The 72089-nt window shown below is 35.3% G+C and overlaps 1 protein-coding gene and 1 long non-coding RNA gene across 2 annotated transcripts; one reads left to right on the top strand and one right to left on the bottom strand.

The window, feature by feature from the left end:
* Positions 1 to 43110: 43110 nt before the first annotated feature.
* On the top strand, positions 43111 to 44266 carry LOC108468052 (uncharacterized). Its single transcript, XR_001868960.2, has 2 exons — positions 43111 to 43553; positions 43834 to 44266. It is a non-coding gene; the product is annotated as an uncharacterized LOC108468052 (long non-coding RNA).
* Positions 44267 to 47200: 2934 nt separating this feature from the next.
* On the bottom strand, positions 47201 to 49443 carry LOC108468998 (probable N-acetyltransferase HLS1). The gene is made up of 3 exons (XM_017769873.2): positions 48784 to 49443; positions 48476 to 48651; positions 47201 to 48372 (listed from the first exon to the last, which is right to left on the bottom strand). The coding sequence occupies exons 1-3, from the start codon at positions 48964 to 48966 to the stop codon at positions 47505 to 47507; spliced, it is 1227 nt and encodes a 408-aa protein (XP_017625362.1). The 5' UTR covers positions 48967 to 49443; the 3' UTR covers positions 47201 to 47504.
* Between the last annotated feature and the right edge of the window lie 22646 nt (positions 49444 to 72089).

Genomic DNA, 72089 nt, shown 5'->3' with positions numbered 1-72089 from the left:
GACAAAATTTGTAACACCCTTTACCCGTATCCGACGCCGGGACACGGTACGAGGCATTACCAAACTTGTACTCATACATTCATGCAAAAAGTCAGACCATAAAATTTTTTTCTTTAAAACAACTTCATTCACACATACACAAATTGTACTTAATACATGCCTACGAAACCCAAAACAGCCATCAAAAAAGAATCGGGACTAAATTGGGAACTTTTAGAAAAGCTTGAGAAATTTTCCCTCGTACAAAGCCACACGCCCGTGTAAGACAGGGGACACGCCGTATCCTCTCGACACGCCCATGCCCTCCAGCCGTGTAACTCTCTGACTATGACGTCAGCAACAATTTAGGGTCACACGGCCGCATCACACTCCCGTGTGGCCAGACCGTAAGGACAATTAAAATTAAATGAATTTTCTATCAAAAGGTGTAGACTTCACACAGCCAAAGTACACGCCAATGTGGGTAGGTCGTGTCTCTTACACGACCAAGACACACACCTGTGTCTTAGCTCGTGTGTTTACTATTGAGCATACTGGTTTGCAAAAATAGGGTACAGGGGACACACGACCATTCCACACGTCCGTGGGATAGACCGCGTGTCATACATGGCCTAGAAACATGCCTGTGTGTCTACCCATGTGGACAATCCACCACTTGTAAGCCGAATCCCGTAGGAGTGACACCGCACACTTCACGCACTCTCCAGGTGTGCACGGCAATTCATCAAATACCTTGATGGTATTCTCTAACCAAAACTCTGGTTTCTCTGGGTCGTCATCTAAGTTAGCCCAGAATTCCTCGGCCCCTTACTTCTTAATCTTATCTACCGGAGGCTTCTCCCTCCTGATCAAGTCTGCCTCTTACGAAACTATCGGGGTATACCGAGGAATCGGAGGAGATGGGGGAGGTGGAGTGTTCAGATTCGCACGAACAAACTCTGTATACCAAGCATCCATCATTCAGAGATAGGCTTCTCTAGCCCCTCCACCTTGGCCCATAGTTACGGGCTCGCTCTCTACTGGCGCGATCACTTCAGCGGGAGCTGGCGTGCTACCCTCCACGTCATCCGCGTAGCTCTATCAGAATCCATTTACTATATGAAAATACAATTCATAATTGTTAGAAGTCGTCACACTATTGATATACAATTATGACATGTATAGCTAGACTCGTACTCTAGCTAGGTTAGTCCAAGAACCGACTAAACCATAGCTCTGATACCACTAAATGTAACACCCTATACACGTAACCCAAGCCGGAGCGGAATACGAAGCACTACCTAACTCGATCTCATGGACACAAACATTTTCCAAGTCACCAAGACTTGGTCCAATTTAGAACTGTTTTAATTTCTACTCTAAACTTCTCATTATGGGCCTACGAGCCCCAAATTGACCATTAAAAACTATTCGAGATCAATTCAGGTCCTTAAACCATCGATAAAAGATTTAACTTTGAAATAGGGCACATGCCTGCATTGAAGGGTAACATGCTCGTGTGGCCATTTCAACATGATCATGTTGATGGCCCGTGTGGCTCGCACAGCCTAAGCAATATAGGGACACGCCCGTGTCCTCCACCCGTGTGGAATTAATTCTAAATGCAAACCTATAGGGATTTTCACACGTCTGGCACACGTCCATGTCCTTAGCCCGTGTCCTACACACGGCCATGACACGCTAGAGTCCTACCCCGTATGCAAAAACCTAGGCATTCTATTTCTGACATCAACATAACCAAAATGTCATACAGCCAAGGAACATGCCCGTTTGCTAGGTCGTGTCCATCACACGGTTGAGACACACGGCCATGTCCCTGCCTGTCTGTTTACTATCATGCATACTGACTTGAAATTTTTAAGTACAGGGGACACACGGCCAAACAACACTCCCATAGGGTAGACTGTGTATCACACATGGCCTAGACACACGCCCCTGTGTCTACCTGTGTGGACAATATAAGGCTATTTACCAAGCAACCACAATCAAGATAAGACTATCTCATGCAACCAAATCAGCCACAATAGACAATGTTCCATTTGTGCATTTCACTCACCTATGAAAATAACGTATTTGCAAATAAATTAGAATGAATATTTACCACCATTCAAGGCTAAATACAAAATGAAGGGTTTCCAACCCAAGCCAACACATTTGGCCAGTTCTCAATGACACAAAAATAGTAAAGTCTAAGCCTTATACATGCCATATTCAAAAATATAAATCAAACTATACCGAATACTTCGATTGATAGTGTGATCAATATCTCTGACTTCTGTTGATCCTTGAGCTAGATAGGCGCCACTATAAGAAAATGAAAAAGGAGAGGGTGTAAGCAGTAATTTGCACATAAATAAATATACAACATAGCTTTACCATTCATCAACAAGTATCATAATACACAAGCGGCATAAGCAAAACTTACACAGCAATATTCAATACACCTCATATAGCATATATCGAGCTCACATTTCATACATACCATATAGGTACCTATACCACTCACAAGACGGTTATACTTTCCTTATTAACTTGAAATCATACTTTCACCGTTGAACTATTTGGAACATCATCGGATATTCATTTAGCCTCAAATATGGGTTCAGGTGCCGATGCCATGTCCCAGACATGGTCTTACACAAGTTAGATATCTATGTCGTTGCCATATCCTAGACATGGTCTTACACTAACACATATCGTAGCCGATGCATGTCCCAGACATGTCTTACACTGGATTACGTCTCCCGAAGCATGTCCCAGACATGTCTTACACTAGTACTCGTCTCAATACTGATGCCATGTCCCAGACATAGTCTTACACTGGCTCTCAAAATGTGAACGATGCATGTCCCAGACATGTCTTACACTAGCTCACACAAGTAACCCAATCGCCATGGCATGAATATCCGATTTATTTCCTAAGGTTCAATCAGGAATTCTACTATCTCTATTCTCGTCACATTTTCTCATTTCCACAATCAAGCAATTTATGCTATAATAATTTTAATACAATTCAAAAACATATATTATTTATGTAGTTGTACTATTTACATACAACTTACCTAGGATTATAAATGTGGCGATTAGTCGATTTAGTCGATTTGCTTGGCTTTCCCCCAGTCTAGGTTCGGATTCAGTATTTCTTGCTCTATAATAACAAAATGCACTTATTTAATCACTTTAACAACATAGGCACTCAATATTTCATAGTTGGGCAAAATGACCAATTTGCCCCTAGACTTTTACAAAATGACCATTTTACCTCTAAGCCCGAAAATCAATTTTTATCAAATTTCTTCACATCTTAAGCCTAGCCGAAACCTTTCTACTCTTATAGCAACTCCAAATTCCCACTATTTCATACACTTATCATCTATTTTACAATTTATGTAAAATAGTCCTTTTAGGTGTTTTCATGCTAACACCTTTCACAAAAGTTGTTTATAAGAAACCTAAAACTCATTTTCTTCCATAAAAACTCAACAAACTTTACAAATCCTTTCATGGAAAAATCCTACACTCTTGATCATTTTGCAAAATAGTACCCTCATTTGAAAACTAATGCTTCAAGGGTCTCAAAAATGTAAAAATCATCAACAAAAACTATCAAATTCACTTACTTGTGAGGATTACAAGTTGCTGAAATTTTTAAGCTTTCAAACCTCCTTCAATGGCTGATTTTTGGTGTAGAAAGAAGATTAAAAAGGATGATATCATCTTCCTTCTATTTACTCCTATTTTAGTCAAAATAAGCCACCTAACTTACCAAACTTTGAAAATTTGACCACCCTTGTCTCCTATGGCCGGCCATGCCTCCCTAAAGGGTCAATTGCCCTTTAAAGACCGCCAATTTAGGTTCTCTAGCTATTTGACATCTTTCGCTATCAATTTAAGACTTTTGCATTTTATGAGATTTAGTCATTTTTCTCAATTAAGCTCATAAACGCTAAAATTACTTCACCAAAATTTTCATGCACTCTTAAAAACATGCTATAATATCAAAATAATAATAAAATAATTTCTCTGACTTTGGATATGCGATCTTGAGACCACTATTTTGACTAGGCCCACATTTCTCTCCCTTAGAGATTTTTGTCCCCAAAAATCTTACTGGCGAATAAATTCGGGTACTAATCTCTCATAGTCTCCTCGGGTTCCCATGTAGCTTCCTCGACTCCATGTCTCTACCACAAAAATTTCACGAGTGCTATGCTCTAATTCCTCAACCGTTTGACTTCACGAGCTAAAATCTTTACCGGCTCTTTGCCATAAATCATGTCTGGATAAATCTCGCCCTCTGTTGGCGTCATCACATACGAATGGTCTGATCTATATCGACGTAGCATGGATACATGAAACACATTGTGAATCTCTTCCAACTTAGGTGGCAAATCCAATCGATAGGCAACCGGTCCTACTCTCTCGATAACCTCATAAGGTCCTATGACACGAGGGCTCAACTTGCCTCTTCTACCAAATCTGAGGACTTTCCTCCACGGGGATACTTTCAAAAATACCTTATCGCTGACTTGAAACTCAATTTCCTTTCGTTTCAAATCCGTGCAGGATGTCTGTCTATCCGAGGCAGTCTTCAAGCAGTCATGTATCACTTTAACTTTCTCTTTAGTCTCTGTGATTAAATTGACCCCGTGAATCTGACTCTCTCTAAGTTCAGTCCAATACAAGGGCGTTCGACATTTTCGCCCATACAAAGATTCGTAAGGTGCCATTTTCAGAATTGTCTGATAACTGTTGTTGTAGGCGAATTCAACCAATGCCAATAACCTTTCCCAACTGCCTTGAAACTCGAGAACACAACACTGCAACATGTCTTTTAAAATCTGAATCACTCTTTCCGACTGGCCGTCTTTTTACGGGTGAAATGTCATGCTAAAACTCAACTTTGTTCCCAGTGCCTCCTGTAACTTTTTCCAAAACCTCGAGGTAAATCTAGGGTCTTTATCTGAAATAATCGACAAGGACACCCCGTGTAGTCTTACAATATTGAAAATGTACAATTCAGCCAATCTCTTAAGGGAGTAGTCGATATGCACTGGTATAAAATGTGCTGACTTTGTTAGCCAATCCACAAAAACCCAAACAGCATCATTTTTCTTTAAGGTTACCGGCAAACCCGTCACAAAATCCATAGTGATCCGATCCCACTTCCACTCAGGGACCATGATAGACTGAAGTAGACCCGAAGGTACTTGGAGTTCAGTCTTCACTTACTGACACATAAGACACTTGGAAACGAACGCTGAAATATCTCTTTTCATACCCGACCACCAATACATTTTCTTCAGGTCGTTGTACATTTTTACACTACCCGGGTGGACGGATAAACAACCACTATGTGCCTCTCGCAGAATCTTCTGAATAAGCTCATTGCCCTTAGGTACACAAACTCTATTTTTGAACATTAAACATCCATCAACACCAATACAAAACTCGGATTCATTTTTCGTCTCACAGTAAGCCATCTTAGCTTTCAACTCCTTATCACCTTCCTGGCTTCATGGATCTCTTGTAGAAATGTCGGTCTAGCTCTCAACTCTACTAGGACTGAATCATTGCTAGACATAGACAACTGAGTATTCATGGCTCTTAAAGTGAACAATGACTTTCTACTCAAAGCATCAGCGACTACATTCACCTTTCCTGGATGGTAGTCGATAATCAACCCATAATCCTTTATTAGCTCTAACCATTATCGTTGCCGCAAATTTAACTCCTTTTGAGTCATCAAGTACTTAAGACTCTTATGATCGGTGAATACTCGACATTTCTCTCCATACAAATGGTGACTCCAAATCTTAAATACAAACACGATGGCGGCTAACTCTAGATCATGCGTCGGGTAATTTTTCTCATGTGGCTTTAGTTGTCTTGAGGCATACGCTATAACTTTGTCTTCTTACATAAGCACACACCCCAAACCATTCAAGGAGGCATCGCTATATATCAAAAATTCCTTACCCAACTCCGGTTGCACTAACACCAGGGCTTCGGTCAACAAAGCCTTTAATTGCTCGAAACTCTGTTGACACTTTTTTTTCTATTCGAACTTGACATCTTTTTGCAGCAGTCTTATCATCGGGGTAGCTATCATTGAGAATATATTTACAAACCGTCTAGTATTTATCCAAACCCAAAAAGCTTCAGACCTCTGTCACATTCTTCGGTTGTTTCTATTCAACAATAGCCGAGACTTTGCTTGGGTCAACTCTAATCCCGTCACCTGACACAATGTGTCCTAGAAATCCAACCTCCTTAAGCCAAAATTTGCTCTTACTAAACTTGGCATATAATTGTTTGTCTCTCAAGGTCTGTAATACAGTCCTCAAATGCCTCACGTGCTCACTCTCATCACGCGAGTAACTAGTATGTCGTCGATAAAGACCACTATGAACTTATCCAAATACGACCAAAAAAAGCATTTCATTAAATCCATAAACACCATGGGGCATTAGTTAAACCAAAAGGCATAACGAGGAACTCATAATGCCCGTATCTTGTCTGAAACGCAGTCTTCGGTACATCTTGCTCTTTTACTCTTAACTGGTAGTATCCTGACCTCAGGTTAATCTTGGAAAATACAGTGGCTCCCTTTAACTAATCAAACAGGCCATCGATCCTTGGAAAAGGATACTTGTTCTTTACAGTTACCTTATTGAGTTCTCTAAAGTCAATACATAACCTAATCGACCCATATTTCTTTTTCACAAAGAGCACCAAAGCACCCCATGAGGAAAAGCTTGTTCTCGTAAAGCCCTTGTCAATTAACTCTTGTAGTTGAGCTTTCAACTCCTTTAACTCCGTAGGAGCCATCCTATACAGAGCAACTGAGATGGGTGTCGTACCAGGGACCGACTCAAATCAAACTCAACTTCCCTCACTAGAGGTAATCCGGGTAATTCCTCCGGAAACACGTCTATAAACTCACAAACCACTGGTACTAATTTTATCTTCAATTCAGACACTTGAGTATTAAGCACAAAAGTGAGACAAGCCTCATATCCTTTCCTCAAATATTTCTCAGTAGTCAAAGATGATATCATCAAGGATAAATTATCCAACTCATCTGGTCCAACCCGAAGAATATTCCCGTCTTCACATTTCAACTCAATAACTTTTCTCCTACAGTCCACTACAACACTATGATAATCAACCAATCCATCCCAAGGATTACATCAAATTCATTAAATGGCAATAACATCAAGTTAGCTGGAAAACAATAATCTCTAATTGTCAAAGGACAATTTCTACATACTTAGTCCACTAGCACATGTCTACCTAAAGGGTTGGATACTTTTACCACAAACTCAGTGGACTTTTCTATCATGTTCATACGAGGTATCAATTCCATACAAATATAAGAGTGGGTAGACTCCGGATCAATTAAAGCAACAATAGATATATCATGGATAGAAAAGGTACCTGTGGTCACATCGGGAGACTCTACCTCTCCACGGGCACGAATAGCGTAAGTCCTTGCAGGCGCTCTGCCCTCAGACCGTACTGTAGCATCCCTTGGTGCACCTCCACTGGTAGCCCCGCTTCTAGGGTTCCTTTATGGTTTACCCCTCAAAGCAGCACTACTTACCTTCACTTCTTACGTTTTCTCTCTCTTCCATTTCAGGACAATCTTGGATGAAATGTTTTAATGATCCACACTTAAAACAACCCCATTTATTCCTCCGACACTCGTCGAAGTGATGCCTACCACATTACGAACATTCTAGCCTATTCGACCGAGCACTACCGACGCTCGCGACAGAAGGGGTCTGGGCTCTAAAAGTTGTGTTCTACCGGTTCTTGTTTCCATTCGAAAACCCCACCGAAGCATTCGATCGGGTAGCAGATTCCTTTGATCTCTTAGATGAGGACTGATGTGATTTCTCCATTTGTCTCCTCTTTGAATCTCGCAACTCAATAGCCACTTTCTTCCCCTCTTTTACCAGCTCTTCTGCCTTGCATGCTCTCTCAACAAGCACTACAAATTCTCTTAGTTATAAGATGCCAACAAATACTCAGATATCTTTATTAAGACCATCCTCGAACCTCTTACACATAGTGGTTTCTGTAGACATACACTCCTGCGCATACTTACTAAGCCTCACAAATTCACGCTCATATTCTGTCACCGACATTTGGCCATGTTTTAACTCTAGAAATTCCTTCCTCTTTTGGTCTATAAACCTCTGGCTAATATATTTCTTTCAGAACAATTCCTGGAAGAATTCTCAAGTTATTCTCTCTCTTGATACAACAGACACGAGAGTGTTCCACCACTGGTAAGCCGAATCCAATAGGAGTGACGCTGCACAGTTCATGCACTCTTAAGGTGTGCACGATAATTCATCAAATACCTTGATGGTATTCTCTAACCAAAACTCTGCTTTCTCCGGGTCGTCATCTAAGTTAGCCTAGAATTCCTCAACCCCTTGTTTCTTAATCTTGTTTACCAGAGGCTTCTCCCTCCTGATCAAGTCTGCGTCTTACGGAGCTATCGAGGTATACCAAGGAATCGGAGGAGATGGGGAAGGTGGAGTGTTTGGATTTGCACGAACAAACTCTGTATACCAAGCATCCATCATTCAGAGATAGGCTTCTCTAGCCCCTCCACCTTGGCCCATAGTCACGAACTCACTCTCAACTAGCGCGGTCACTTCAGCTGGAGCTGGCGCGTTACTCTCCGCGTCAACCGCCGTAGCTCTATCAGAATCCATTTACTATATGAAAATACAATTCATAATTGTTAGAAGTCGTCACACTATTGATATACAGTTATGGCATGTATAGCTAGACTCGTACTCTAGCTAGGTTAATCCTAGAACTGACTAAACCATAGCTCTGATACCACTAAATGTAACACCCTATACCCGTAACCCAAGCCAGAGCAAAATACGAGGCATTACCTAACTCGATCTCATGCACACAAATGTTTCCCAAGTCACCAAGACTTGGTCCAATTTAGAAATTTTTCAATATTCAATACACCTCATATAGCATATATCGAGCTCACATTTCATACATACCATATAGGTACCTGTACCACTCACAACACGGTTATACTTTCCTTATTAATTTGAAACCATACTTTCACCGTTGAACCATTTGAAATATTATCGGATATTCATTTAGCCTCAAACATTGGGTCAGGTGCCGATGGCATGTCCCAGACATGGTCTTACCCAAGTTCTAGCATATCTATGTCATTGTCGTGTCTCAGACATGGTCTTACACTGACACATCTCGTAGCCGATGCATGTCCCAGACATGTTTTACACTAGCACTAGTCTCAATGCTGATGCCATATCCCAGACATGGTCTTACACTGGCTCTCAAAATATGGCCGATGCATGTCCCAGACATGTCTTACACTAGCTCACAGAAGTGACCCAATTGTCATGGCATGAATATCCGATTTATTTCCTAAGGATCAATCGGGAATTCTACTATCTCTATTCTTATCACATTTTCTCATTTCCACAATCAAGCAATTTATGCTATAATAATTTCAATACAATTCAAATACATATATTATTTATGTAGTTGTACTATTTACATATAACTTACCTCGGATTACAAAATGTGGCGACTAGTCGATTTAGTTGATTTGCTTGGCTTTCCCCCGGTCTAGGTTCGGATTCGATATTTCTTGATCTATAATAACAAAATGCACTTATTTAATCACTTTATCAACATAGGCACTCAACAACTCAGAGTTGGGAAAAATGACCAATTTGCCCCTAGACTTTTGCAAAATGACCATTTTACTCCTAAGCCCGAAAATCAATTTTTATCGAATTTCTTCACATCTTAAGCCTAGCTGAATCCTTTCTACTCTTATAGCAACTCCAAATTCCCATTATTTCACACACTTATCATCTATTTTACAATTTATGTAAAATAGTCCTTTTAGGTGTTTTCATGCTAACACTTTTCACAAAAGTTGTTTATAAGACACCCAAAACTCATTTTCTTCCATAAAAACTCAGCAAACTTTATGAGTCCTTTCATGGCAAAATCATCAAGAAAAACTATCAAAATCACTTACTTGTGAGGATTACAAGTTGCTGAAATTTTCAAGCTTTCAAATCCCCTTCAATGGCTGATTTTCGGTGGAGAAAGAAGATAAATAAAGATGATATCATCTTTCCTCCATTTACTCCTATTTTAGTCAAAATAAGCCACCTAACTTATCGAACTTTGAAAATTTGACCACCTTTGAAATCTCATGCTTCAAGGGTCTCAAAAATGTAAAAATCATCAAGAAAAACTATCAAAATCACTTACTTGTGAGGATTACAAGTTGCTGAAATTTTTAAGCTTTCAAACCCCCCTCAATGGCTGATTTTCGGTGGAGAAAGAAGATAAAAAAGGATGATATCATCTTTCCTCTATTTACTCCTATTTTAGTCAAAATAAGCCACTAACTTACCAAACTTTGAAAATTTGACCACCTTTGTCTCCTATAGTCGACCATGCCTCCCTAAAGGGTCTAATTTCCCTTTAAAGACCCCCAATTTAGGTTCTCTAGCTATTTGACATCTTTAGCTATCAATTTAGGACTTTTTCATTTTATGCGATTTACTCCTTTTTCTCAATTAAGCTCACAAACGCTAAAATTACTTCACCAAATTTTTCATGCACTCTTAAAAATATGCTATAATATCAACATAATAATAAAATAATTTCTCTGACTTCGAATTTGTGGTCCTGAGACCACTATTCTGACTAGGCCCAAAATCGGGTTGTTACAGCTCTGACAACTTCTGATCCCCGAGCTAGCTTGGCGGAACTACAAAGGATGGAAAAGAGAGGGGAGTAAGCATTTAAGCTTTGTAAGTCCACATGAAAATAATATGCAATATTAATAAACCATAATCGTGGAAGACATAATAGCATAACCACAAAGATTATTCATCATTCAAGCATTCTAACTTATTTATCAAGTATTCATATATTTATATATGAATATACTTTCTCGTCACATGCCATCACTTAACATGGCATCCCTTATGAGTATAACGTACGTACTTGTACATATCTGTACCATATCAAATAACTTTATCTTCATTACGATGCCATCTTGGGACTTTCATCACATCATTTATTATAATACCCGTTGAACACTCGGAATACTATTGGATACACGGAGACTTGCACATAAGTGCCACATAAACATACATAGCTGAAGCTACCTCATATCATGCAACGGTCACCATGGAGCTACTCACGGGCTTGCTCATATAAGCTATTGATCATGGTGTATGTACACAGGCTGCTCACAAAAGCTGTCAAGTATCCGACAACTCAGGGCTTACCTAGCCACTGGTAGGACACTCAAGACTATTGCCCAGAGCTCAATCACATGTATCGCATCCATTATGAACTCAGACCACTCAACGAGCTCGGATGCTCGCATCCATAATGAACTCAGACCATTTAATGAGCTCGGATGCCACATATATCACAAACTCGGATGACTTAACAAGCTTGGACTTCTTAATTCCTAGTGACATGTCACCTATATCCTAAACTATTCCTAAGGTTCAAACAGGGTTTTTCTCACTTGCACATTGCACCTCTATTGCACTCGCTCGTGACATCGTGGCTAAGGACCATAATATCATTCATGCTTACAATAGCACCATTAAACATAGCATACATAATAGCAATAAAACAATTATCATATAATGTTAACACAACAAAACATACCACATTGTCACATTATTTACACATGTACTTACCTCGGTAGAAAAATGATGGTAATCAAGCCTAATCGTCGTATACTTTATTCTTCCCTCAATCAAGACCACGTTCACGTTTTTCTTGATCTATAATGTCAAATTTAACTTGTTTATTAATCAATTACGCAAATCGATACATAATTCATGCTTTGGTAAAATTACCTTTTTACCCCTATCTTTCCATTTATTTATAATCTAGTCCCTAGGCTCGTAAAATGAAATGCATGCATTTTCTTGGTTACCCAAGCCTAGCCAGACCTTTTCTATGCTCATATCAGCCCATATTTTCCTTTATTTCACATTGTTACTACTCACTTTTACACTTTTACAAACAAGTCCCTTTTTTAGGTGTTTTCACTAAAAATCACCTAGTAAAAGATGTTTATCATGCATCAAACATTCATATTCCTCCATTAATCAACAAAATACATGCGTGGTACACATGGGTCAAATTTCATACAACCCTAGCTCGAAATATAGCTAGAAATGGGTAGATCATGCTTCAAAGACTTCAAAAATACAAAGAATATTAAAAACAAAGCTAGGGAGCAGTTACAATCAAGCTTGAAAATGTTGAACAAAACCCTAGCTATGGCTATTGAGAAATTCAGCTAGCATATGGAGAAGATGGACATATTTTTGCTTTGATTTTCCCTTTTTATTCTTTTAATTACTAAATAACCAAAATGCCCTTAGGGTTTTTCTTTCAAGTTTTTCCTATGCATGTCCATTTTTGTCCAAAATTATAAAAATTGGTTAAATTGGTAATTAGGACCCTCTAATTCATAATCTAAAGCAATTTCATGCCTAAATCTTCTAGAATGAAAGTTTTGCATCTTATTCAATTTGGTCCTTAAAGTTCAATTAGACATTTTATGCGTAGAATTTCTTCACCAAACTTTCACATAAGCATGCATTCATATCATAGACCTGATAAGAATCATATGATAATTATTTCTATCTCATATTTTTGGTCTCAAAACCACTGTTCTGACTTGACCCTAATTCAAGATGTTACAAAATTATCATTTTTCCCCTAACTTTTTCATAAATTTTGATTTTGTTCCTAGGCCCGGAAAATGAAACTTGTGTCAATTACTCCCTATTCCAAGCCTAACCAAATCCCCATTACAAATTTTCCAGCACATGTATTCATAAAATTTTAGAATTTTTCATCAAATTTTACAACTTTTCATTTTAGTCCCTAAATCATGTTTTCATCAGAAATCACTTTGTAAAAGTTGTTTATCTATGAACAAACTTTCATTTTCTACCATAAATTTCCAATTTTCAGCATATTCATCCATGACCCAAATTTCATACCTTGATAACTTTTCAAATTAATCCCCTAAATAGAGAGATTAGACTATCCCAGTTTCAAAAATATAAAAATAATTAAAAACGGGACTTGATTTCATACATTTTCAAGCTTGGTAAGTTGTCTTCCTCTCTCCTAGGGTTTTCACAGAAATTTTGGAGAAGATGATATGAAATTAGATGATTATTTCTTTTTATTTAATTACCATCTTTTAATTTTAGTGATTTCCAATTTAGTGCCTTGTCTTTTCTAATTTTTCCATGGATGAGTCATTAAAATATCTACTAACTACTCATCAATGGTCTAATTACCATATAAGGACCTTAAATTTTGAATTCCATAGCTATTTGATACCTATAGCTACTAGAATCCAACTTTCGCATTTTATGCGATTTAGTTCTTCTCATAATTAAGCACTTAATCGATAAAATTTGTGTCAAAATTTTCACACAACATGCCTACTATAATATGGACCATATAATGAAATAAAAATAAATCATATTTTTGGGTCAGATTCGTGGTCCCAAAACCACTATTCCGATTTCATTGAAAATGGATTGTTACACCTACTATATCCTAACATTTCTACCAAGTTTATTAGGGCAAGTATGAAAAAATAAAAGGTATGAAAAAATAAAAGGTTTCTATTAAGATATTAATAGAACAGAGAATTTCACAATCTTTCATATAGAAAACATATCAAAGTCAAAGCCAGGAATAGATTATTATTTCTCATCTTCATATTAGAAAATGTTCTTACAACCTTCTGCCACAAAGAGTTAGACAATTTAATATTTGTAATTAAGATCACATTCTCTTTTTCATATTTTTACATCCAAAAATCACATGTCACATAAATATAACATACATATAATTTAATTACCATTTTATGATTTCTATAACAAACTCATCATAACATTATTTTATTCACATGGTATGTTGGAAGAAGGATCTCATATCTCATATATCATAGGCGTATGCTTATCATATTGTCATAGCCCATTTCATTTCACATTGTTTTTCCAAAACATATTATACCAACACATTTTATTGTTTATAACAATATATATATATATATATATCTTGGCTCATTTCCATAAGAGTATTTCACATTTTATTTATTCTACATTTTACAAAACTATCAAGGTTCATTTCATCATTTTAGTCATGTCGTAACTGATACAAGTTCATAAAAGTAGCTCTATAATTAATAACCACCAAATTAATGTATATTAACATAATTTAACAAAGTGTATATGATAAGTTCAATTTAAAACACACAAAATGAAGTATAGCTCCTCTTCCACCTCAACCTAAGGTTTCCTCTTTCTCATACCATAAACACAATAATAAATTTACATCAAAGTCACAACTAAAATGGTCATATTTATTGTTAAACTATATAAAGAGCATGAAAGAAAAAATTAAGAGTGATGTGATGATGAAACACATAAAATATTACCATGGATGACAATTTCTCTCATTAGAGTTTCTTTCTCTCTCAAAAATATTTATACCCTAACTTGTAGGTGAAGATGATGAAGACAATGGTTCCATTAAACCTTTTAGGACTTGGATTTGCAATAAAATGAAATAAAATGGTGGAGGTTTGAATAGATTTGAAGTGGGAAATCAAAAAAGAGGAAAAAAATGATTTTTTCCATTATTTTCTATCCATGGTCAATCAAGGGGAAATACAGGGGGTTCTTGTAACACCTTATACCCGGTCTAGTCACCTTACCTGAGCTATAAGGTATTACAACTCTTAAACATCTATATCATTCAATAATTCAACATAAATAATCAATCATTCCATATTACACTATAAATACAGTTATCCAATGATATTTATCAAAATCGAGCCTTAATTGAGCTTAAAAACTCTTAAAATACCCCGAGAACAAATCAGGAGTAATTTGAAACTTTTATGAAAAGATAGGTAAAAAGTGAAAACATAGGTCACACGGCTGTGTGAAAAAGTTAAGACTGTGTGGTTCTATGAGATGGTTGTGTTGCCTAACCATGCAACAAATTGATGTCGTGTAATCCTAGGTCACACTGTCGTGTTGATAAGCTGTCTAATAGACCGAAGTCATGTGGATCAACCTCCATCTAAATTCAATAGACCATATGGTCGTGCCTTGCAAGCATGTATGACACACGGTCGTGTGGCAAACTGTGTCACAAGCCGTGTGCACCTAAACAGTTCTTCTAAACCAACCAATCAAACTTATAAACAATTAAGCCACAAGTTATGCAATGTCAACCATTAAAGCTAAACAAAATGCATGTGGCAGCCCTAAATTGACCCTAGTCGGAAAGTGGTTTCGGGACCACAAGACTGAGTCATAAAAATAATTAACCATTATATTTGATGCTTATTATATGTATATAGGCATGTGTGAAAATTTCATGTTTGAATTTTGTTAATTGTAAGTGAATTTTGCTAAATAGGACTTGTGTGAGAAAATTTAGAAATGTGCTAGGCAAATGTTAAAGTGGCCTATTGATGCATGCTAGAAAATGTTGTACTTGCATGTCAAAATACCCAAAACTTGGGGTGGTGGCCGGCCATGCTATGGGTAAAAAGGTATTATAAACATGTTATGTTAGTGTTTCATGGGAGGAATGACAAAATAAGGAGCATGGTAATAAAATAATGAAAAGGAAAATGATGAAGAAAAAAAAAAGAAGAAAAAGTTCTCATGTTGTTCAACTTGGCCGAATAGAAGAAAGAAAAAGAAGGGAAAGAGCTTGGAGAAAATCGGCTATGGTGGTTCACTAGACTAAGGTATGTTGATGTTGTTCCATGAGATTCATGCATGTTTTTAGTTGTTAGCTTGAGTTCTACCTAGCCCATGGTTTAAATCTTTGCTATGAGATGGAGATGATATTCGGCCATGGGTGTTGTCTTCTTGGTTGGTGTTTGATGTTGTGGTGATGAGGCATGAAGATGAGTTAAGTTTCGGCTAAGGTGGACTTGTGTTGATGTCATTTCCATGCTAAGTGTGAAGCTTTGTAATGATACATGTGATGGTGATTGATGACTCTTGGATTTTCTTTTTAGCATTTTTGAGTTAGACATTAAGTTCTTTGTTTAACCCATGATCAAAATTGAAATGGTATGGTGTCTTGATGCATTCGGCCATGGTAGGAAGTAGATGAGAATTAGTAGTAAGGTGAAGTGCAAATGTTAGTACTTGATTACTAGTGTATATATGTGTATTAGCCGAGTTTTGAACTTGAAACAAAATGGTATGTAGTCAATACAAGTAACCATATTTGTAGGAAGTATTAAGCATATAATCAGCCTCAACATAGACATGCATATTCGGCCACATGAGGTAGATTGGTGTTGCATGTATTCGGTTAGAGGCAAGCATATTGATGCTTTTATCTTGGCTTAGATAATCGGCTAAAAGAGAGTGTGGGCTAATATGTTGAGTTTGATTCATGATTTCATATATATGTGACTCTAATGTCTAATGTATATATGGGCTAAGTACCTTGAGTTTCTCTTTTTGATGTTCAAATGATTAAATCAATTTATTTGTTAAATTAAGCTCAAGAGCAAAGGGGAACTAAATCCGATAAAGGGAAGGAAAAAGTGATCGAATAGCCGTCGAAATCGTTCGACAACATCCGAGGTAAGTTTTCGAGTAATGAAACTTAGTTTACGATTTGATTAAGTCATGACGTATAGTCATAACAAATATTCGGTGATATAATGATTCTACTTGAATTATATGTTGAGTTAATTAGTCTATACGTATGATGGCTATTGAGCCGAAAATGGGAATGCTTAATAATTGACTTGTGTTTGAATTCTAGTTATGAAAATGAAATAAAGATGTGTCATGATTTACTGATATGTGCATGAATATTCGGATGATAACGGGGCTAAGTCCCGAAGGCATTTGTGCGAGTTACTAATTCCGGGCTAAGTCCCGAAGGCATTTGTGTGAGTTACTAATTCCGGGCTAAGTCCCGAAGGCATTTTTGCGAGTTACTATATCCGGGCTAAGTCCCGAAGGCATTTATGCGAACTACTATATCCGGGCTAAGTCCCGAAGGCATTTGAGCGAGTAGCTATATCCGGTTAAATCTCGAAGGTACTTGGTTTGGGAATGAGCGATCTTGCTGTAATAATTTCAATTAATATGCTCGTAAAATCCCAACTATGAGGTATGTTTCGTATATGCATTGGATTAGTTGATTCCTTTTAAATAGTATTCGCTCAGTCGATTAATGAGCTTCCGGCTTTTGGTTTAGTTGATCTCTTATGTATGAGTATAAGGGTTGGTAATGTGAAGTAGGTATGATTTCGAGAATGTGTGTATATGAAATTATCCGTTTAGTCATATGAATGCTATACTTCAATTGTGTCTAATTTCATTGCTCAAAACTTACTAAGCATTAAATGCTTATTCCGTTTCTTTGATTCTCTGTTTTATAGATTTTGGTTCGTCAGCTATCGGACTCAGGATTGTCAAAGTCGAAGTCGTCCACACTATCAAAGCCCTTTTGGTACTCTTTTAGTTGAACTCTGCTAATGGCATGTATAGGACTGCCCTTGTGTTATTAGTCAAGTACTTTGGTGTTGTATATATTTGGATAGCCATGCGAAAATGGCTTATATATTTTGAGCATAGTGTTATAATCATTTTGTATGTATATGGTTATTGAGAGGTGTGGATATGCTTGGCAATGATTGGCCATTGGAATGGTTAATCATGATCATATTTTGTGCTATATATGCGAAAGGGCTAGTTGAATCATGGAAACTATGAAATAGGTAAAGTCTACCTTAAAGGCAGATGCTGCAGCAGCAGTGATGTAAATTTGAAAAATCACTAAAAATATTAGAAATGGAATTAAATAGTGAATAAATTATGTAATAGAACCTTGATGAATTTACTTTCATATGGAAGGAACGAAACGATCATATGAGTCGTATTTTAAGAGATATTTAAGTTTTCATGGAACAGGGCCAGAGCGATTTCTGGATCCCCTGATCTGACTTTGGAAATTCACTATAAATTAACCAGAGATAATTAGAGGTCATGCCATATATGTATAGATTCCTTTTTGAGTCTAATTTCTTTAGAAACAAACGGCATAAGTATTGAAGCCCTGTACAGGGAGATATATAAGTCGTAATGCATGAAGGTCAGTGTAGTCGAACCCTGAAATAGGGGAGACTTTAACTAATAAACTGTACTAATTGGCCCGATTAAAAATTCTAGAAAAAAAATTTGTAGATGAATATATGAGTCTAGTTTCATGGAAAATTTACAGAATCAGTTTTCGAGCTTCGGAACTCGAGATATGATTTTTATAGTGACTGTGATGCAGTTAGCCAGCTTGTCTGGAAAAAAATGAACTGTGTAAGTCAATGAAATAAGTCCTTAAATACCTCGTGTTCGACTCCGGCAACGGTGTCAGGTACGGGGTGTTACAATGCATCAAAGACCTGTCAAAATATACCAAATAACATACATCTTACATGTCTAACTAATATGTCACAATTGGCACCACAATTCAAGCATTTACCATTAACATTCAATACCATTCATACCATAAGGGTAAAGGCTAATCCATCAGATAACACCATTGTTTCCACTGCTAGCTTAACACCAATCAAACTTCATCAAGTTACCTAAAATATATATACCAATTCAACAATCCATGATGCATTTAGATACCAAAATATGCCTATGCCATCCAATTCATCAACCAACCAAGGTAACCATCAAAGATTACATCCAAAAATTCAAGATGACATAAAATTTAACCAAAGTTTTTATATACATATATTACCACAACCCTATTTACATGCCACTTATAATCGGGCCAATGTAACGCCCCAATTTTCAGGAATTCTGTGAATGTTGGCATAGGTTTAATTATGTTAGTGGGCCTCTAGAAGGCCCAAGCTTAAGATAGAACCCGGCAATTTTGGTTAATTTTTGTTCCATAAGAAAAAGGGGGTGAAATTATGAAATAGAACCTATGTGAAAATGTTTGAAAATGCTATAGGCTAAATTGAAGTGGCCAAATAAATAAGAGTGCAAAATAGGAGGATTTGCATGACAAACCTCCCATTTTACATGAAGTGGCCAGCCATCATGTTGTTGTAGACAATATGAGCACTTGATATCCATAATTCATGGTACAAATTGATAATGGGTTAGGTAAATGTTCCATGATAATGGATTAGGTAAATATTCCATGATAATGGGTTAGGTAAATGTTCATGATAATGGTTTAGGTAAATGTTCCATGATGGGCATTTCATGTCTTTTGTATTAAAGAATTAAATAGATGAAATATGAAATTTTATTAAAATAAAAAGGGGTGAAAAGAACAAAGTTTTGTCCATCTTTGTTCATCATAGCCTAAAGTTAGAGAAGAGAAAGGAGAGGAGAAAGCTCTTGAATGTTCGGTCACTTGGGGAAGAAAATTGAAGGTAAGTTCATGGTAGTTTGCTTGTATCTCGATGTTCATGAGTTCTTCTTGATTCTACCTTAACTCTTGAAGAATATTTTGGTTTTTGGTTGTGTTGTGAGCATTTGGTGATGAATTAAAATGAAGGAAATGGTTGTTGTTTCATGTTCTTTTGATGAAAAATGGAAGATAGGTGAAGTTGAGCAAAACAAATGAGCATGCATGTGCCTTAGATGCTAAGGGGAAAAATCGGCTAACATGTTGTGCTTTAAAATGATGAAATGGAGACTATAATTAAGTAAACTCATAGATATGTGATGATTGATTCGTGATATACATGTTTAAATAACATGCATGCAAGTTATGTGTGAAAGAGTGATTTGGTAATAAATCTGCTTGGGACAGCAGCAGTAATGTGAATTTGGAAAATCACCATAAATTGTGAGAGATGAGTTAGAAGGTGAATAAATTATGTAATTAAATATTAATGAGTCTAGTTTCAAATGAAATAAACGAGAACATGTTTTGCATTCTGTACAATGAGAAATTTGATTCGTAATGAAGAGTGGTCAGATTAGTCAAATAGTGAAACATGGGAAACTTTAAGAAAAATATGGTATTGATTGGCCAAACCAAAAATTCTAAAAATTTTATGGATAGAAGATATATGAGTCTATTTTCAGGGAAAATTAACGGTACTTTATTTGGAGTTTCGTAGCTCCAGTTATAAATGATTTAGTGACTGTTGCTCAGGAAGACAGCTTGCAGTGAAATTATGATTATGTGGTAAACATTGACAAAAATTTGTTAATGAGTTGCTTATTGATTTCTTATAAGCTTACTATGATCTGTAGGTGTGGTTGGCCGAATATTGTAAGGGGTTAATACGAAGTTTGTATTTGAATAGTTAGATTAACGTGTTAGTAATCCAATTGTAGGCGGTTCATGTGTGGATCTCGTTAGCATATCGTTGCAAACAGGTGTGTAACTAACACCCTCTTTCTTAGTTTGGATCGGAAAAAGTCGAAAAGCCGAAATGCCGAAAATCGGTATTTTGTAGATTTGCAAGTGTGCGAATGCTCGTGAGGTAAATCGATTAATGTTTTTGGTAAACTGCAAAATTTGGACTGCAAAGTGCATGATTTATAATAAACATGCACTTACGGGCCTTAGAGCGAACTTATGGGGCCCTAAAAATAGTTTGGGAACTTTCTGGGATCAATTCGAAATAAAACAAAAAAACTAGGAAAAAGTTAAAAATGTTGAAAACAGGGGTCACATGGCCGCGTGACAAAGCCCAAACCATGTGGCTCAAAACATTACCATGTATGCAGACCGTGTAACTTACTGTGTCTGCGTAACATGAGATCACACGGTCGTATGACCAGGTCGTGTAACATACTGTGATCGTATAGTTCAGTGCCACACGACCGTGTCGCTAGATTGTGTAACTTTCTGTGCCCGTTTGGATCAACTAGCACTGAAAATAAATAAGACACAAGACTGTGTGTGACACATGTCCGTCTGACAACCTGTGTCTCAGGCCATGTGCACCAAAATTTGCTTCCAAAACAAGGCACATTTTACACCTATCTTGGGTATCAAGCCAAGCCTAAAACCAGTCTTTAAATATCATCAAAAACACCCTCAAACAACTCAAAACATGCTAATTACCTATTATTTATGTGCCTAAACAATGTGCCCTTATTGACACCACAATTCAATAATCATTCAACTTACATTAACATTAATTATTCATACATCCAATTCATTCATCAATAAAATCCATCAACCTAACTACCACATCATATCATAACTCAAGCCAATTCAAGGTAATTTATAACATAGTCTTCCAAAGGAAAACCAATTTCATTTAACATACACACACATATATATTTATATATCATCAACTATATTCACAAGTATTTACAACTAATACAAACATATCCATATTCACATATCAAACATCCTATAAACATAACTTTCTCAAAAACTAACTAATACACAAAATGACCATTTCTAAGACTATTAACGACCTACATACATGCCAAGATACAAAAAGAATACATCGCCAACGTTGACCTCAGATTTACCGTTGGATGCTGAGTCGACAATCAAAGATAGGTACCTAACCTGCACACTTATGAATGATCAACTACCTAATAAATTTCATTAGCATAAGAACTAAACATACATTTATTAACCATAATTTATGTATTCAAACATATAATGTTCATTTCTACTTACAATATTACAAGTAATATGTGTATTAATTCCCAACTTTTACCATTATAGCTCTTTTGTCAAACTTGTTCAAATAACTGATTTTACGTAATCAACAACCATACCAATTTTGGCACCCGGTGCCTGACAGATATACCGTAGAAAAGTTTTGCACCCAACGCTAGTTGGATAAACAGACAATTGTTGTGTCCTACAGTGGTCAGATAAACTGATGATGTTTTGTGCCTAGCACTAGTTAGATAAACCGATAATAATTATGCCCTGCACTAGTCAGATAAATCAATAATGTTTTACACCCAGCACTGGTCAGATAAACTGATAATAATTGTGCCTTGCGCTGGTTGATTATACCAACATTACAAATGTTTCGGTAAGCCCAGCACTAGTCGATAAAACTGAAAAATACATATATAATTAATATATTTCCACAATCTCTCATTTCATATTTCAACCATTTGCATCAAATAACTATAATTAATTTCCTTGATCTATTCTCTAACCATATATATAACTTCATAATTCATCATTTCAACTACCAATCAATTACATATATCAATATAACTATTTATTAAAGTAACAATTCAATTATTTAAAGTAAATAACAGAGTTCGAGTTCAAGGACTATGAACTTACGAAAAATTACGTTAGCTTCCGATGATTGAAGTTGATGATTTAACAACTTTCTCCTTCCTTTGGTTAACTAGCGCTCTACTCGTCTCTTGATCTAAATACAATAATTTGATTCAATTTACTAACTTGAAACCACAACCATTCAACTTAAACAATTTATTTCATAAACATATCTATACATTTAACCCATAACAATTAACATTTACACAACTTAATCCTTACCACAAAAGCTAATTTAGTCCACTCCTTAACTAATCCTTTAGCTAATCTAATATACATATATAATTCTATACAGTCCCTAACTCTTGCAATTTATAGACTAACACTATGCTGTTTTAACTTATAACATTCAAATCATTGAATCCATACCTAATATAATAACTTTTCATACCATAAAACTTAATAATTTAACCAACATTTCCAGCATAAAGAACAACCTCAAAAATTAGTCCCTTTACTTATTGTATTTTATCAAATTAGTCCTTCAATTAGCTTGGTTTAGCTACAAGGTTCCAAAAATGCAAAATCTATTAGAAATAAAAGTTTAAAATGCTTACATGCAAGGCCTTCAACAACCAAAGCTTCAATTCCCGTCTCTTATGCTGTTTTTTGGTAGTAAGGAGAAAATTAAAGAAGATGACCACTTCAACTCTTTTTCTTTTTGTTTAAGTTAATTTAATTTTCAATTTACTAATTTACCATTTTAAAATCATTATATTTACAACAAAACCAATTCTATAAACATCCACTAACTAGAGATTTGGTGTTATTACCCACTAAGTCCAATAATTTCCTTCTTACAGCTATTTAACACATTTACTTATAAACCTCAAGTTTGTATATTTTACACTTTAGTCCTTTTTATTTAATTAGTTATTGAACCCTAAAATTTCACCACCAAATTTTTATACGACATACGTAATACCATATAAATATTAGTCCTTTTTACTCATTATCCGTAATTGTGATCCTATAACCTTAACATTCGACACTACTAAAAATAGGTCATTACAAAATCACTATTTTCGACACCACTGAAAGGCGAGCTATTACAATTCTCTATTTTTTTCTCTTTTCTTTTTTCTATTTAAAATACCAAGTTTTAGTAGAAAAGTCAACATTTTAATGTGTGTGGTCCAAATTCATTTTTTATAATAAAATTGGTTTTAAATGTCAAAATATCATCCCATCACTACATATGCTTATAAGCACTAATATTTAACACCCATATGTGCCAAATGACAAAAAATGTCATTTTCTCCTCATCTTGTATTTTTACCCAATTAAACCCAAAACGTTGAAAATGACATAGAATACTTATTGATGATTTCTCTAAACTCGAAATTCAATTAAATTTAGAGAAATGAAAAATTCACATCGGAATACAAACAAAATTCTCATAAGGGCATCATACAAAAAGTCAGAAAGTTTTGGAGCGTTACACAATGATTCATATGCATATCCACATTTAGGCCAAGTTCTTACAAATTTTTCTCACTCTTTATTTTTGTAATGACTTTTAATCTTTTTCAATTTGATTTATTAAAGCATGTACATAGGACCACTTATATTTCTAAATATTTTTAATCAATTTAATTTATTTGCGTAGACATATGGGCTACACTGGCTTAAATCCAATAAGAGCTATTGATTTCTTCTTATAGATTATAAAATTATAATGATTTATGAAATATAATTTTTTTTTAAATATTTAGTTTTCCTAACATGCTTAAGTTTTTCATTTTGGTAAATGCTTAAAATTTTTAAATATGATCGCATTTTCAAATATTTATTTTTTTTATGAAACTATTGACCAATTGACCAAGCAGGTCACTTAGGTGACCAATGTGATGCTTTAGATTTGGCCGGGCTTTCAGGCCAAGTTTGGGGTGTTATAGAAACCATAGTGCTTGATGTTAAGTTTCATGATGTTAATTATTCTTTAAACTCGATTTTTCCTTCTTCATAGAGTTCCATGATTTTGTAATCACTTTTCAAGAGGATGGCTAACCAAGTGGTGATATTTGCAATAGTTAGGATCATATATTCTATTAGCTTTTTCAGGTCATTTTATTTTTGGTAGTCAAATTATCTTATCTTTTAAAAGGTTTTGAAGCACGCTTGGAATATCAAAATTAAGGAATGGGTACTCTATTTCTTGTTTTTCACTGTGTTTTGGTTTGCTTTTGACATAAGCAAAAATAGATTTCATATTCAAAGCCTTAAATTGATCGATAGATTTACTATCAATTAATAAATTTTCCCCTTTATGAATTTCTTACTCAAGAGGTTTTGATTCACAATTGCTACCATACTTAACTCCATGTTATGAGTTGAGTAGCAATTTCTTGAAAGTACTTCAACATGATGCCTTGTAGAATGTACCACAATCCCCAATTCATGCATTGCATGCACATATCAGTTATAAAAGACTTTTGAAAATTTTCTTTGCAATTTAGACTTAGATTCCTCTAGTGGTGGATGTAATTGATGAATGCTCATCGTCCTATTGTCGTGAGCTTATAAGCTTAATCATGCTAATGATGCGATAAACGTTACTGAATTAGTTGAAAAATCTTTGCTCAAGTTTTTCCCAATTGTCAACCCCAAGCTCAAGATCAATGTACCAATGAAGGCATTTCCTTTTAGCAATTGGATGAATTACTTAACAATGAGATCTCCATGTTGAAACCATTTTTTATTTTGCAAAAAACAACGGGGATCGAATTTTTAAAACCAAATGTGGAGTCGCCACCAATCTTTTTGTTTAGGTGTGATTGGATCACCTAATAAAACATTTTTTTTATTAATTTTGGTCCACGTAAATTTAAAAACGGGTTCGGGAGCCAGTTACGTATGAGGAAGGGTTAGCACCCTCACTACGCCCAAAAACTGGTACCAAATTGATTAATTGTTGTCTTTATGTCTAGGGTTTTTCAAAAATTTAAAACATGGTTCCTTTTAAAACATTTGAGTGGTTTAAGCTGGTTGTCAAATCCTTCTCATTTCAAAGGTATAAAGCATCACATCCAGCACGATAGGACATGATGCTTTATACTTTTAAGAACACGATCAAGTTTTGACTTCCAAAAGCTCTTAAGTCAAAAGTTACAAAAGGGTGTCCAAATATTTAGTCCAATGAAAAATCGAAACCCAGCACAGTAGGGCACGATTTCTCGAATTTCTAAATACTGGACATTGCCTTATTTTAGGATTTTTTTTTAAATATTTGTAAACTCAAAACATATTAATTTTATTTGAAATTCAATAACATAACCTTATTTAACCGACTAAATCAAATAACTGAATATAGCTAATCTAAGTAAAATGAAACCATCCTTCCTAGCATGTATAGGAACCATTGAGATAACAATAAAATGAAAGAAATAGTACAACAATGATGTCTAACCTAATATAATACAACCAATGTAAAATATACATGAAAAATGAAAAAAATAGAAAAATGTGGTATAAGGCAAATTTTAAATAATGATGAACACATAATATATGAATTGATGTGATGAATTTGAAACTATTTGTAAAAACAAACTAGAGATATATATGTACTCATTAAAATATGCATTATAGAATGAAGATTTTAGACCAAATAACATACAAGGTGTTAAAACATTTGTTAAAATACATACAATAAGGGTCAATTTAATAATATATAAAATATGAAAGGATAGCAAGAATACTTAATAAGATATAATCTTAGGAAATACACATAATAGATTTACAAAACAAATATATATATCTAAATAGATTTACAAGTAATTATTTGTAAAGAACAAAGATGAGATTAATAATGTATATGAAATTAATTTTTCCGTAAATTATATATGTAATGATTTTTTTAAAAATATAATTATGTATAAAAAACTATATGTATAAAATGCATGAATTTAGTGATGTTTATAAATCAAGCGTATGTTCCAATATATATGTATGTGCAAATGGAATTTTGAAATAAATGATGTATAAAATAATTTTACATGAAATAAATTGATTTGGATTAATGACACATTTTGATAATACATACATAAAGATAATAAGATATGAAAGTGTATACAATAAGTAAATTGTACAATCTAAAATATGGTCCTTAGAAGAAACGCATTATACACATAAATAATTTTAAAGGAAAATATATATACATACATAAAAAATATATTTACATAGAATAATATGAAGTCAATAACGTGGACTATAGTAAAAATAATTTAATATGGGTTATGTACATGTGAAGAAATTTTAGAAATAATTGTATGTTAAAATAACATGGAATTAAAATATGAATTATAAGATTAACTTAATTTTATCATAAATTATATATGTAATAAATTTTAAAAACACAATTATATATACAAATATACAAAAAAACTATATGTATAAAATACATTGGCTTTAATAACGTATGTAGGTAAAATATAAGTATTAAATATATGCTTAATAATAACTTAAATGACACATAAAATGGATGAATTTCTCCTTAACTAACAAAAGAAGATAAACATTAAAATATGTGAATAAATTCAAAAGAAATTATAAAATAACATAAAATTAATGGCATACGAAAACTAAAATGAACTTTATTACAAATAGTATAAAAATTATTAAAATGATAGAATAAAAGAGAAAAGATTATAATAATGTTTTTAACACAAAATTCAATTATCAAAGCAACTCAAAATATCAAAGCAAGTAATCAAGCATGTAAAAGAAAATGAATGTGCGGTGAATAAAAAAAATGGGGATACAAAACTTAATTAAAACAAAATTGAAACAAAAGGCACAATTTACAAATAAAATAATCGAAAAAAAAATACCAATATGTAATGCACGCAAATGTATAAGGACTAGAACTGGAAATAATCCAAGTCCTAGAACGCAGCGCTGGGTAGCGGACTAAAATGAAAAAGCGCGAAAATTATGGAGCCAAATTTAAAAAACAAAGTAAATCAAACAAGGCACAATTGAATGCTCGCGCGAGGGGAAGGATCTAACGCACAAATTCCCCATTTGAAGCGCTAAAGCCCGGATCCGGGTCCTGGAACGGGTCGACGTGGGGATCTCTTACCCTTAAACGGCGCTGTTTCATTTTTAATCCAAAATTGCAGGAAATTGAATGGAAACCTACCATTCTTCAAGCCACAATTGAATCAAAACCCTAATGCCCCATTTTCCCCTCATTTGGCCGACAAAAGAAACAAAACTGTAGCACCATTTCGATTCTCATCAAGTTTAGCCAAAAAAAAGCTCATTAATCGTCATGGCACCATTGTATTTGATGAATGGCGATGAGTATATACCCCTCTTTTCCCCGTTTGAAAAACCACTTGTGACTACTAATTTTAACTTAGAGATCCCATCTCAAGCTCCGATTGCGATGAAGAAGATAAGGGTTCCGATGGTGTACTTATGAAGGTAAACCCTTCCTTTTTACTTTTCTCTGCGCAAATAATAAATATGCAAAACCAAAAAAGAAGAAAATTGCAAAACCAAAAAAAAAATAGGATCACCTTATAATTTTTGGGTTGCCTCTCTTGTATTTCGTATGCGTATAGTGTGCATAAGATTAAAAGGATTACATCAATGGCTTTTTATAGCCAGATTTACAAAATAAGTAAAAAATTGAAAATCCTATTTTCCTACTGTCATTTGCTGTGTATTCTGTTATTGGCTCCTTCTGGTGTATTCTTTTTGCAGGTTTGGCCGTACAGTGGAACGAGGGGAGGCTCGCGTGAAGGAGGCCGTGCGAGGAACCGCTAGTGGGAGCCCGACCCTTTGGCACTATTCTTGCATATTCCAGAAGTTTCTTGACTGCTAAGTTTCTTTGGGTTCTGTTGGGTCTTGAATTTGGGCTACTGGAATCGGGTCTGGGCATTGAGTGGATTGCTTGGCTTTTAATTTAAGCCCAAAATTTTGTACATGGGTTAGGATTATTGGGTCATTTGGGCTAGGTTTATTGGGTTAAGGATTTTGGATATAATTGTTAAGCTATAGGTTTGGGTTTAAGCTCGAAATTAAGTTTGTGTTAATCGGTTTGGGTTTAATTTAGGCCCAGAATTTTGTAAATGGACGTTGGCCTCATAAACACCTCAGTTTATTTATTTTTATTTGATACACATATTTTTTGGTTTTGGTTTTTGATTTATTATAGGCCCGGGCAAATTGGGCCTATTACTGCTGCCCCTCTTTGCTCATTGTCGTGTAATGAGAATAGAGCAAAGACTTTAAAAGGGCCAATTTTGCCCGATTTTGCTGAATCCTGTCCTCTTTGTCACTCTTCTTCTTCAAGTAATCGTAGTCAGTCTCACCATCTTCAGGGATATACTCCACTAAAAATTGTCAATTTCGATCTATTTTCTTAAAGGGACAAGATCTACAATCAGTCTGCTTCTTTGCTAACTCAGGAAGATAAGACTACAATTGCCAATCTGCTCTCTTGCTTCCTCAAAAAGATAAAACTAGCGGCTAAAATCTACTCCATTGCCAATACATGGAGATAAGAGTCGCCTCTTTTGATCTGCTCCACTATTGCTTTGGGAGATAAAATCTTCAATTTTCAGTCTACTTTCTTGCTACCTCGGAAAGATAAGACTCAATCTTCAACCTACTCTCTTGTTATCTCAGAGAGATAAAACTTGGGGCTTAAATCTGCACCATTGCCGATACATGGAAATAAGATTCGCTATCTTCGATCTGCTTCTCTACTGTTTGAGGAGATAAGATCTTCAATCTTCAGTCTACTTCCTTGCTACCTCAGAAAGATAAGACTCAATCTTCAACCTACTCTCTTGCTACCTCAGAGAGATAAGGCTTGGGGCTTAAATCTACTTCATTGCCGATACATAGAGATAAGATTCGCCATCTTCGATCTGCTCCACTACTGTTTAAGGAGATAAGATCTTCAATCTTCAGTCTGTTATCTTGCTACCTCAGGAAGATAAGACTCAATCTTCTACCTGCTCTCTTACTACCCCAGAGAGATAAGGCTTGGGACTTAAATTTGCTCCATTGCAGATACATGGAGATAAGATTCGCCATCTTCGATCTGCTCCACTACTGTTTAGGGAGATAAGATCTAACTTCATCAATGTCGCTACACTGTCTTCTGGGGAACATGTCCTATAGACTCCATTTTATATGCGCATGTTTATGCCAAATAATTAGGATGCTATGATTGAAATGAATCCAATGCTCCTAACTAAATGTGGTATGAATGATATATGCAGAAATGTGAATAATTCCATTTTAAAATTTAAGGCATCATCACTCATTGTTCATCAGTATGTTGTCATCGATGTATTCTCTCAACTATCATCTTAACAAAACAACGATCATATTCTTCTCAGCAAGCTTGCCCCACTGTAATTCCAACGTCCTTTACATTATTCGTTCTGAGAAAAAAACATTGAAACCCATATTTGAACTTTTATTTGTTCAATCTGTTACCTCACTCCTCAAGTGCCATAGCCAGGTGTGCATGTTTGATATTTGCAAGGATACAAAATATCATTTCCCCTTTCTCGAGAATAATTCCTTTTTGTATTGATTATTGTATCACCAACGCCATATCTTGACCTTTTGCTCAAAAATCTAAAAAGGCGATTTATTCAAGTATGTCTTTGAACTTTGGTGCATTCTAAACAATAGTCTTGTTTTAGATTCTTGTATTATCTAGAAACTCCTAGAGTAATATGCAAAACTTCTATTGTAAAAACAATACTAGTTCATTCATCATTATGTCAATGCAACATGCTTGCAATCAAATCGTAATAATGGATAAGAATGGAATTGAACTTGAGCTCAAAGTAAATAAATCATCAAAAGAACAACAATGGCCATTGATTTGGGAATGTATATCTTGAAAAAGAAAGGATAATTCAAAGATAGTCAATTTTTTAGAAATACAATGAAGACTAGGTAACCTTGCTATCGCAAACTGAGCTTCTCTGTACGAACTTCTTGAAGACTAATCCAAACTTGACATGTGTTTAGAAGATCAGAAGTACTTTGTCAATGCCCCAAGATGCAGCATACCCTTTCCTTATTAATTCAGGTATAGCAAAGTTATCTCCTTCCCCATTTTAAATCAACATTTGAGCCGCCCTTTTCGGGTTTTCAACTCAAATCCCCTTTGGTCCAAAGCGCCCTTTGCGGGTTTTCACCTTGGCCTCCCCTTTTTCTCTTTTTCTTTTCTTTTTTTTCATTTTTATTGAGTCTCAAAGCGCCCTTTGTGGGTTTTCACTTTGGCCCTTTTTCATTTTTATTAGGTCTCAAAGTGCCCTTTGCGGGTTTTCACTTTGGCCCTTTTTTTTTTTAAATCTCAAAGCGCCCTTTGCGGGTTTTCACTTTGGCTTCTTCCCTTCATTAGGTATAATATTTTTTGACTGAATCCGAGTTTAATAGATTAGACAAGTTTCTTCCATCCATTTCAGCCAGGATTAATGCTCCTTCGGAGAAAGCTTTGTTCACTACATAAGGCCCCTCCTAATTTGGCATCCATTTTCCTCTAAAATCCTTTTGTATAGGAAGAATCTTTTTCAAAATCAAATCTCCCTCATGAAATTCCCTTGGGTGAACCTTTTTGCCATAAGCTTGCATCATTCTTTTTTTATACATCTAACCATGTTGGAAAGCCTTAAGCCTCTTTTCGTCAATCAAATTCAACTAATCATATCGAGACTGTATCCATTCTGCTTTATCTAATTTCAATTCTGACAAAACTCGAAGAGAAGGTATCTCCACCTCAATGGGTAGAACAGCTTCCGTTCCATAGACTAACGAGAAAGGCGTTGCCCCAGTAGAAGTTTTGACAGACGTTCGATAAGCATAAAGAGAATATGGCAACTTCCCATGCCATTCTCTGTAAGTTTCAGTCATTTTCCCCACAGTCCTCTTGATATTTTTATTGGCTGCTTCCACTGCTCCATTCATCTTTGGGCGATATGGTGATGAATTATGATGTCTAATCTTGAACTGACTGCAGACCTCTGCTATTGTGCTATTGTTCAAATTTAACGCATTATCAGATATGATCCTCTCAGGCATTCCATATCGACATATAATTTCCTTCTTTAAAAATCTGCTGACTGCCGATTAAGTTACATTAGCGTACGAGGCAGCTTCCATCCACTTGGTGAAATAATCAATGACCACAAAAATGAAACGATGCCCATTTGAAGCCTTCGGTGAAATTGGCCCTATGACATCCATGTCCCACATGGAAAACGACCATAGGGAAGTCATAACATACAAAGACGAGGGAGGTACGATAATCTTTTAACCATAAATTTGACATTTGTGACATTTCTTAGCATAATTGATACAATCTCCCTCCATAGTTGACCAATAATATCCAAATCTCATAATTTGCCTGGCCATTGTGAACCCATTAGCGTGTGTTCCACAAACACCTTCGTGCACTTCTTCCAAGATTTTTTTGGCTTCCGCAGCGTCCACACACCTCAAAAGTACTTGATCCTTTCTTCTTTTGTACAGGATCTCCCCATCTAAAACATAATCATAGGCTAGCCTTCTCAACGTCCTTTTGTCATTCTCTGTTGCTTGATCTGGATATTCACGATTTCCCACGTATCGTAATATATCCTGATACCAAGGGTGATCATCTCTCTCCTCTTCCTCTATATTATAACAATAAGACAGGGCCTCACAAATACTCATTTAAATGGGCTTCACATCTTCTTATCTACTTACTTTGATCATGGAAGCCAAAGTAGCCAAAGCATCTGCCATCTGGTTTTCATCACACGGGAGATAATTGAAAGTAATATCATCAAACTCTTTAACTAACCCTAACACCAACCTTCTGTAATTGATTAGTTTGGAATCTCTTGTCTCCTATTCACCTCGAAGTTGGTAAATTACCAGCGCAGAATCTCTATATACCTCCAATGACTTGATCTTGCGCTCTATAGCTGCTCTGAGCCCCATGATACATACTTCATATTCTGCCATAATATTCGTACAATCAAAATCCAATTTACATGTGAATGGATAATGATCTCCACTTGGGGACACCAAGACTGCTCTAACCCCATTACCCACAGCGTTTGAAGCTCTGTCAAAATTCAACTTCCAAGAGAGATCTTTTGTAGCGTCCTCTTCAGTAGCTGCCACATACACTGTCTCTTCATTGGGGAAATCAAAATTCAAAGGCTCATAATCTTCTAAAGCTCGACTGGCCAAAAAATCTATTATCGCGCTCCCTTTCACAGCTTTTTGACTCACGTAGATTATGTTAACTTTAGAAAGCAAAATTTGTCACCTAGTCATCCTTTCATTCAAGGCATTTGACTCCATCATATATTTTAGAGGATCCAACTTTGAGATTAACCAAGTCGTATGGTACAACATATATTGCCTCAACCTCCGAGCTGTCCAAACTAAAGCACGACACAATTTTTCGATTGGCGAATATCTCAACCACACCCAGTGAATTTTTTACTGAGGTAATATATCGCCTTTTCTTTTCTTCCTGATTCATCATGTTGACCAAGCACACATCACATAGAATTACCAAACACAGTTAAATATAGTATCAATGGCCTGTCTGAACTTAGAGGTGATAACACTGGAGGACTCGACAAATATTTTTTAACTTTATCAAAAGCTCTTTGGCTTCATCATCCCACTCTCCTGGGTTATGCTTTTTAAGAAGACAAAATATGGGGTTGCATTTCTCTGTTAATTGAGAAATAAACCGTACAATGTAATTTAGTCTTCCCAGGAAGCCTCGAACTTCTTTTTGAGTGCGTGGTGGAGACAACCCTTGTATGGCCCGAACTTTGTCTGAATCAATCTCAATTCCTCTCTCACTGACTACAAACCCCAATAACTTTCCGGATCTAGCCTCAAAAGTACACTTGGTTGGATTAAGCTTTAATTGAAATTTTCTCAATCTCATGAACAACTTTCTCAACACTTGGATGTGCTTCTTTTCATTTCGAGATTTACTATCATATCATCAACATAAACTTCAATTTCCTTGTGCATCATATCATGAAATAAGGTTACCATGGCCTTTTGATATGTTGCTCTGGTATTCTTTAATCCAAATGGCATCACTTTGTAACAAAATGTGCCCCACAAGGTTATGAAAGTAGTCTTTCCCATGTCCTCAGGATGCATCTTTATCTGATTGTACCCCGATAAGCCATCCATGAAGGAAAACAACGAGTAACCAATCGTATTGTCCACTAGCGTATCAATATGAGGCAAGGGAAAATTATCCTTTGGGCTAGCTTTATTTAGATCTCTATAATCCACACATATTCGCACTTTGCCTTCTTTCTTGGGAACAGCAACAACATTGGCTACCCACTCTGAGTATTTGATTACCTGAAGGAATCCAGCATCAAATTGCTTTTTGACTTCCTCCTTTATCTTTAAGATAATATCTGGCCTCATTCTTCGAAGTTTCTGCTGTACTGGCTTGCAATCTTCTTTTATGGGAAGGCAATGCACTGCAATATCAGTGCTTAAACCGGGCATATCCTGGTATGACCATGAAAAAACATCTTTGAATTCCTAAAGCAACCCAACAGGGTCTCGCTTTGCTTCTTTAGTTATGCATGTTCCAATTTTTACAACTTTCCCCTCTTCTAGAGTCACCATGTCCACTACTTCTTTATGAGGTGAAATTTGCTTTTCCTCTTGTTCTACCATCCTTCACAAGTCCGAAGATAAATCCCAGTCTTTGTCATCTTCAAAGTCCTGAGATCCCTCTAAACACATGTCTTGCTCAAATAGTGATTCTGAGTCAGTAACAGCGTCACTCATGATATTGATATCCAGGGACCTATTATAGGTACAAAAAATATACAAAGAATGAATGAATTTGATAATTATTGTTTTGTATGGTATGTTTATGAATAAAATAAAAGAATGATTGAAGAAAGAATCAGGATGATTATTTTAAATGGAAAAATAACACAATTGCTTGTGAAAAGAATAAAAGAATATTTGCTCAAAATGATAGCAAAAAAATGTACTTCATTGAAATAATGACGTTTGAACATGAGCCTATTTCACAAAGAAATCCTTATTGCCTCTAGGCTTAAAACAACAAGTTTATTTCGAACATTACTCTGAATAAGCTCTAAAAATTACAGGAAGGTCTTCTACAGTCCAATTGTCTAGAACACTCCTAGGCTCATATGGACGAATATCTGCCAAAATGCCCTCTTGAATTGTCTCTTCAAATATGGCATTAATGTGCACATTTTCCAATTGTCCTCCATGCTTTCTTTTTTTGGCATCCCTCGTTCAGGATAAATAATGCCTTCTGATACAAAAGACTTCGAGATGTGAGGAATTATCATGGGCTCCCACTTAATTTCTCCACCACTCACACGTACTCTTCTTTTTTCCTGCCTTCTTTCCAGTTCCCTTTTCCTTCGTCTTGCATCTGGCTTGAACCCCAAACCAAAGCGATCATACTTGTCTTTCAGCATTGGAACCACAATTCTTCCCTGGAGACATCTCCCAAGTCCCTTTCCTGGTAAAGCTCCACGTCCTACCATCAACTGTAAACTCATCATCGTAGTTTTAGACATTTTTGGCTCCAGAATTCTACTTCCCTCAGTGATGAATGTTGCATTCACAAACTCCAAAGATCGAAAAGAACTCAATAGCTTCATCATCTGCCTCTAAATATGGTGCGTCACTGCTTACAGTTGCAATAATGTCCTCTTCAGCATTTATCGTCACCAACCGTCCTTCTAATACTAGCTTTAACTTCTGATGTAATGACGAAGGCACTGCCCCTGCCGAATGTATCCAAGGTCTCCCCAACAAGCAGTTGTAAGAGGGCCTAATATCCATTACTAAGAAATCTACCTCATACATAGTTGGGCAAATCAGCAAAGGTATTTCTATTCTTCCCATGACTCTCTTTTCCGTGCCATCAAATGCTCGCACTATATTCTAACATCCCTTCATGTGTGAGCTATCCACAGGTAACCTGTTTAACCTGGATAAGGGCAATACATTTAATGCCGACCCATTGTCAACCAGAACCCCTGGCAATGTATATCCTTTACATTTGGTAGTAATATGCAAAGCTTTTGTAGATCCCATTCCTCCTTGTGGTATCTTGTCATCAATGAAGAAGATGAAGTTATCAGCACTTATGTTATTCACCAACCGGTCCAACTTGTTGACAGAAATATCATTGGTCACATATGTCTCATTTAGAACTTTCATCAATGCACTTCGATGCACTTCTGAGCTTAGAAGCAAAGCTAATATAGATATACGGGCTGGTTGTTTATGCAACTGTTCCATCACACTGTATTCACTATGCTTCAGAAATTTTAAGAACTCTTTAGCTTCTTCTTCTTTCACTAGTTCATTAACAGGCACCCCAAGTTTGACCGCTTTTCCTTTCTTTTGTTCGACCATCATATTTATTCCTTTCATAGGTTCTGCTCGGGTGTTTGTCAAATCATATCGTCTTCCACTACATGTGTGAGAACCTATATTTTGATCCTTTTTTGACGGGTTGACTGAACTCTCTTTTCCCAGGATTATCACATTACAATCATAGTTCCAGGGGACCCTTTTACTATTATTGTAAAAGAAAATCGCGAGCTTTTGAATTATGATCTTTGGTGTCGTCTGAACTCCTGCTTCATTCTTAGGACACGAAATAATAACTACAGGATAATTGACTTTTGAGACACTTGACACAGGTTCTGACGCGCATATATACTCTTCCTCTATAATCTCTTCATAAAATTCGATTTCCTTGTTGCCCATCAAGCCCTGGATAACAGCTTTGAACTCTTCACATTCTTGAATTCCGTGCCCCTCTTCATGATGGAACTCACAATAATTCTCTACCTCATCATCACTTCTTTCTAAATTTGAAGTAACTAACACCTTTCTTGCCATCCTCTTCTAGACCCATTTCAAAGGAGTTTTTACTTCTGAAACATCCACCTTGGTTCTTTTTTCCATACCTCCATCTATTGCATTTATTCCACTATCAGTATGACTAGGTAGAAAATTTTCTATACTGGACGCATTATCGAACTTCACAATGCCCATTTAAATAAATCTCTCAACCAGTTTCTTAAAAGTAGTGCAATTTTCTATCAAATGTCCTACAATTCTCGCGTGATACTCACATTGAGCATTGGCATCGTACTATTTAGGGAACAGAGGATGTAACGGCTTTAAATAAAAAGGTGCCACCACATGCGCATCGAACAAACTTTGATATAACTCTTTACACGTCATGGGAATTGGTGTAAATTGAATCTTCTCATTATTCTGCCTTGTTCCAGATTCCTGCCTTGATGAACCATGACCAACAGTTGCCGCTTTTGGTTGACTTACAGTAACAGGCTTTGAATATCCCACGTTTTCATTGTTTACCTCATTCTCCTTTTTCCATAGGGCAGACCTTTTGGCACTTTCTCCTGCATCTATCCATCCATTTCTTATGGCATTCTCAATCATTTCTCCCGTTATTACCACATCCGTAAAACTCGTTGTGGCACTTTCTAACATGTGAGTTATGAATGGAGCTTTTAAGGTATTAATAAAGAACATTGTAATTTCCTTCTCCAAGAGCGGCGGCTGAACCTGGATGGCCACTTCTCTCCATCTCTGTGCATATTGCTTAAAAATTTCGTTTGGTTTTTTCTCCATATTCTGCAAAGTAATTCTATCAGGAGTCATATCTGTTACATGGCTATACTACTTTATGAATGCTTGTGCCAGATCTCTCTATGAATTAATTCTATTTCAACTCAACTGATTGTACCATTTAGCTGCTACTCCCACCAAACTATCTTGGAAGCAATGAATCAACAATTGATCGTTATTAACATACCCAGTCATTCTTCTACAGAACATAGTGATATAAGCTTTAGGACAGCTCGTTCCATTGTACTTCTCAAATTCTGGCATCTTAAATTTGTATGGAAGTACTAAGTCTGGGACCAAACTCAGATCTTTTGCATCAATTCTAGGATGTCTGTCAACACCTTCCATTTCCCGAACCTTTTCCTCCAGCCATTTACACCGTTCCTCTAATTGTTTCTGTGATTCTGTCCTTGCCTTTTCCTCTTTCACAACTTCATCCAAATCAGGCACTATTGGATTATTTAAGTTATTACCAGGATTAAAAGTTGATCCAGCCTGAAAATTCATTGGTATTGACACTCCAGCCTGAAACTGCTGAGGCCTGATTGTAACAGATGATTTCTGCAAATTAATCTCAGGTTGTGCCTGTACATGTGTAGGAGTGAAGCCAGGAGGATATTGAGGGTCTTCATTATTTTCCCCAACATTATCCATAGGACCTTTTCCCTAATCCATTCTTCTCATCAGCAATTGGGACAACTGACTCATCATTTCTCTTTGGGACTCTATCATTTGATCTTTCATCTCTTGTTGAATCTTAGCTAGCTGCCTTTGCATCTGTGACTACATTTGCTCTTGCATATCCTTTTGCATTTGCTCTAACTTTTCTAGCCTTTTGTCCATTGACTTAGTTTTTTTTCTTGTACCGTAGGGATGCATATTTGGTGTGTTTTTGTTGGTTTCCAGATTACTGAAATAATTTTTAATTAATTAGAATCTTTTTATAGCCTTTAATGCATGCGATGTAATGTAATGCAAATGCATGAATGCAAAGGAGGCATCAATTCTGATTCAATTCCATTTAGAAAAGTTTATTAGAAAATAAAATTCTTTACATAAAAATGAGTTACAAATAAGACTTCGCCCTAATGTCAGAGCCTTAATTTTCCTAAGCAATAAAGCTAGTTCCTATCCCTTGTCTGACTCCAACTCATACTTCACACTTAATATGCCTGCTTGTATTGCCAAAGACTGCAAGTAATCAGCTACTTCTCAAATTTGTGTTACAGCCTCCCCCATGATGTAATCTCTGCTTCTAAGTTGATCTTGAGAATAATGAAACTGACCTTTCCATTGCTCCTTATTTGCCTCAAAAAACTCGATCCTCATTTCACAACTTTACAACACCGTCTCTAATTCTTTTATTTTCCCTTTCATCTCTTCGATCTTGCTTAAGCTTGCTCTTAACTCCACTACAAAATTGTGATTCTGGTACAAACATAGAGATCTCTCAAGTTCCGATACTGTAGCCCTTAATTCATTTTGTTTATTTTTACTCTCTGACAGACTTTTCTCTAATACCTCGTTTCGAGCTTGAACCTCCTAGAACCTCATTTCCCACTGATCTAGCTTAATATTTTCCTCTCGAACTTCCTGACGCCATTGCTCTAAAGTTTTACCTAACCCAGCAGTCCTCATCAACAGGCGTAGCTTCTTATAATCTGTCTTCAAATTTTTCAAATCCTCCTCCACCTCAATCTTCCTTTTTTGTAACTTTCCTGCCTCTGACTTCTGAACCTCCTATCTAATTTCAGGTGCATTTTCTCTTCCTTTAACTGCTCGATCCTTTTCCCAAGCTCAGAACTCTTCTTCTCAAAGTCTTGCTTTATAATTTCCAACTCTGACGGGGCAACTTGTAATTATTTCTCCATTGGTCGAGTGTCTTCTAAACTTGGTCTAGGAATATTATCATTGACCCTTTTCCTAAACCATCCACCGTACTCAGGTGTTTTCATAGAACCGATAGCCAACGTCTTCATCCAATGAATTTGCTTCCAAGCATCAGATATTTCCCGAAGCTTCTTCTTATAATGGTCACCTTTATATAGGAATTCACACTAATCAAGCCTGTAAGTCGTGGGTATAAACTGCCTTGATTTATACTGCCTTAATGCAAGTAAAGGAGTATACCCGGTAGCTCCCCAAATTTTTAACAATGGTACCCAATCAAAATTCTCACATCGATACAGGATCTCGTAAGGAACCATCCAAAAAGCTCTCCACTCTATATCCTCCTCCTTGAGATTTTGAAGAATTTCCATCCATTTCTCCTCTGAAATATCGTTTCTCCTTTGCATAGCTGTCTCCTCCTTTAATAGGGAATAGCTTTCAGAGAAGACCCAGTAAGAAACCTTGTTCACTTTCCAAAAATTCCCATGAAACTAAACTATCAATAGTTGTGCACATCCAATAAATCGACCTTTGTTTGTCCTTCGACACATGCTCAAGGATCTGAACGTCTCGGCTAATATTGTAGGTACAGTTCTCAAGACAATCGAATAAGTCAGTGACTGCTTCATCCACATGCCTTAAAGCCTTAGGAAAAACCACCAATCCCTAGATACTTAAGGTGAAGATATTGAACCTCTTCCTTTCATCTGGATGTGTCGAAAACAAATCTTTTAGATTCTCCCAATGAATACATTTACTAACCCCCTTTTGTTGAATTCGAGCAGTAACCCAAGGCTCACTCATCCCCGAAATATTCATCAATTTCTTCGCAAAAGTTGGACCATTAAAAACCTTAACATAAGCTTTTCTAACTTGAAGTTTTGGACACCTCAGCAGGGTAGTATATTCCTTTACGGTAGGCACCAAATCCACTTCCCCAAAAGTGAAACACTTGTAAGCAAAATTCCAAAATTGAGCCATAACTCGAAACAGATGCTTGTCCACCTTAATATCGAGCAAGTAAGCTATATCACTATAGCTCTGATAGAACAACTGTTTGGTTCCCTCATCCCATCGAGCCCATATATCTTTCAACTCTTGCAATTCATTCTGTGTCACATTGATGCGAGTGAAATTCTTTAACTCTGATGTATATCCTTTTGCCAGGCTATCCCCTTTCTCTGATTCTAACTTCTCTGACCATGCATGGACAGCCGTATTATCCTCAACTTTACTAAAAAATTCATCCTCCATGTTAAATATTCTAACTTAATAATCGAATACGAATCAACACCTCCTTTAATATGCAATGTTATGCAAAACACAATCAAAACAAAACACAACAAGTCAGTATCAGATATAAATAATAAAATACAAGCAAAAGATAATCAAAACACATATATGGGCAACTACTAAAGTTTAACCTAGCTCCACCTAAAGAAAGCTCTTAAGGTTCACTATATGTGATCCGGTTCTACAGAGATGGTACCTGAACCAACAGATTCCTCAATCCTCACCCATTATAGGCTCATATGGATCAAGTTCGGTTCAGGGGAATACATTTTTCTATGACCATGCAGAGATGAAAATCTCACGAAATCATACGTACGGATGTATCTCGGAAGCAATCCACTAGCCCATACGGAGGTGAAAACCTCACGGAGGCATAGCTTCTCACAACAATCATACAAACAAATGCAATCAAAAGAATCATGATTTTCAAAACAAATTTTCAATTCTTTGACAACAGGACAACCAATAATCAATTTTATGGCTTGACTCTCTTGTTCAATCCCCAGTGGAGTCGCCAAGCTGTTGAAACCATTTTTTATTTTGAAAAAAACAATGGGGATCGACTTTTTAAAACCAAATGTGGAGTCGCCACCAATCTTTTTTGTTTAGGTGTATTGGATTACCTAATAAAACATTTTGTTTCATTTAAATCAATTTTGGTCCACGTAAATTTAAAAACGGGTTCGGGAGCCGGTTACATATGAGGAAGGGTTAGCACCCTCACTACGCCCAAAAACTGGTACCAGATTGATTAATTGTTGTCTTTATGTCTAGGGTTTTTCAAAAATTTAAAACATGGTTCCTTTTAAAACATTTGAGTGGTTTAAGGTGGTCGTCAAAACCTTCTCGTTTCAAAGGTATAAAGCATCACATCCAGCACGATAGGACATAATCCTTTATACTTTTGAGAACACGATCAAGTTTTGACTTCGAAAAGCTCTTAAGTCAAAAGTTACAAAAGGGTGTCTAAATATTTAGTCCAACGAAAAATCGAAACCAAGCACGGTAGGGCACGATTTCTTGAATTTTTAAATACTGAACATTGCCTTATTTTAGGATTTTTTTTAAAAGATTTGTAAACTCAAAACATATTAATTTTAATTGAAATTAAATAACATAACCTTCCTTAACCGACTAAATCAAATAACTGAATATAGCTAATCTAAGCAAAATGAAACCATCCTTCCTAGCATGTATGGGGAACAATTGAGATAACAATAAAAATGAAAGAAATAGTACAACAATGATTTCTAACCTAATATAATACAACCAATGTAAAATATACATAACAAAATGAAAAAAATAGAAAAATGTGGTATAAGGCAAATTTTAAATAATGATGAACACATAATATATGAATTGATGTGATGAATTTGAAACTATTTGTAAAAACAAACTAGAGATATATATGTACTCATTAAAATATGCATTATAGAATGAAGATTTTAGACCAAATAACATACAAGGTGTTAAAAACATTTGTTAAAATATATACCATAAGGGTAAATTTAATAATATATAAAATATGAAAGGATAGCAAGAATACTTAATAAGATATAATCTTAGGAAATACACATAATAGATTTACAAAACATATATATATATATATATATATATATATATCTAAATAGATTTAGAAGTAATTATTTGTTAAGAACACCATGAGATTAATAATGTATATAAAATTAATTTTTCCGTAAATTATATATGTATGATTTTTTTAAAAATATAATTATGTATAAAAACTATATGTATAAAATGCATGAATTTAGTGATGTTTATAAATCAAGCATATGTTCCAATATATATGTATGTGCAAATGGAATTTTGAAATAAATGATGTATAAAATAATTTTACATGAAATAAATTGATTTGGATTAATGACACATTTTGATAATACATACATAAAGATAATAAGATATGAAAGTGTATACAATAAGTAAATTGTACAATTTAAAATATGGTCCTTAGAAGAAACGCATTATACACATAAATAATTTTAAAGGAAAATATATATACATACATAAAAATATATATATTTACATAGAATAATATGAAGTCAATAACGTGGACTATAGTAAAAATAATTTAATATGGGTTATGTACATGTGAAGAAATTTTAGAAATAGTATGTTAAAATAACATGGAATTAAAATATGAATTATAAGATTAACTTAATTTTATCATAAATTATATATGTAATAAATTTTAAAAACACAATTATATATACAAATATACAAAAAACTATATGTATAAAATAACATGGCTTTAATAACGTATGTAGGTAAAATATAAGTATTAAATATATGTTTAATAATAACTTAAATGACACATAAAATGGATGAATTTCTCCTTAACTAACAAAAAGAAGATAAATATTAAAATATGTGAATAAATTCAAAAGAAATTATAAAATATCATAAAATTAATGGCATACATAAACTAAAATAAACTTTATTACAAATAGTATAAAAATTATTAAAATGATAGAATAAAAGAGAAAAGATTATAATAATGTTTTTTAACACAAAATTCAATTATCAAAGCAACTCAAAATATCAAAGCAAGTAATCAAGCATGTAAAAGAAAATGAATGTGCAGTGAATAAAAAAAAATGAGGATACAAAACTTAATTAAAACAAAATTGAAACAAAAGGGACAATTTACAAATAAAATAATCGAAAAAAACACTAATATGTAATGCGCGCAAATGTATAAGGACTAGAACTGGAAATAATCCAAGTCCTAAAATGCAGCGCTGGGTAGTGGACTAAAATGAAAATGCACGCAAATTATGGAGCCAAATTTAAAAAACAAAGTAAATCAAACAAGGCACAATTGAATGCTCGAGCGAGGGGAAGGATCTAACGCGCAAATTCCCCATTTGAAGAGCTAAGGCGCGGATCCGGGTCCTGGAACGGGTCGACGCACGGATCTCTTATCCTTAAACGGCGACATTTCATTTTTAATCCAAAATTACAGGAAACTGAATGGCAATCTTCCATTTCTTCAAGCCACAATTGAATCAAAACCCTAATGCCTCATTTTCCCCTCATTTGGCTGACAAAAGAAACAAAACCATAGCACCCTTTCGATTCTCATCAAGTTTAGCCAAAAAAAGCTCATTAATTGTCATGGCACCATTGTATTTGATGAATGGCGATGAGTATATACCCCTCTTTTCCCCGTTTGAAAAACCACTTGTGACTGCTGATTTTAACTTAGAGATCCTATCTCAAGCTCCGATTGCGATGAAGGAGATAGGGGTTCCGATGGTGTACTTATGAAGGTAAACCCTTCCTTTTTACTTTTCTCTGCGCAAATAATAAATATGCAAAACCAAAAAAGAAGTAAATTGCAAAAACAAAAAAAAATAGGATCACCTTATAATTTTTGGGTTGCCTCTCTTGTATTTCGTATGCGTATAGTGTGCGTAAGATTAAAAGGATTACATCAATGGCTTTTATAGCCAGATTTACAAAATAAGTAAAAAATTGAAAATCCTATTTTCCTACAGTCATTTGCTGTGTATTCTGTTATTGGCTCCTTCTGGTGTATTCTTTTTGCAGGCTCGGCTGTACAGAGGAACGAGGGGAGGATCTCGTGAAGGAGGCCATGTTGGGAACCGCTCGTGGGAGCCTGACCCTTTGGCACTATTCTAGCATATTCCAGAAGTTTCTCGGCTGCTGAGTTTCTTTGGGTTCTGTTGGGTCTCAGATTTGGGCTACTGGAATCGGGTCTGGGCATTGAGTGGATTGCTTGGGTTTTAATTTAAGCCTGAAATTCTATACATGGGTTAGGATTCTTGGGTCATTTGGGCTAGGTTTATTGGGTTAAGGATTTTGGATATAATTGTTAAGCTATAGGTTTGGGTTTAAGCCCGAAATTAAGTTTGGGTTAATCGGTTTGGGTTTAATTTAGGCCCAGAATTTTGTAAATGGACGTTGGCCTCATAAACACCTTAGTTTATTTATTTTTATTTGATACACATATTTTTTGGTTTTTGGTTTTTTGATTTATTGTAGGCCCGGGCAAATTGGGCCTATTACACTCCATAATTGTCAACACTATTGTAGGTTTCCACGAAATGCACATGTTGACGTAGATTTCCTTTGCTATCAAACTGTTGGAACTTTAGAACTTGAAAATTTTCAATCATTCTCAAAAAATCAATCCTTGGAGTGAATAGCTTTGCATGTGTATATGACGATAGAGAAACAACTTTGGCTTGATCCTTAATAACTTTTATCTTGATAAGCTCTTTGAGTTAATTTAAAGAAATGTTTTAAAGTCTTTCTTCAACAACCTTGGTAGAAATTTCACCAACTCCTTGAATAGTTAAATTTTGAGGTTCGCTGGCAAGATTTTGGTTGTTTCAACTAAGTTTTTGATTTTTGCTATCATGAAAGTAAGTTGATCATCCATTCCTTTTATACTCGTTGCAATGGATTCTAAAGGTTTTGTAAGAGAGGTAACTTTCTCCTTAAGGGAAGCAGTGCTAGATGCCATTACAACCACAACACATAACTTTTATTATTAGCTTTGATGAAATGTTGGTGAGAATATTTCTTTTAACTTTTCAGTTAGAGTAGACTAGATATTTTAATTGTTGATAAGATTCTTCATGGGAGCCGTTGCAACTTTGATAAACTTGATCTTTGAAGAGAATAGATGAAATGATGAGATTGTTCCAACAAGTGTGTCAAAAATTTGTACAAACAAATTTTGAGTTAAAAATAATACCTAAAATGGAAACAAATAAAAGAAATTTATTTATATAATTTAAGCTACAATCTCTCAATAAATCCTTTGATTCTTCTATTCAATAAAACTTTGATCTAAGGGTCTTCTAGATGTGATCTTGGAAATTGGTTTAGAGAGTTACTTGCTTGAAATTGCTTGAAGGTTGATTTAAGAGTATTCAAGAGTTGATCTTGGGTTGATGAGGCTCGATTCAAGGGAAATCGAGGCTTGATATTGAAGAATGAGTTTTATCTCCTTTGGGTCAATGCAATTGGATGAGGGAGAGATTTGATCCAAGGGTCCTTGAGGCTTGACCTTGGATAGATAATTTTACTTGAAGGACCTTCTAAACTTGATCTTGAAAATGAGTTTAGTCTTCTCTTTATCGATTGAACAAGATCGAAAACTAGTTTCTTCAGAATTAATACAACGTTCTTTAGAATTACTTCTAATTCTTCAATTTCTTCAAAAATACCTTAAGATTTTGGAAAAAGTTTCTAATCTTCAAAAATCTTCCCCTCATGCTTAAATCTTTATACTTATAGACTTTTGAATTTGTGAGACTTTTAATGTTTGTTGAATGGCTTGAAGGTGACATCCTTTTATAGTGTCAATCAGCTGAGTACAAGAAAATTTTTGTAGAATATAGCTTCTTCATTTGAGTTATCTATAAACATTAAAATTTATATTTATATTTATATTTATATTTATTTCATATTAATTTAAATTAATTAGAGATAATGATTTCTTTATAAAAGTATTCTAAAATGATTTAATTTCTTGATTCATAGCTTATTAATTAATTTAATTTAATTAAGAATAAATAATAATTTAATAAATGAAGAAATTGGATTGGTTCTGGACAATCTATTATTTACTAGAATTGTTATTTGATAGGTCTATGAATTAAAATGCGTCATAAATTTCTTTTAAATATAATGGGTTTTTGTAAGTGTATATATTTGAAAGTTCCGTATGTTATATTTACTTTAAAAGGCCTTCTTTTAATAAAAGTAAGGATAAATACTTGAATTTATCTTTCATGATTACATATTGGATAATGTGTAGTGATATTAAATTCAAACACTGCTGAAATCAATTGCTTTTTCTTTTTCCATAAGAGAAATTTGGGATTCATATGACTTTATTGACAAATATAAATCTTTACTACCGAATTTCACAATCACAAACCAAAATACAAAAACAAATGACAGACAACTTTATAAAGTTAATCCAATAGTAGTTGACATATATATTTTGCAACATTTTTATAAATTTTGATGGTTTACTTAAACCTTTGTGTTATAATTAATTAAGAAATGAAGTTTTGAAGAAAATATTAGGCAAATGACGGATGGTATTGCTAATGCTATCCAATAAAAGAAATAGTAGAAAGTAGGTAAAAATATTGTGTAGTTTTCATTTCCAATAGAGCTTTCAATCCTCATGTTTCTTATGAATACTTGTTGCAAAATCCCGTGAAGATTACTTTATAAAGGTTGAAATCCAACCTTATACTCCCTTTCTTTGGTTGGTAACTCATCACTCCCTCCATCCATCCCGGTGTTTATTGCATGTATAACCTATTCACCATGACTCAATTATTTTTAACATTCCAACTAACATTATATGATTTTCAATTAACCTCTAATGATACAATTTATTTGTAATTCAAAATTCTGACTTCCTCCAATAGCATTTGTTCCAAATAACTGCTACAGCCTTAACTAAAAGTTACTCATACATGATTATCATGATTTATGTTGTCTTTTTTAAGAAAAAAAGGGGGATGGGTTTGTTGTCATGAACAAAAGGGGGAAAAAATATCACAATCCTAGAATCTATCCTACATGTACATGGCCCATGGTTTCAAACTAAAAAAGACAAGCATTGAAAGAAATATTTCCTATCAATTTCAGTGTGTACCTTCCTAAGCCAAAGATGAAACACCCATAGCAGCTAAAAGCCAAATCTCCCATCATCATCATCCATCTCAAGTCTTTTTATATTCAATACTTAAACTAAAGATTCCATTAACAACACCAAAAGTTTTTTAAAAATTTTTAGTGTCCATTTTTATGCCCATGTGGTCCGATGCATTTTTATTTGCCTTGGATGTGTTCTTCCTATAAAAGATGGAGGGTAAATGGAGTAAATTCTTATATACGCATATAATTGACTTTAAAAGGGATATTCTGATTAAAATGATATACCATCCCCTATTAAAAGGACCGTAAAGTAAAAAAAGAGACAATTGTTTGGCTAAAACAAAATCTTAAAAGCCAAATCCATTTACAAAAACAAAATCGATAGACCTAACAAATAATATATATAAAACAGGGGATATTCATATTCTTTGGTACACCCAAAACCCATATCTTCTCAGTCCCACTTTTCTCTCCCCCAAAATCCCAAATATTTTTTAAAAATTTAAATATTATATTATATTATATTAGTATATAGATTTTGCATTCTTGGGTGGTTAGACTTTTGAAGTTCAGAATTCTCTGGGGTCAACAAAAATTGAAAGTCCAGGGGGTGATTTTGTCCAGTCACCGACGGACCCGTCACTGTAGTCTTCCCCAAGCCGTTTGATGCACCATAAATCTTCGTCGCACGATAGCCTTTTCCAATGTGGGACCCCAGCTTTCAACGGCTCACCATTCGCCACCTCAGTCGCCACCACACTGCACCCTCCTTCTTTGGCCAAGTTATGCGCGTGTGCACACAGCGCATTAACCAACTTCGCCGCCGATGGCCCTTCCCCTCCCACCCCGTACAGGAAGTGCAAACCGAACGGCTTGAAAACTTCCGGAATCGACGGTAACCTCAAGAACGGCAACAACTTGTCCACTATCCTTGTCGTTTTAGCCAACGTTTTCCTCATCCTCGACGCGCCCCGAACTTCCAACCTAAACACGTCCTTGCAATTCCACACACTCAAAACCGCCCATGACTCTGGCGGGTCGGATAAAAACTTATCACACCCGGCCCACGTTTCTTGCGTATAGCAACATCCACGTGGCACTGCCAAAAAGGTTCCCAGGCTGAGTCTGTTATTAAGCACCGAGTCAATGTCGCGAGGGAAGAACTCGATGGTGGAGAAACGACGCCGATATAGCGACTCGGCGTCGGATCGGGATAGCTTAATCAGAGTGACTCGGTTGGAAACAGGGAGTCGATGGGCGAAAACGGGGTTAACCAAAATGGAAGGGGTACGGAACTTGGAGTAGCCGCATTTATCAGTGAAGAGATTAACGGAAGCTTGGTTGTCGTTTTCCGTGGCTAAGTAAGAGTATTCAGTGCCGTTTTGGACAAACCACTCTTCCATTCTTAGTACCAGCTTTAACCCTATTCCCATTCTCCTGAGAAATTAAATAAAAAAAAAAGAGAAAAATTAAGACCATTGATTACTATAGGTTTTAACGTATTAAAGGAATGTTAATGATTGGGTGGAGCAGTAAATACCGGTGCGAAGGGGAGACCCGAAGGCCTAAAATGTAAGCGACTTTGGTGTAAACAGGGAGAGGTTTGGAGGGATCATTGGTTTTGGTATTCCGAGAGAGCTTTTTGCCACAAGTAACGGTTTTTATGCAACCTCTTATCATCCCAACTATTTCTTTGGTGGAGCTTAATTCAGCCACCTGTTTGATTACATAAACCAATATGAGTGTTTGTTTGTTTTTTTTTCCTTTAAAAAAAAAAAGACAACAACGCAAGAAGAAGAAGAAGCATGAAGCATGGGATAGTAGTAATGGAGGGAAAAAGAGTAGTACCAGCATGAGAAAAGCAGGGGAGTGGCGGACCCGGCAAATAGGGTCACCCAAGAGGTCGGTAAAGAGAGAGAGTTTGCCGCTGGGACCAACTTCACATCGTTTTTCAACTTCTTCTACACTTGCTAAATCTTTACTAGGATCAAACTCCCGTACCACTATAACGCACTCATCATCACCTCCCATAATTTTCCTTCTTTTTCACACTCTATGTTATAGTGAAAGTGAAAATGGATGGAAAAGGAAACAAGGGTTTATATAGGTGAAAACGCAGCTTTTTCAAGGTCAGAGAGTATCCCTCAATAACGTCTGAAACAAGCAAAAGCAGTAAAGAGAGAAGGTGTAGAAAGCTTAGGACTTCGAGATCATAAGAAGAAAAAGCTAAGCTAAGGGCTTCTTGTTGTGTATGTATTTTCTTCTTGGGTTTTTTTTACTTGACATAGGAGAGGAAATACGGAGAAGTTGATGGCCAGAGCAACAATTGGTTTGAACCTGCCTTTAAATACTGGTTGGCTTCTTCTTTTTACTATTTATCTCTAGAATCCCTAAACCTTTCCTTTTCTTTTCTGGCTTTTTTTATTTAATTCAGTGCTTTAAAAAGTCTCTATCTCTCCCTCTCTCTTGTCTTTCTGTCTGTCTATATTATCATTTTTCTCTCTCTCTCTTTCTTTTTAAAACTAGTAACGAAAATATTATCTTATAGAAAGAAAGTTAAAATGGGAGAGATAGTAAATAAATGGAAAAATAATAATAACAATTTTCATTATTAATAATCACAAAAAGAGTGGAACTGGAAATGGCGGCTATGGCTGCGCAGTTTTATTGGTTTTTTTTTTCCGTTTTTTCATTTTAATCTTTTAATTTCTAAGGATGGAGGCGTTGCCATCATGGCCCCATTTGGCAATCATTTCCCTTCCCTCTAATCTCCCCCTCCTCCAATTCCACCCACCCATCCATCCATCCATCCATCATCATCATCATAATGAATATCATGACCATCGTTTCCACATACATAACGACTTTACTTTGTCGTTTCATGAAAGATGAAAATTCTCTAACTATTTTCCTTTACATGTTCAAAGAAAATTAATGTTTTAACAACATTTTTATTTTACTATATTTTTATTCACCCATTAAAATATTTTATTTTAAATTATATTTTATATTAAATTATATTCAAATATTTCATATATTTTATTTTTATATTTTTAAGTTTAAGTTTTAAATAAACGACTAAGCTAGAAATTAATATATTTTTTACTCGGTCTTGCATGGAATAGTCATTATTTGGTGAAACTAAAGAATAGTTATTACGGGAAGATAAGTAATAGAAAAGTAATAGTCAATCCATTAAATGAGTATTACGTTCAACCAAACAAATTAATGAATATGAAGAACCTTCAGGACTAGTGGACCATCGATGCCTTCATTATCAGAGTGTAGAATGAACATGTGCAGTACTCCTTTACTGATAATAGGCATAGAGTTTAGCAGACTTATCTGAGCGGGCTTACAAGTTCGTGGAGGTAGAAGAGATTAAGAGGGCGACGCGTGACACATTTCAAAGAGATGGTAGACAGTTCAGAGAAAGAGAAGGAACTCGCAATAGACAAGGGTCACTCAATCAAGCTTTGCGTGCCCGAGACGACGAGCAGCAAAAAGTGCAAACACAGGATAATTCTCCTAAGGTTCCTTAGGGATCTCAACCCAAGCAGATAAGAAGATACATCCCTCAAGGCAAGTTTGAAGTCAACACTCTATTGAACACTACTCGTGGTTATATCTTGAATCAAGTAAAGAGTTTAAGTATCCTGCCTAACCCATCTCCTATGAGGCACAGTACGAAGAGGTCAAATTCCAGGGATAGATGTGCTTTCTATGATGATATGGGGCACAAAACTGAAAATTATTTTACTTTGAAGGATGCTATTGAAGAGGAAGTGAGAAATGGTGAGCTCACCGAGTTTGTGGATTAGGGTACTACTTAGCAGGGTCAGAGTTCTTGTGGTGATCCCAAAGGTAAGTAGAAGGTCAGAGGCACTATCCATGTGATTGTAGGCATAGATGAGGATTGAGAAAGTTCTAATGCGAAGAGGAAAGCTCACATGAGGTGTGTCATGTTAGCTCATGCACCCAAGAGACAGTGTTAGCAGGGAAAATGGAGTGTTGAGTTTGGTAATGACAATGAGGAGCTAGTGTGCTGTAACAGCCTAATTTTGGGGCTAGTCAGAACAGTAGTTTTGGGACCATGAATCCGACGTAGAAAAATTTATTTTTATTATATTTTTATGGTCTATATATTTATGGAACTACTTTTTAAAAATCTCATTCGAAAATTTTGACGTTTGGGCACTCAATTGAGTCAAAAGGACTAAATCGTAAAAAGTGAAAAAGTTGAGTTCTACTTGTTAAAGGTGTCGATTGCTATGAGATTTTAAATTAGAGGTCCTTAGTTGGTAATTAAACCATTGGATAAGTCAGTGGACAAAAATGGACATGAATAGGTAAAATTTTAAAGTTATGCATTAAGGGCATTTTGGTCATTTGGTTAATAAAAGAATAAAAAGAGAAAATAAAGCCAAAATTGTGTCTATCTTCTTCTACCTTGGCTGAAATTCTTAAGACACCATAGTTAGTGTTTTCTTCAACTTTCAAGCTTGATTGTACATCCTATCCCTGTTTTTAATGCTCTTTACGTTTTTGAAGTCGTTATCACCCAATCTTTCTATTTTTACCATTATTTTGAAGTAGGGCTCATGTTCAAAAATTTACCCATGTGTGACATGCATGTATTTTGATGTTTTATGGAAGATATTGTATGTTTAAGGTGTGATAAACAACTTTTACTAAGTGATTTTTAGTATAAATGCATAAAAAAGGACTTATTTGTAAAAGTTGTAAAAATGGGTAGTAGAAATGTGATTTGATGAAAAATGTGGGCTGTTATGAGCATGATTTAGGTTCGATTAGGCTTGGGTAATAAAGAAAATGGATACATTTCATTTTACGAGCCTAAGGACTAATTTGTAAAAATGTGAAAAGTCAATGGCAAAACTGTAATTTTTCCATAATATGATTTTTGGACAGCATTGAGTAATGTGATAATTAAATAAGTTAAATTTCTAATAGATCAAGAAAAACAAAGTTTGAACCTTGATCGGGAGAAGAACAAGGTTATTGACGATTAGGTCCATTTTTTAATATTTTGTACTGAGGTAAGTTTGTGTGTAAATAATGCAATGTTGTATTATGTATTTAATGTTTAATATTGCATGAATTGTATGATTGTTTCTCTGGAAATATTCAATGAAGTTTCACGATGAGAAAATCTCGGTTGAACCTTAGGAATAGTTTAGGATACAAGTGACATGTCAGTAGGAAACCATGAGTTATATAATTTATGTAAATCCGGGTGCTCATCATGTACATCCTACCGGTGGCTGGGTAGTCCGACATGTACTGCGGATACCTGACAGCTTGTGTGAGCAGCCCGCTTAGCTACATCTTGATTGACAGCTTGTGTGAGGAGGCCCATGATTAGCTCGTGTGTGAGCCCTATGTGTTATGAGATATGAGGTAGCATTGGCTACATATGTGGCACTTATGTGCAAGACTTTCCATGTATCGATAGTATTCCAAGTGTTCAACGGGTAATCCGAAAAGTATGTCAAAGATGATAAAGTATGTGACTATGTTACGAGTTGGTACAGATATGTACGTAAAACTCATGAGTATGGACTTTAGTATGAGATGAACTCTTGGTAAGAATGCTAATGAGTAAGTTGTGCCTAAGATACATGATGATATTTATGTTAACTTATGTTGAATAATAATGTTATTAATGTATAATTAATGTTGCTTATTATTTACATGCAAACTTACTAAGCTTGAAAGCTTACTCCCCTTTTCTTTCTATTCCTTATAGTGTCGCCAAGCTAGCTCAGGAATTGAGGAACGTCGGAGCTCGATTCACACTATCGAACGATTGTTTTGGGTATACCTAGTTTCAATATTTTGAGTATGGCTTGTATAGGGAGTTATATGTCATATTGGTTTAGCCAAATGTGTTGCCATTGTAATAGTTAATGATTCATTTTGTATATGGCAATTGGAAGTTGGCTAATATTAATCTTATTGGCCATTGGTATGTTTATGTGATGATGCTTATCGTGAAGATGAAATTGGCATGAATGAAAAAGAAAGTATGTGATGTTTATGCATGATAGATGTTAGTATGTGCAAATGATGTATTGATATCTTGTTTGTGGCTAATTTGGTTCTATATAAATGCTTGGATTGGTGTTGCTTGTTGTTGTGTAGGTTGGTGCAAGTAAGGGTGGCAAAATGGCTTGGTAAATAGCCTTATTTTTATCCACATGGGCAGAGACACGTCCGTGTGTCTCAGCTGTGTGAAGGACAAGGCCTAGGGATATGGGCGTGTGAAGTCTGCACTTATTTTATGAAAAATTTCAAAAATTAAATTCGTCATACGGCCTATCACACGGGCGTGTGACTTGGCCGTGTGACTTCCTTTGGTGCATGACATCATAAACAGAGAGTTATACGGGTTAAGAACACGGGCGTGTGTGACCACACGGCCAACCTACACGGGCGTGTCCCAAACCACACGGGCGTGTGACCTTGTTTTGATGAAAAATTTTCTAAGTGTCATAAAATTTCCTAAAGTCTTCGGTTTAGTCCCGAACAACTTCCAAAGCTTGTTTTAGGCCTCGTATGCTCGTTTTAGAGACGATAGGAATGTATGTGAAAAGTCTTAAATTCAGATGGAAATTTATTGATTTTGTATGATTGCTTGTATATAAGTCCAGTAATGCCTCGTACAATATTCCAGCATTGGATACGGGTAAGGGGTGTTACATGTGCGACAAGGAAGGAAATGACCCAATGGTTGTGTCAGTAATGATCACAGGTTTCAAAATTAGAAGAATATTGGTCGACAGCGGGAGTGCTGTAAAGATTTTAACTTAGAAGTCTTATCAAAAGATAGGGTTAAAAGAACAAGCTTTGTCCAAGGCTAGCCCTCTGTATGGTTTTGCAAACCACCATTTGAGGTGAAGGGTTCTATCACTTTGCTAGTCACCTTGGGAGATAGTGAGCATACGGCTACAAAATATGTATATTTTTTTGTTATGGACCATTCTATGGCATATAATGCCATTTTTGGGTGTTCGATAATGAGAACAGCGAAGATGGTTGTAGCAACATTTTGTATGAAAATCAAATTTTTGATAAAGATAGGAATTGAGTTTATGCGATCCGACCAGCAAACAATAAGGCAATGGCGTATGTTGTTTGTGAAACAGGCACGAGAGCCTGTAACCAGGGGGCAAAGTTCGCAGAGGGCAGAGTTAGCTAGTCAAGCCTTAGACTTGGATTACCTAGATGTGAGGGATAAAGAGAGAAGTCAGAAACCTGAAGTAGTAGAACACACCGAGACTTTACAACTATTCTATGACAACGAAAAAATGACCATAAAGATATCATCAGCATTATTACCTGAAGAAAAAAACACTTTGGTTCAGTGTTTGAAAACGAAATCTGATGTTTTTTCCTAGTTCCATAGGTTAAATGTACTCCCTGAAGTGAAGCCTGTTAAGCAAAAAAAGAAGAAGTTTGCTCCGCAGGTGATGGAAGCTGTGAGGCAGAAGGTAGCTAAATTATTGTTGGCAGGTTATCAGTGAAGTTGTATATCCATACTGAGTCTCGGATGTGGTCATAGTGGAAAAGGTAAACCGCAAATGGACGATATGTATTGATTTAACCAATCTCAACAAGGCGTGCCCCAAAGACAACTTTCATTTACCTTTGATTGATTGTTTGGTTGATGCTTCTGTAGGTCACAGGTTCATGAGCTTAATGGATACCTTTTTAAGTTATAACCAGATTTTATTGGATCAAAGTGACCAAGAGAGAACAACTTTCATCACCGAGAAAGGGTTGTTCTGTTATTAGGTTATGCCTTTTGGCCTCAAAAACCCGAGAGGAACCTATCAGAGGTTGGTAAACAAAATTTTCAGGGAGCAGATAGGATGTGGTCTTGAAGTCTATATTGATGATATGTTAGTGAAAAGTACGATTATGGAGGAGCATGTGCAGAACTTGTTAGAGGCGTTCGTTGTTTTGAGGGCCTACAACATGAAGTTGAACCGGAAAAGTGTGCTTTTGGTGTGCAAGCTGACAGGTTCTTGGGTTTTATGATCTCAAAGAGGAGGATAGAAGTGAACTCGGAGAAAATCCATGCTAACTTAGAAATGTCTCATCCGCGGATAATTAAGGATATCCAGTGCCTTATGGAAAGAATAGTGGCATTCAACAAATTCATCTCCAAGATAACGGACAAATGCCTCCATTTTTTCAAAAACTAGATGACGTCCTTTTTTGTGGATTAAGGAGTGCTAAACAGCCTTTGAAAAGTTTAAGTCATACCTTACCTCCCCACTACTTTTGGAATCACTGAGAGTGGGAGAAACCCTCTATTTATATCTGGCTGGCTACTTTAGAGGAAACAATTGCAACTGTCCTAGTCAGAGTAGAAGACGTTCGCCAATTCTTAGTATACTACATTAGTAAGGTACTCTAGAATGGTGAATTGAGGTACTCAAAAATTGAAAAATTTATCTTTGCTCTGATTGTTGCAGCTCGCAAGTTGCGTCCTTGCTTCCAGGCTCATCCGGTTGTCGTCATGACCAATCAACTTATAAAGGAAGTATTATCTAAAGCTGATACCTAAGGAAATGTGACAAAGTGGAGTATTGAGTTGGCTGAGTTTGGTGTGGAGTTTGCCCCCAAAACAACAATAAAGGGGCATATATTAGCTGACTTTATAGTCGAGTGCTCTTTTGAGAAGCCTGTTGATCTAGAAGGTAATATAGTTTATAACTTGAAATATTGGGTAATGAATGTTTTATGAAGTTAAATGTGTATGTTATTTGCAATCTCCTGTGAACATTGGTGAACCCCAGTAATTTAACACGTTATTTTTATAATAATATGTGATGAGCTTACACTTTATTCTAAGATTTCTTTTCTACTTGTTGTACAAAATCTAGTAGTTAGTCCACCTTAAGAGGGTGTAGATACAACTGATAATTCAAAAAGGTGGTTAGTTTATATTGATGGCTCTCCAGCCAAGGCAGGGTCAAGAGTTGGGGTACTTCTAGTTGATCCTAGTGGGAATGAATGGCAGTACGGATTATCTTTTGGATTTCAAACATCTAAAAACACAATAGAATATGAACCTTTGATATCAAGGTTGCAACTAGCATGCTGGAAACACAAAAATATATAAACTTTTTTAGCCCATTTTTAGCTCTAATTCATGTAGTTTTGTTGTAACTTTTGTCGAAAATTATATTTTAATCATAAAATAATTAACTTGCACTAAAATTATAGACATATTAAATTTTAATTATTTTTATAATAAATTTACACAAATTTTATGTGTTTTTGATAGTTTTGCACAAAGGGTGAAAACCTCGACAATCACCTCGAGAAGCTTGAACCGTTGAGGCAAATTGTGGATCAAGTGAACTAAGAGTATGGCTGATGCTTTTTCTAGCCATAGACGGTCCAAAAATAATTATTGAACACGTTTTATAATTAATTTTGATCTAGCATAAACTGGGTTAAAAATTAATTATAAGCCTAATGTAGAAAAATGGGCCCAATTGTGCTAATTGAAAATGACTGATCCATCAAGAATATGGCAGCCTAACCGTCTCATATAGTTGACCCAATCAACTTATTTTAGTTGATTTTATAATTACAAATCATCTCCTAAACTTTCTTTTAATTTTGTTCAAACACCTCAACTTTTCAAGCTTGTTATTTTTAGCCACAAGCTAAAAATAGCAAATTCAAGTCAAACCATCCCTTTTACCATGCATGGTCAGCCAAGGGAAGAGGGAGTGGCCGATATTTTTTTCTATTTTTAGTAGTGAACTCCACCTATAAACCCCCATTCACTCCCTCATTTCTCATTTCTCACTACACACATCTCTCTTACTCACTTTCTCACTTTCACTTTTCTTTGTTACCTTTAAATTCCTTTCTTCTCTTGCCAAATTCCCCTCTTGAAAAAGAGCTTACATGCCTCTTGGAGTAGCGCACTAGTCTGGCTTCGGAAAACCACCGAGATTTGTTCTTCTAGTTCCCTTCTTTTAACTTTGTTTTAAGTTTTGTTTTGATCATAAGCATGAATATTTTGTTCTTCAATTAATTAAAATGGCTTAAATTCATTTCATGTTAGATTAATCGCATTCTGTCCTCTTAGGTTATTTAAAATGTGTTTGTGTTGTTATTAAGTATTAGTAAATTGTTCAATTAAATTAAATCGTGCCTACATTATGCTTACATTTTAATTGTAAGGTAGCAATTGAATTAATTATTAACCAGATTGAAATTATAATTAACTGACACAATATTTAATTGATGTATGTTTAATCTTCTAAGGTAGTTGAAGGTTAAATTAGCAACGGTATTAAACAATACATTAACCTTGCATAACTTGTAAGATTATTGTGATTAAATTATTTTAATATAGCAGTATATTGTTACCTCATTTAATCTTATACTTGCTTATTAAAATTTGATTAACTGTTTGCATTGACATGAAAATATGTTCAAGAGATTAATGGGTTTTAATAGGTGAGTATGTGCATTAGTAGCAATTTATTGAGTTACTGTGAAATTATTCGTAATAACATGAACATAGCTTTAATTATTCTAAGTTAAAGAATAAAATTGATCTAACACATTTATGTCATATTGGTTAAACTCATTTTTAGAAATCCTGCATTGAAATTTTAATTTTAATTTTCTTATTTAGGACTTAGTTAATTTTTTAGTTTTTATTTATCCACTTTAAATCAACATATTTTCCCTCCACCAAATTGTTAAATTTTACATTTCATAAATATTCGCTTCCATAGTCCCTGTGCGTACACGATAACTCGACAATACTTGTCACTTTATTATTTGTTGCGATTGTATACACTTGCAAATTTTTTTCGTTCTACACGCCAGCTAAGAGTGAAGGATTTGATCATCCATACAGATTCACAGTTAGTGGTGAAGCAAATGAATGATGAGTATGAGGTAAAGGAGGCAGTGTTAAAGAGATATCATTCAGCCGTAGCTCGACTGCTCACAGGAATTGACAAAGTTTAGATAAAGCAGTTTGCAAGGAGTGACAACACACATGCAGACGCTTTATCTAAATTGGCATCTTCTATTTTCATTGAGAAAAGAGGGAAAATTATGTTGGAGAACAGGGATACCCCGAGCTATGACATGCCACAAGTTTTGAGTATAGATCAAGAGGAGATATGGATGGCTCTTATAGTTCGCACATTGCAAGGAGCATATGATAATATGGACAAGAAAAAGCTCGCAAAGCTACAATGCAAAGCTATTGCGAGGTATGTCATTGTCACAAATCACACATGTCTAAAAAAATTCTAAATTGATAAATTAGACATTTGAATATTGTGTAGTTAATTGTTAAATTACTCAATTACATAGCAAGTTAAAATAATTCGTTTTGTCCTACAATTGTTATGTATACCCTTTTAGACGGTGTACTGTATAGAAAAGGGGTTTTCACCTCTGCTGCTGCAATGTTTATGACCCTCTGAGGCTAAGTTTGTAATACGAGAAATTTATGAAGGCATCTGTAGTGACCATTTGGGTGGAAGGCTACTTGCCCAGAAAATTTTCAGACAAGGGTATTATTGGCATACAATTCAAAAGGACACACATCATTTGGTTCACATGGGCAACTCCTGCCAAAGATATGCTCAGCTGCAGCGACAACCAACATAGCCTCTTCAAGTCATGTCGAACCTTGGTCATTTGCGACCTGGGGAATTGATATCCTCGGTCCATTTTCGGTAGCTATAGTATAGAAAAAATTCATAATAGAAAAAAATGGAATCTCTTCTCTGGAAATAAATTGTGTGTAGGTTTGGTGTACCTCACTTGATTATCACAGATAATGGCACACAGTTTTAGGGAAATTTCAAAAATTTATGTGCAGATCTTCAGATTGCTTTCACTTAGAATTCTGTTAAAACACCACAAATGAATGAGCAAGCAGAGGTAATGAATAAGAAGATCCTAATGGCCTTAAAAAAAAGTTGGTGAGGCCAAGGGTGCTTAGTTGGATGAGCTGCTAAGAATCTTATAGGCCCTGCGAACTTCGCCTCATACTGCAACAGGAGAAACTGCATTTTCCCTTGTCTATAGCGTAGAGATAGTAATTTCCACTGAGATTGGTATGCAGTCACATAGAACAATACATTTTAATGAAGATGCCAACCAAGAGGCTATCATGATTAACCTTGATCTCATAGATGAATTCAGAGAAGCACCAGAAATCAAGAATGAAACACTTACTCTATAAGTAGCTCGGTACTACAACTCTATGATTAAGAATAAGTAATTCCAAGTAGGTGATCTTATCCTTAGAAACATTGAGGCTAGTTTCCCAAATCGTAGTAAAGGAAAATGGCTCCAATCTGGGAAAAGCCATACAAGGTCATAGAGAAGACAGGTTATGGAACGTATAAGCTGGCAAAGATAGAGGGCATGGTTCTACTACGAACATGGAACACCCGTCACCTCAAAAAAATACTATGTGTAATTTTTTACTTATTGAATAAAAAATATTTTCTTTATAAACACTTGTATTTAGTATAATCTAAAGGTTTGCCGGTTTAAATCGCAACCTCTAAAATAGCTAGTGGACCTACATTTCCAGCTAATACTCTAAAAGCTCATCGGTTTATAATTGTAGCCTCCAACATAGCTAGTGGACCTACGTTCCCAGCTTATGCCATAAAGGTTCACCGATTTAAGATCACAACCTCCAAACCAGCTAACAAACCTATATTCCCAATTGATACTCTAAAGGCTCAACGGTTTATGATTGCAACCTCCAACATAACTAGCAGACCTGCGCTCCCAGCTGATGTCATAAAGGTTTGTCGGTTTAAGATTGTAACCTCCAAAATTGCTAGCAAACCTACGTTCCTAGCTGATACTATAAAGGCTCGTTGGTTTATGATCATAGCCTCCAACATAGCTAGTGGAACTGCGCTCTCAATTGATGTCATAAAGGTTTGTCAGTTTAAGATTGCAGCCTCTAAAACAACTCGTGGACCTATGTTCCTAGCTGATACTCTAAAGGCTTTGTCAATTTATGATAGTAGCATCCTATACAGCTAGTGAACCAACACTCTCAGCTGATGTCATAAAGGTTTGTTGGTTTGAGATTGCAACCTCCAAAATAGCTAGTGAACTACGTTCCCAGTTAAAATTATAAAAGCTTGCAGAGTTAAGCTCATAGCTCCAACACAACCAGTGAAACTACGTTCCTGGCTGATACTTAAGGCTTAATTTATTTGAGGTTGTAACTTAATTTCCTTTGAGTTTGCTAATTTAAATTCACAACCTAGAATGTTTAAAAACATTCGAGTCAAAATTAGTGGTAAGTCACCTAAAATAGAGCCATTGAATTGCACGAAGTCAATCAAAGGTTTCTGGGAGTATATTTGAAAATTTGTTTAAGTTCAAACTTTTGGTATGAGCAATGTTGTTATACGAAAAGATGAAATAAGTTCACAAAAAGATATGATGTCATAATAGTAACAAGTAAACTTGAATTTTTCAAAGTTTAATTTTTCATTCCAAAATGGGAAAATTAATACAAAGTTACAATTAATTATGGCATATTATTAGCCCCTTCATGGTCACTAGAGATCTCATCTTTTCCTTTTCTTCTTTTAGCAACTTTGTTGTTGTCGTTACCATTAACAAGAGCAATGTTGGCCTCAGCAGTGTCTTCATCAGCTTCATTGTTGACGTTGTTATTAGTAGGAGTAGTACTGGTATCAATTGGATCTTCATCCAGGTAAAAGTTTTTCGAGTTCTTCCATTTGGATGCGAACTCGTTCCAGGCAGTTCACGAGGAAAAATGGACATCAAAACCCAGTTGATTCATATCTACATCGTAGAGGGCATCGAGGTTAACTTTGCAAGCATCAAAAGGGCCACCCACAATTTGAGTATGCAAAAGTATGTTTGAGTTGAGCTCATGAACAAAAACTACTCAAGTTTTCTAGAGTCACCTTTTTGAAATTTTCTAAGGCCTCTATTTTTTTTAGCTTTGAGCTTGCCATCGTGGCCTTGTGTTCTTCAATAATTCGATTCACAATAGCCTTGTACTCTTCGATCGTTTTCTTCAACTCAACATCCAAGGCCTCTTTTTTTTTTCAACTACGACATGAGATAACTCATCAATTTTGACTTCAGCAGCCCCCAGATGCCCAACAAGCTCTGCATTTTACCTATAAAGCTCTTTGTTCTCCTTCACCTTGAGGTATAGCTCGCGAGTTACCTCTAGCGTTTCCTTAGTTTCCTCGAGCTCCATCTAACTAGCCTCAGCTTTACCAACGTTTTCACTAAGGCCTAAGCTAACCATAGTAGCCTCAGCAAGGAGAACTTGTAAGGATGAGATAAACTTCGATAGTGGAGGTTTCTTCGTACCACTTGATGATTTAGCGATTCACTTTTTCCTTTTTATAGTTTCTGGTATAGAAGCCTTCCACTTGTTGACTACTTTGTTGGGATTATAAGGGTACTCTTGCAAGTTAAGATGCTTGCGCCATGGGAATAGCTCACCATCCTTTTCAACTAATGGTTAATCAACTAGAGGTAAAGAAGAATGAGGAATACAAGGAGGAGAGCTATTATGCACAACAATTAAAAAACTTACATGAGCTACTGATGGTGAGCTCACTGAAGGAGAAGTAGGAGGATTGACTATCATAGTAGAAGGCCCAGCACGATCCGCTCTCTTTTTACGATGCTGCTCTAGCCTTCCACTATCCGCGTTTTCTTCATTGCTAATAAGCACATTCACAAGCCCCATATCAGTTCTGTGCTTCTTACACATATCCCTCAGAGAAGCTCGTAAGTTTATGGTTTGGTCAATTTTGTGAGACAAATTGGTAGTTTTCTCTAAGTCATTTCCAAAACCACGAGTTGTGCTTACACCACAAATAAGTCTTGGGTTAGTAGGAGCAGTTATCAAATTAACATTCTTACTTGTGACAGCTCGATTTAAGGCCTAATCAGAATAATGGTTTCGAGACTGCAAATTTGGAGTTGAATAAATTATTTTATAATTTCTTAGATATTATAGCATGTTTTTAGGAGTGCATGAAAAATTTGGCAAGTTAATTGTGACGTTTGTGAGCCGGATTATGAAAAAAGACTAAATCGCATAAAATGAAAAAGTCCTATTTTGATTTCTAAAAGTTCCAAATAGCTAGAGAACCTAAATTAGAGGTCTTTAAAGGGAAATTAGGCCCTTTAGGGAGGCATGGCCGGCCATAGGAGACAAGGGTGGTCAAATTTTCAAAATTTGGTATGTTAGGTGGCTTATTTTGACTAAAATAGGAGAAATTACAGAAAGATGATATCATCCTTTTTTTCATCTTCTTTTTCCTCCAAAAATCAGCCATTGAAAGGGGTTTGAAAGCTTAAAAATTTCAGCAACTTTAAGCCTTCACAAGTAAGTGATTTTCCAACCCTTTGTTGAATATTTTTGTACTTTTGAGACCCTTGAAAGATGAGCTTTCAAATGAGGGTACTATTTTGCAAAATGATTAAGAGTGTAGGGTTTTTCCATGAAAGGGTTTGTAATGTTTGCTGAGTTTTTATGGAATAAAATAAGTCTTGGGTGTATTATGAATAATTTTTGTAAAAGGTGTTAGCATGAAAATACCTAAAAGGACTATATTGCATAAGTTGTAAAATAGATGTTAAGTATGTGAAATAGTGGGAATTTTGAGTTTCTATAAGAGTAAAAAGGGCTCGGCTAGGCTTAAGATGCAAAGAAATTCGATAAAAATCGATTTTCGGACTTAGGGGTAAAATGGTTATTTTGTAAAAGTCTAGGGGCGAATTGGTTATTTTACCCAATTATGAATTGTAGAGTGCCTAGATTGATAAAGTGACTAAATAAGTGTATTTGTTATTATAGGTCAAGAAATACCGAATCTGAACCTAGACCGAGGGAAAGTCAAGCAAAGCGACTAAATCGACTAGTTGTCACATTTTGTAATCCGAGGTAAGTTGTATGTAAATAATACAACTGCATTGATAATATATGCGTTTGAATTGCATTGAAATTATTATAGTGTGAATTGCTTGATTATGGAAATAAGAGAATATTATGAGAATAGAGATAGTAGAATTCCCGAATGAACCTTAGGAAATAAATTGGATATTCATGCCATGACGCTTGGGTCACTGGCATGAGCTAGTGTAAGACATGTCTGGGACATGCATCGGCCACATTATGAGAGCCAGTGTAAGACCATGTCTGAGATATGGCATAGTTGTTGAGACGAGTGCTAGTGTAAGACATGTCTGGGAAATGTATCAGCCTCGAGATGTAAGCTAGTGTAAGACATGTCTGGGACATGCATCGGCTACGAGATGTGTCAGTGTAAGACTATGTCTGGGACATGGCATCGGCACAGATATGCTAGAGCTTGTGTAAGATCATGTTTGAGACATGGCATCAGCACCTGCACCCACGTTTGAGGCTAAATGAGTATTCGATAATGTCCCAAATGGTTCAACGGTGAAAGTATGATTACAAGTTAACAAGGAAATTATAACCGTATTGTGAGTGGTACAGGTACCTATATGATATGTATGAAATGTGAGCTCAGTATATGCCATATGAGGTGTATTGAATATTGATGAGTAAGTTTTGCTTATGCCACTTGTGTATTATGATGCTTGTTGATGGATGATAAAGTTATGTTGTATATTTATTTATGTGCAACTTACTAAGCTTTATGCTTACTCCCTCTCCTTTTTCATTTTCTTATAGTGCCGCCTATCTAGCTCAAGGACCAAAGGAAGTCAAGATATCGATACACTATCAATCGAAGTTTTTGGTATAGTTTGATTTATATTTTTGAATATGGCATGTGTAGGGTTTAGACTTTACTAATTTTTATGTCATTGAGAACTAGCCAAATGTGTTGGCTTGGGTTGGAAACCCTTTATATTGTATTAAGCCTTGAATGATGGCTATTATTCATTTTGATTTATATGCAAAGATGTTATTTTCATGGATGAGTAAAATCTACAAATGAAATGTTATTTATTGTGGCTGATTTGGTTGTATGAGATAGTCTTATATTGGTTTTGGTTGCCATTGAGCAGGTTGTGTAAATAAGGGTGGCTAAAAGGCTTGGTAAATAGCCTTATATTGTCCACACGGGTAGACACACGGGTGTGTATCTAGGCCGTGTGTGACACACGGTCTGCCTTTTAGGCGTGTGGTTTGGCTATGTGTCCCCTGCATGTAAAAATTTCAAGTCAGTATGCATGATAGCAAACACACAGGCAGAGACATGGCCGTGTGTCTTAGCCGTGTGGAGAACACGGCCTAGCACACGGGTGTGTACCTTGACTGTGTGACAATTTGGGAATGCTAACGTCAGAAACAGAATATCCATGTTTTTACACACGGGCTAGGACACGGGCGTGTCATGGCCATGTGTAGGACACAGGCCAAGGACACGGATGTGTGCCAAGCCGTGTGAAAATCCCTGTAGGTGTTCATTTAGAATTAATGGCTACACGGGCGTGTTGCCCTTCTACACGGCGTGTGCCCTGTTTTAGAGCCAAATTTTCTATAGATGGTTTAAGGACCTGGGTTGATCCCGAATAGTTTTCAATGGTCGATTTGGGGCTCGTAGGCCCATAATAAGAAGTTTAAAGTAGAAATTGAAAAGTTCGTAAGTGGACCAAGTCTTAACGACTTGGGGGAATGTTTATATACATGAGATCAAATAAGGTAATGCTTCGTACTTTACTCCGGTGTAGGTTACGAGTATGGGGTGTTACAGCACTACTTTCTTCGTGCAATGAGACTACTAAAATCCAAGGCTGAAGTTTCATCCTGCAGAAACTATAGAAGAAGTTCCTGGGTTCATATTCATATCGAAGTTATAAAATCCTCATTTCCTCGTACACGTGGCGAGAGTAACGTCATGCGTCAATAGTCGCAGCGTATTCAACATGCTGTATAAATACGAAGTGATGGCTCTAAGAAGCGCCACTTTATAAATCTTCTTAGACCCAATGGGGGGACTAGATTTTTACATATTTATGATCACAGACCTGAAACCCAAGTATAGTCCGAATCACCTACTCGGGACTTGATTGAGCCCTACTAGTTGGATGCGTGTAGTTCTTGTAGTGGGGGTTCGCCAAAAGAACTTACAAGGGTAGTTTGCAGTCCTAGTTCGCATTTACCAAGCAGACTAGAACAGTACACTAAGCAGACTAGAACAGTACACGTGTCAAACATGCATAAAGTCTACCAAAAACGTCAATTTCATAAATAGTAACCTATGTATAAATATTCGATTGTCCCCTTCAATAAAACATAATGAAAAACACTCAACAACTCCGGTAATGAAATGATTTTTTTTTAACTTTTCTAAGTGTGGATCTCAATTTTTTATTAGCATAAGTAGATTATTTGTTGATTTCTTTCATTGATATAAAAATGTTAAAATTTATAACATCTGCAAAAGCAAATACATATTAAAAGTTGTTAATATTATTATAATCACTAACTATTGATAAAATCTCTATATAATTATTATATGCGTGTAATTTTGGACATTTAAGTTTTAATTATTAAAACAACCAATTTTTTTTCTATAATTTGATATTAAAATTTTCAGTTAGTTAGGCGCAAACAATTGGCAACGTGGCGACACTGAAACCGTTATTCCGGGGGAAACGAGGCAACCAAGAAGATTGGCCGTTTGATTGAAGTGGACTGGACTCTGCAAAAACGGCTATCCTTATTATTATTATGAAAAGAATAACTGCTAATGCTATAATATACTGCTTCATCTACATTGTAGCGTAGCGTGGATTTTGCGATCAGTATCAGTTGTCTTCAATCTCTTTTCATTTGATCAGAATCCAAATGGACGGTCCTGATGGCTCTCATTCACTGGTAGCTAGATTCTTCACACTGTCATTGCCTAAAGCCTAGCTTCTAAATTCCTACTCTCTTTATAAATGGGAATATTATCAAAATTGTAATTATATAAATTTAATAATTTTATATTATTATCTATAATCTATAATATATATAAAAGTAGGTGTTTAGAATTTTTTACAACACATGAGAATAACTTTTATAAACAATTATATTATTAAATTCACATAAGAATAATAATGTATTAGGATTGTGATAATAATAAAAGTAAATTTAATTAAATATTAATAATATAGTAGTATATTTAGGTCATGACTTTTAAAAATTCTATTTAGAAAATAATATAATATTTTATTAATTAATAAAATTATAAATCTTTAAAAGATATTTAATATAATTAGATAAATTAAAAATAATAAAAAATTAATTTTTATTAAATAAATATAATTATATTAATAGATTGGCGAAGATAAGGTTTTTTATTATAATAATATTAAAAAAAACGAAAATAGGCTGCCTTCAAGATAATTTACCAAACTGGTATACTTCAAGTGATGGAGGGTGGTGCATAGGCGGTACCACCCTGAATTTCTGAAAAATACAGTGAAAAAATATAAAATAATGGGTTGAAAACAGTGAAAAAAATAATAAAATAATAGGTCGAGGGTATCTCATAGGCGGCACCGGTTGTGGGATTGCCATAGGCAGCACCAATGGTTGGGCTGCCAGAGGCGGCACCCTACACCGATGGGATGTTTCAACTATGTTTTGTTTTTTTATGTGTTTGGGGACCTTATAATGGTCCCCAATTTGTTTTTGCTGGTGTGTGACTGAAGGAGAAGAAAGGGGGAAGGAGAAGTGAAGAAGAAGAAAAAGAAGGAGGAGGAGGAGGAGAAGGAGAAGGAGGCGGCAGCATTGGTGAGGGAAGAAAAAAAAAGGAAAAAGAGAAGGAGAAAAAGAGGGAGGGAGGAAAAAGAAGGAAAAAAAGGTAATTTTTTTTTTATAAATTGAGTAATTAATTTATTTAAGGAAATAATTTTTAGTTGTTAATTTAAGGAAATAAATTATTTATTTTAGTTGTTATTATTATTATTATTGTTGATTGATTTTGATTTAATTTTTAAATTTAGTTTTTGCAAGGTATAATTTGGTTAAAAAGAGATATTAAGGTATGTTTGTATTTATTTTATTTTTTATATATATTCATAATTTATTTTAATTTTTATTGAAGTAAAAAGCCTATGTAAAAGCCTATTTATGTTATATACAAAAAATATTTTATTATTATTTTAGGTAATTTATTTGTTAAGTGTGTTTTAGGTTAATTAGATATATTTTTATGAAATTTATTTGGCATGCTATATTTTGATTATATATTTTTATTTTTATGTGATGAGGGTTTTTACAAAAATAGTATAAAAATATTAAAAGAATATCTTAATAAAAAATAAAATACGGAAAGAAATAAAACACGAAAATAATAATTTTTGGGAAAAGTTGTGCTTTGGCGGGTTTTTACTAAAATAATATAAAAATAAAAAGCGAAAATAGCTTATTTTAAAAATAAAATACGAAAATAAAAAATAAAAACAAAGGGCCAAAACTAGAGTTTTTACTAAATAAATATAAAAAATATTAAAATAATACATTTGAAACATTATGTACTAAAATAATATAAAAAATAAAATACGAAAATAGTATATTTTAAAAAATCTAAAAATAAAATAAATAATAAAAACAAAGGCCCAAAATCAAAGTTTTTACTAAATAAATATAAAAATATTAAAATAATACATTCGAACCATTATGTACTAAAATAATATAAAAAATAAAATACGAAAATAGTATATTTTAAAAATAAAATCCAAAAATAAAATAAATAATAAAAACAAAGGGCCAAAATTAGAGTTTTTACTAAATTAATATAAAAATACTAAAATAATACATTTGAAACATTATGTACTAAAATAATATAAAAATAATATAAAAATAGTATATTTTAAAAAAATAATATTTGAAAATAAAATAAATACCAAAATATATTAAACTACATGCGGGTATGTTATATATATTATAATTTAAACCAAAATATTTTACTTATTATCATTTTAAAATAATAATAAAAATATTTGTATTTGAATTGGATATATTTATTTTTAAATGTAGTATGACAAAAAATATCTTTGTCGAAAAAACTGTTTCGTATTTTTTGTAATTAAAAGTAATATATAAAATTTAGTTATTTTGATAAATATTTAAAATCCATCAAACATTGAAATTAATAACCGAAATTTATTTTGAAATTGCAAGCATCGCAATGGCTTCATTGATTAAGAAAGATCCTCACGTAGCTGACACAGTTAATAATATGGTAATATATTATTATTTGTTACTCACGGGTTCCATTAAAAAAGGATCTACGTAATTTACGGAAATAAATTATGTTATTATAACTATTTTCTGTAATTTAACATTGTCAGGGCTCGTACCGCGTATTAAGGGGTCGGGTGAATGGTTTAAGTGTGACACCCCTAATGTGACCCTAGTCGGAGAGTGGTTTCGGGACCACGAAACCGAGTCACAAGAATAATTAAGTGTTATATTCCGTGCTTATTGTATGTGGAATTGGTATGCGTAAATATTTCGTGTCTCGATTTTTATTAATTAGGTGCAAATTTATAAGAAAGGACCCATGTGCTAGGACTTGAAAATGTGATAGGTGTATTTTTAAGTGGCCTAATAATGCATGAAGTGAAATAAATGGAGTTGCATGTCAATTATCCCATTCCCTAAGGTGGATGGTCGGCCATGACAAATTATGGGCAAGGGGAAACATGTTCCCAAGATGTTTTACTAATGGATGATGTTAGGAATGATAAAATAAGAGTATGAAAAAAAAAAAGTGTTCATTCTTCTCCATAGGCTTGGCGAATGTCCTAAGGAAAGAAAAGAAAATTTGTTCATCCTTTCTCATCTTCTTGGCGAAAATACTAAGGGAAAAGGGGAGGATTTTTGCTTCATGCTTGGGTTGGAAGAGACCTAGAAGGAGATTTGGCTAAGTTTACATCAAGATTAAGGTATGTATGAGGTTGTGTTGGGAGTTTCATGCATGGTTTGGTTACTAATTTGATGTGCATGTTAGCCATGGCTCAAATCCTTGTTATGCCATGGAAATGGTATTTGGCCAAAGTTGTTATGGTGATAAAGCCATTGCATGCTAAGTGTGAAGCTTGATGATGATGCATGCAATGATGGATTGTCTACTCTTGAGTAAGATTTTGAGTTTTCTTTTGTGTTTAACCATGATTGAAGTTGAATGGAGCATGATTTTCATATTTGGCCATGATGCATTCATGAACATGGTTCATGCTTCTTGCATGTTAGTTAAAATTTGTATTTTGGATGGCTATGGACATCTTGAAATTGACCATGCTCATATTGTATATATATGTTTGCACATGATGTTTTGGCTATGAAGTAAGTGATGAATATATTGGTTTAAAGAAGAAGATGTGCAAGAATGCTTGTGAAATTGCAAGCACAATTCGGCCTAGCACACATATAAGTGCTTGATGCTATATTATAAGTTTTGGGCCACAATGTGCAAAGCATTAACTAGTAAAATGCATGCTGTTTTTGTGAGGTATTAAGTGCAAAATTGACCTCAACATGTACATGAATATTCGGCCTTGGGTAGCCTATTGAAGGCCTTAGCTTTTCCTTGATGCTCAAATAAATTGTATTGAATTGCTTGATGTAGTATAAAATGTGCATGACCATTGTGTATTCAAGCTAAAGAGTGGCCATATGACCATTTAAAACTCCTTGTCATATTCGCCATAAGCAAGCACAATGAGGTTTTAATAAATTGAATTTGTTTGAATTAGCTCAAGAGCTAAGAGGGCCACAATTGGACAAGGGGAAGGAAAAGGTGATCGAATAGCCGAAAAAGCCGTTCGACAACATCCGAGGTAAGTCCTCAAGAAGTGACCTTACTTGAATTATGTGAGATGAAGTATGGATGTGTATGATTATTGATTTATGTGTGTATGAGAAATTGAATGATACCCGGGCTAAGTCCCGAAGGCGAATATGCTTGTGAATATATGTGCGTTTGAGCCTTAGTAACGAAAATGAAATATGTATGTCCAATGATTATTGATGTATGTGTACATGAGAAATTGAATAATATCCGGGCTAAGCCCCGAAGACAATTATGCTGGAAATTATATCCGGGTTAAGACCCGAAGGCAATTGTGCTAGTGGCTATATCCGGGCTTAGACCCGAAGGCATTCGTGCGAGTTATTCTATCCGGGCCCGAAGGCATTTGTGCACGTGATTATATCCGGTTATATTCCGAAGAATCTTGGGCTGGAGGTGAGTGTTGGTTGCTGTAATGAATTCAATTAGTACACTCGAAAAGCCCAAAGGATAAGGTACGTTATATGTGCATTGGAAAGTCGACATGTTTGAGCAACATTCGCTCAATCGACTAATGAATTTCAGTTATTGAATTGATTGATACTTTGTGAAATTATATAATGATGAAGTGTGAAGTAAGAATGTGTATTAATGAAATGATGCATTTGGCTATGTGAATGTATTGCTGTAATTAGAGTTGATTATATTCCTTGAGACTTACTAAGCATAAAATGCTTACCCGTTGCTTTGGCTCTCGTTTTCTAGATTTCGCTCAAGCAATCGGATTTGGGATCGTTGAAGTCGAAGTCATCCACACTATCAAACCTCCATTTTGGTATAAATTTTGGTTGAACTTGAAATGGCATGTATAGGACTACCCTTGTTGGTTAAATATGTTGTGATGTATATATATACGGCCATGCGAAAATGGCTCGAAAAAGGAAGCATGAACTTAGACTAATTGTGGTTTGTATGTATATATTTGGTGTCATGATGTGGCTATGGCTTGGAAATGGGAATGTTGGTCATATGATCAGCCATTGGCATGGTTAAAATGATCATATATGAACCTATGTATGGCAAGACTAGTTGGTTCATGGAGACTACCAAATAGGTAAGACCTACCTTAAAACAGATGCTGCCGCTGCAGTGACGTGAATGTGAAAAATCACCAAAATTCGTAGGAATGGAATTAAATAGTGAATAAGCTATGTAAATGAACCTTGATGAGTCTATTTTCATATGGAAGAAACGAAATGGTCATAGGAGTTACATGTTAAGAGATATTAAAGCTATTGTGAGACAGGGCCAGAACGGTTTCTGGGTTCCCTGTCGCAACTTTAAAAATTTACTATAAATTATCCAAAAATAATTAGGAGACATACCTTATATGTACAGATTCCATTTTGAGTCTAGTTTCATTAGAAACAAATGACACCAGCATTAAAGCCCTGTAAAGAGAGATATTCAAGTTATACCGCGCGAAGGTCAGAGCAGTCGATCCCTGTAACATGGGTGACTTTAACTAATAAACTGTACCAATTGGCCCAACCAAAAATTCTAGAAATAAATCCATGGATGGATATATGAGTCTAAATTCAGGGAAAATTTACGAAACCAGTTTCCGAGTTTTGAAACTCGAGATATGATTTTTAAGGCGACAGTGACGCAGTTTTCCAGCCTGACTGAAAATGTCAAATGGATGGGCAAAACAAGTGAACTTGGCTTGTTAACCCCTCGTGTCCGACACCGGCGATGGTCTCGGGTTCGGGGTGTTACAATTTTATTGGTATCAGAGCCACGGTTTAGTCGATTCTAGGACTACCGTGATGTGTTTGGGGTCTAGCTATACATGCCATTAAATGATGAATCAATAGTGTGGTGATTTCTGACAATTTGACTTTGTGTTTGTTTATAGCAATGGATCCCGATCCCAACCGAGCGATAGCTGATGATGTGGAGAGTGTGGCGCCTGCTCCCGCGCAAGGGACAGCGCCGGCGGACTCTCAACCTATGGCCAGCAATCCTAATGACGAGGCTAGGCAAGCCTTTTATAGTGTGATGAACGAATGGTTTAATCAATACATTCGAACCAACACGGCTGTTCCACAACCTCCATTCCCGAAAAATGCAACCCCCGCACCTACAATACCTCCGGTGACTGACCAAATAAGGTCAAGTAAGCCCCGTGTCGATAGGATTCGAAAACATGGGGCCACTGAATTTAAGGCTACGGATGATGATGATGCCGAGCGAGCTGAATTTTGGTTAGATAACACTATCCGGGTGCTTGATGAGCTATCCTGTACACCCGATGAG

The sequence above is a fragment of the Gossypium arboreum genome, chromosome 12 (assembly GCF_025698485.1).
Source record: "Gossypium arboreum isolate Shixiya-1 chromosome 12, ASM2569848v2, whole genome shotgun sequence".
In the NCBI taxonomy this organism is placed as follows: Eukaryota; Viridiplantae; Streptophyta; class Magnoliopsida; order Malvales; family Malvaceae; genus Gossypium; species Gossypium arboreum.
The sequence above is the reverse complement of the archived record's forward strand: the minus strand, read 5'-3'. Positions and strand labels throughout refer to the sequence as shown.

Excerpts from the sequence above, each read along its gene's own strand:
- LOC108468998 (XM_017769873.2), bottom strand. The coding sequence starts at position 48,966 with ATGGGAGGTGATGATGAGTGCGTTATAGTGGTACGGGAGTTTGATCCT. Across the intron at positions 48,652-48,783 it reads CCCCTGCTTTTCTCATGCTG|GTGGCTGAATTAAGCTCCAC; the intron begins GTACTACTCTTT and ends GTAATCAAACAG. Across the intron at positions 48,373-48,475 it reads CGGGTCTCCCCTTCGCACCG|GAGAATGGGAATAGGGTTAA; the intron begins GTATTTACTGCT and ends TTAATTTCTCAG.